At 35.5% G+C, this 72,089-nt stretch overlaps 1 long non-coding RNA gene across 1 annotated transcript; it reads left to right on the forward strand.

Moving 5' to 3' along the window:
• The first annotated feature begins 15,622 nt into the window (after positions 1 to 15,622).
• LOC138915336 (uncharacterized) lies at positions 15,623 to 25,627 on the forward strand. The gene is made up of 4 exons (XR_011421146.1): positions 15,623 to 15,742; positions 16,819 to 16,956; positions 22,775 to 23,079; positions 24,806 to 25,627. It is a non-coding gene; the product is annotated as an uncharacterized lncRNA (long non-coding RNA).
• The last annotated feature ends 46,462 nt before the right edge of the window (positions 25,628 to 72,089 follow it).

The raw sequence follows: 72,089 nt of genomic DNA on the forward strand, positions 1-72,089 counted from the left end.
ATAGGAAGGACTAGTATTACATGAACTAGAATTTGGTAGACATTAGCCAGAGATATGGTTTGAAGCACCAATCCTAAAACCCAGCATGTCTGTACTAAAATTTCCACTGTTAAGAATTCTTTCCTTTGGGTAAGCAGACACTTTCTGCAATACTTTTTTAAATTGTAAATAATCTTAAGAGAATGAATTATTCAAGCCATAACATTTTATCTTCCTGAGATTGACAGAGATTAAGAAAGCAATTACTTTCCAGGCCATGAGGGAAATATCTACTGAAAAGCTTTGTGTCTGAGTAGTAGGAGAAGAGTGTGTTTGGAGTCATTATCCTGGAGCAAAGTGGCAATGGATCAGGAATTGAGGAAGATAATGGCCTTGAGAGAAGAAACACAAGAAGGATCTAAAGATCAATTGCTTTATAAATTTACTTACCAGGATATAAAAACAAAAGTCTTGTAGGTCTAAGCCATGTTAGAATATTTTTGTGAGTGTATGCACTATGTATATTTAATTTGAGACACACAAAATAATTGAATGCTTAAAACTATAAAAATTGTGGTTGCTTAATTTAGAAAAAAAATGAAAACTATTCTTTCTAAACATAATTTTTTTAATGAATGAAAATTTGAAAATTAGTTCTTTTCCTCATAAAGCAAACAAAAAATAGGAATTTGGAAGTGAAAAAGCTATCTTTGAATATTTAAATGAGTAGTCCATTGTCAGGGACTACTTTTTAATAATTAGAAGTATTTGTGTTCTTATTAGCCATAAATTATTCGAGAGACAAATAGTAAGGATATCCTTCTGGATGGGAGTGGGATTTAAGAAGGCTCATTCTTCTTGGCTCACCTTTCTTCCTCTTTAAGACAGAACAAAATATTGCATAGGCCCTCAAAGAATCTTGAGTCACATGGATATTAAAAGAATGGAAATAGGAGGGAGAGTCAACAAAGGATGCAGAGTAGGAGAAAAACTAGATGTATTGATGTCACAGAATCGAGAAAAGAGAGAGTGACAACTTGTATCATTGGTGTCTCTGGATAAGCATTTCAATGGAGTGATGGGAGATTGAACAAACTTTGATTATCATGCTTTGAGAAATGTATAGAGTTTGAGAAGGCTGGAAGCTCAAGAATGTTTTGTCTGTGGAAGGAGGGAGAAAGAGAAAGTAGTAGCTGAGGGTACTGTAGGTACAGTGAGCATTTTTGGCACATGCTAGAAATATAAGTGTACTAAACTGATGAGGAGAAAGGTCCAAAAGACAGAAACCCTCAAAATCCAAGAAAGAAAGACAATAATGAATGGGCCCTTGGTGTGTAAAAAAGGCAAGGGAGGATGGCATTCAGAGTGCATGTGAAGCCTTGGGTTCAGACAGGGGAGAAGGGAAGGAAAGCACAGGATAGAAGGATGCTTTGAAGTGTGATGGATGGAATTCGAAGGGGGCCGTCCCATAGGTAGATTTTATTTCTTGAGCTTGTAATTAAGAAGTAGCTGTGAGAACAATTAAGAAATAATTGAATATCTGCCTGAGCTTTCCTACACTTATTCAGATTGGGTACATTTACTCTACCCCAAATAAATTCTTTAAATTGGTATATTATAATAATAAAGTCATAATTTGATTAAACAAAAACAGGTTAAGCAAAGCACAAATTAGCATTTATCTCCGGCTCTATATCTATATACATATCCATACTTATATCTATTTCCTTTTCCATTTATAGCTCTATGTTTTTTCCAGGTGCCTGAATTCCAGTCTTGTTAACCCACCCTACAGGTTATCCCTACAGCTGTGTTTCTCCCTGTCATCCCCTATCCCCCAGATTATAATCTGAGTTCTAAATCATAATCTGATTACAAAGGTCATGCCATTCCCCAACACATCTCCCTGATCATTATACTAAGTAGTGCCTCTTCCCGATTTCCTGTTCTTTTCAGTCTCTACCTATCCGCCACGTCACTCTTATTCCTTGGAGACTTTGCTTCCTGCTCTACTGGACTAACATGAACAGTCTTCTGTTTTTCTACGGATTAAATACATCAATATTTCTGCAAGATGGGGCTTTTCCATCAACAGCAAAACAGTCACTAATTCCCATAAGACAACTTGATTCAAAGTCCAAGCCAGGTAATTAGAGCAAATCAGGATGCATTAGCTCCTTCCCCCATAACTTTCATCAACAGACTGTGAGTTACTCCCAAAAACCCTAAAATCCAGGTAAAAACTCATGCTCTTGCTTGACAGTTATAGGACAAAGACCTCTGTTCCGTTTTACAAGATTGCTGTCTCTTAGATCCTCACGTATGAATCGTTTACAGTCCACACCGACTTCTCCACTCCCAATTTTCCACATCACAGCAGCTGAGATGGCTCTCATCTGCCCCGTCGTGAGAACAGCATTTAGTAGACTGGAATGCTATTTATTGTCAAAACATTCCCCTCTGACTTTAATGCAGAAATAAATATTCTCTGGATATAGTACATCTAGAGAATGTAACTTAAACAGAAAATGCAATTTATAGTTTCTGTTTTATCTTTGGATTACTTTTCTATTGCTACATAACAAATTATCACAAACCTAGTTGCTTTAAGTATCTTTTGTTCTAATTATTTTGGAGCGAGTTGGGAATTTTCATTATTAGTATGCTTATGTTACAATGTTATAGGAATAGGACCCAATACTATTTTTAAAATAAGGTATTATTGTGGAATGCAATGAAGACATGTTTAAAGTACCAAGATATAAGGATATATCATTGCAAATGTGAAGGCAAACTTCTCTGTGTTGTTGTATCTAAGTTGTTCTGTAATAAAATTCTATTTTTCTAACTGTGTTATAATTTGCAACAATCCATTTACCCAGTAAATACTATTCATCTGAAGATATGAATAGTATAGTGATTATCTGTGATTTAGCATTACGTATTCCTTATTGTGGTAACAAAATCCAGTTCTCCTCTGAGGAATGACCCCTCTATATTCAGCTCACAGGGTATGGAGAAGAGGAAAATCCTGCATTCTGGACGCAGGGATGGGTAGAGTCCCAGGCTGGGGCAATGAACGCACCTTTTCCCCCGGCCACGATGATTAATTTATTACTGCACATTTGATCCAAACAGATTAGGCAGCAAATGAGATTCATCCCTTGCACATTTTTGGAACCACTGACATAAAAAGGCACTTCTATCTCATTGTGTAGATAGGTTGAATAGTGTGCCCCAAAAGGCTATGTCCAAGTCTTAACCCCTGGTACCTGCAAATGTAATCTTATTTGAAAAAGATCCTCATGGACATAATTGAGTTAAGAATCTGGAGAGGAGACCATCCTGGAGTTAGGGTAGACCCAAAATCCAACGGTGACGTCCTCATAAGTGAAAGGAAAGGGAGGTTTGAGACACAGAGATACAGAGGAGGACACATGGAGACCAAGGCAGAGATAGGCGTGATGGAGCCACAAGCCAACAAATGTCAAGGATTGCCAGATGTCACCAAAAGTTAGAAAAGAGATATGGGACAGACTCTCCCTCAAAGCCTCCAAAAGGAACCCATCCAGCTGACATCTTGATTTCGGACTTGTGGCCTGCAGAAGGGTGAGAGAATACATTTCTGTTGCTTTAAGCCAGCAAGTCTGTTGCAGTTTATTATGACAGCCCTGGGGAACTAACATACACTGGCTTGGTATGCTGGTAGGATGAAAGGATTAAATTTTTATGTCCATTTTGTTACCAGATGAAACATGCCTAAAAACAGAACTAAGATGGAGGAAAGTGAAGCTGTAAGATGCAGAAATGGATCCTTAACATCATGCGAGCACCTATGCATCTTAATGTCTGAAGTCAACCTGCCCTTGCTACTTCGATAAAAACATCAAAAAAGTCTCCTTTTCACCCAAGACCTATTAATGTGAATTTCTGTCACATGCAACCAAGAGTACTGATTAATGAAGAAAAAAAATTATGAATGAAAATTATGGGTTAAATGTGACTTGGGAGTGTTTATTGATCAATTAGTTACCTATAAAAGGATATGCAAATTGTATAGGTTCATTCAATTCAAACATTTCAAAATAGTTAATTATGCAATTATAATGCATGTATATCTATTTAGATGTTTGTTAATTTATTTAATTAGTATTTATATTATGACTTAATCCATGCTGCGTTGGAATCCAGGCACTGTGGAATACAAATAATTTCAAGTCATCTTCAAATTATTAGAAATTTAATTGAAGAAGCAAGAGTAAATATCTATATATGCATGTATATAATTTTCTATTGAAAATAACTGTTTATGAATATACACAGAGATTGATGCACTTGCAAGAAGAAAACAACTTAGTAAATAAGCTAAATATACCCACATATATTGTGAGAGAAAGAAAAAAAAAGAAAAGAAATTTTAAAATTGTGAATTATAATACTTTATAATTTATATCTGCCTGGATTGCAAACAGTAGCCAAAAGAGCAGAGACTAACAAATATGAAAACTATGCCAATACCATAGACTGACGAGATAGAAAGTTTATTGCACTTTTATTTCTCTGTTTGTGTTAATCAGAATCCTCCAAAGAAACAGAACCAATGGCACATATGTAGACATATATACGGGGAGATTTATTACAGGAGTTGGCTCACATGGTTATGGAGGGCAGGAAGCCCACAATCTGCCTTTTGGAAGTTGGAGACCCAGGGAAGCCAGTGGTATAATTCAGTCTGAGGCCAAAGGGTGAGGGGGCCTGCTGGTGTAAGCCCCAGAGTCCAAAGTCAGGAGGAGGTGGGGAGGCGCTGGTGTGAGAACCAGGAACTGCAATGTCCAGGCAGGAGACAATGGACATCCCAGCTCAAGAGAGAGAGAAAAGTCACCCTTCCTCCACCTTTTGGTTCTATTCAAGTCCTCAATGGATTGCATGATGCCCATCTGCATTAGTGAGGGTAAACTTTACTCAGGCTGTGGATTCAAATCTTCTTTCTTCTGAAAACATCCTCACAGATATTCTCAGAAATAATGTTTTACTTTCAGTCTGGGCATCCTTTAACCCAGTTGAGTTGATGCATAAAACTAACAATCACACTATCTAATGAGTGATATTTGTTGAATTCTGTCACAGTTAGAACTCTGAATGGGATAATTTACATTTCACTGTTGTCAACGGCAACTTTTGTCAGGTGATAAAATTTGACTTTAGGGGTGTCTTAAATTCTCTTTATTGCTCCATTACCCATGTCTTTTTTAGTCTTCTCTCTCTTTTTAGTCCCTAGCACTCCAACATTTTGTTCAATTGTTTATTTGCATAAAAAATTTGTGTTAAGACCAGTTTTAGATGTACAGAAAAATTGCAAAGATAGTACAGAGATTTCCATATACTTAACATTCCAGTCCCCCCATTATTAAGATCTTATGTTAGTAAAGTACACATGCTACAATCAATGAACCAATATCAGTACAGTATTATTAACTAAAGTGTATATTTTACTCAGATGTCCATGGTTTTACCTAATGTCCTTTTCTCTTCCAGAATCCCATACAGAATATTACATTACATTTCATCATCATGCTTCCATACACCCTTTAGTTGAGAGTCTCTCACTGTCCTTGTTTCTGATGATCTTGACAATTTTGAGGAGGAGTAGTCAGGCATTTTGCAGGATGTCCCTCAGTTGGGATTTGATTGAAGTTTTTCTCATGATTGGACTGTGGTTATGGGTTTGGGGAGGAATGTCACAGAAGTCAAGTGCCCTTGTTGTCACATCGTATCAGGGGTACAGTCTATCAACTTTACTTATCCCTGTTATTATTAGTCCTGATCTTGGCTAAGATGATGTTTGCCGGGTTTCTCTTCTGCTCCACTGTAAAGCTACTCCCTTCATGCTTTTCGTGTTGTTCTCTTTGGAAGGAAGTCACTAGAAGCTGCTCACATTTAAGATGTTGGGAGTTGCACTCTGTAAGAGAAGATCATCTAGGTAAATTTTGGAGGACCATCTCTTTTGGAGTGATTTGTCTATTATCTCCCCATTTATTTATTTATTCACTTATCTATATCAGTGTGTTTTGTTTTTTGACCACTTCCTTATTTTCTGGTCCTACAAAATGCTCCATCCAGGCACATCTTGTATATTTCCTCTCCCCGTGCTAGCATTAGTCATTTCTACAAGAAGCCTTGGGTCCTTTTATTGAAGAATGGTATTAGAAACGAAGATCATGGCCTTAAGTATGCTGGCTGCCAGTGGGGTGTCATTGCTTGTAGGATCTTTCAGTTGACAGAGAAAGGAAATATATGTGTGTGTACTAACTGTTGTATAAATACATGTCTGTAAATGTTAATAAATGTACCCATTTGTATTATTATTAAGCTAAATGAGAGTTCATGCTGATGTCTCAAATACCTTATGGATCATTCTAGCCATTGTTTAGCTGTAACTTCCCACTACAACAGTGAGAAACCTGATTCCCACAACCTACCACTCATTTACTTAATTATTTAATTCCAGTATACATATAGGGATTTCAGAATTGTTAACCCATACCTCTGTGGGAAACAACTTTATCAACTAGAGTACAGTGCCCATGTGTAGTTTATTTTGCCTTAGTCTTACAGGCGGCATTCATCCACAAAATTCCTAAGGTCAGCACCTTGCTCCCCAGCACCTTCAGTGGGGCTGGTTCATTCATTCATAACACAGACTATTTGGTCACATTTTACATTCCATTTTGTGATTCCAAGAGTCTGTGAACTTTTTTTTAATTTGCATACATGAAGGCACACTACTTTTGCTGTAAAGTTAAGTATGTTTTGAAAAATGCATACTGCCATATACCTTCCATTATAATATCATACAGAATAGTTTCACCATCCTGAAAAAATCCCTTCCAGTTCACCTATTCACGTTTCTCCCTCTCTGAACCACTGGCAACAAACTACTTTTTCCTTTCTCACTAGGCAACATTCAGTATTACTAGCAGCGATGTGAGTGTTCTGCCCCTTCAGTTTTTCTATATTTCTCAGAGTGTGAGCATCTCATCCAGCTAAGGCTTAAAGGTTAATGTTTTCATATATCAATACATCTAAAGGAACCCAAGTCCTGCATCTGGTTCTTAAAGTCTGTTCTAACGCTGAAGGAAAAGAAATATAGACATCTCGAATCGTGGTCCACAAAGGGTTTCTAAGGGTGCTTTGGGATGGATAAATTTGACCTAATGATTTGCATCTTAATGCCTGAAAAGATGTGATCCACTCTTCTGGGTCTTTGTCTAATTCTGTTTATTCTCGCTGAATCTCTTTCCCGGGTTTCTCTCATCCCCCATTATGGGCATGATAACAGGTCAATCCCTCCTTCTGCTGCTGTTTTTGTTGATCATTTTATTCCTCGGAATGGGTCCACCAGCTCTACTCTGTAAGTGTGTGGCTGTCATATTTTCTCACAGTTTTAGTAAATTATCTTTAACAGACTATTGAATGTTTCACTCAGTAATTCACAAATTCTTTCAGCTGAAAAGTGTTCTTGTGTTTGAAAGTAAACACTTCAATGTCTTCCCCTGCTTCCGCAGCCTAATCCTCAATTAGTTCCCAGGATTGATTTCCCATTTCCGTTATGGAAATATCAATATTTTATTCCATCTCGTTTTTGTTGCTATCCAGCTTGTTAACAGTTTTATTTCATTCATTTTTCCAAATGTCTTTTGACTGTCTTTTTTTCTTCTTCTTTCTTTTAAGGTTCTTCAAATTCTTTTGTCTGTGTATCTCTTATTCATTTCTTTCTCTATATATGTGTATGAGCCAGGCATTACCAACTTCAAGAAACCATCGAGTGACTTTACCATTACGATTTTGGAACTTTGACTTAGCAATCTAGGTATACTCTGAGTATTTCTTTATCATTTCACACTTACATTTTTGATTAATATTATTTACTATTTAAAAATAAGCTTCCATTTTTGGTATAATTAAAATATGTTCTTGTAGCGGGTATCTATTGACATTGTTTAGTCTATAACTACTTTTCTTTGAAGACAACACTCTAATTGTTTTAAAAATTAGTCATGCACCACACAGAACATGAATAGTTGACATTTTTTCCCTTTTTAGAAATATTGTGATTCTGAACCAGGGAGCAGTCAATTAATGAAGGACAGAGACTTTTTCTGTCTCCATGCACATGAATAAGTTTGTCACATTTACAGTTGAAGTAGAGGCATTTGCCCCAAATTATGCCTTCTCCTTCCAAGTTACTTTTAGTTAAAATTTATCTTAGATTCTGGCAAAAGCATAGCTATATAATTGGACAAAGTCTTTATCACTTTTTATCTTTTCTATGTTTTTATAAGTCTTGTACTTGCAAGATGGGAGGGAGTATGTCAGAGGTACAAGATGCAATTTTAAATCAGAAGTCTTCTATAATTGTTTGTCTCACAATCATTTCGATTGGGTGTTAATTCAGACAGGAACTATGTTTTATTCTTCATTGTCACTTCAGCATCCAGGCCAATGCCATATACATAAGAGATAAACAATTCATTTGATAAATGAATGGTTGTTGAAATTGTTTTGAATTTTTATTAAATTATTGTGTTAATTCTCCTAGGCAACATTCATTTCTTTTGCTAAAGAACTTTAGTTAGCAAATAAATAAACTGGCACAAAATAGTGATTTTTCTGGTAAGAATTCTAGAAATCATGCAAGTCAATAAGAGTTATTTTGAGCAAGTCTTTTATATTTCAAAGGAAGCTGTACATTATCTACTTTGTTTTTAGTAGTTTTAGTTTTAGCCAGCTTTTTAGTTCACCTTATAAAGCAGGAGTTTTTCAGGTTCTGTATTACTTTGATAGAAGTCGCCAGAAAAAACAAAATTTAGAAAAATGTCCTGTAATTTACAAAGATCTTTCTTGTATAAAAGTTGTAGAACCTGCTGTTTCAGATATTGTAGATTTTTCTTTCCATTGCATAAAAATCTAAGCAAGATCAAAATATAATGGCAAGTTTTGTTCTTTTTGTAAGATGTGAAAGTTTTCTAAATCTTTAAACAAAATCTGACCCTGCTTTTAGAATAATTATCATTTAAAATTTTTCCTCAAACAATTTAAATATCGAAATTCAAAGCAGGAAATTTTATATTAAATTGACAAAATAAAGGGCTTCTCCTGCACCAGCATGTAAACTGATTTAAACTTCAGTGTTTTATAGCACATAGTTTCAGTTTAAAAAATAGACGATTTCCACACATATCCTCTGCATTGAGTTTGGAAAATATTTGCAAAATGCACCATCTATAATAAGTAATTTTGTTGCTTCCAATTGCTCATAAATGTCTTTGCAGTCAACCAAAATAACTGCTGTTGGTCTTTGAATGCTATTAAATATTAAGTTGAAGATGAAAGTTGATATGTTTGCCTAACAGTGTTTAAGGAATATCACAATTTGCTTTTGATACATCTTTTTAAATGTTTTGAAGTAGTCTTGCTAAATTGTCCAGGTACTCAATATCAATAAACATCTTGTTTTTCAAACATCATTTTAAAAAACACATAATTTAATAAATTCATTTATTTAAAACTATGACGTCTTAAAATGAGAGACAATCTGAAGATTCAATTTAGCTAATTTTTAAATGTATTTTTGAAATAGTCCCTTTTCTCTGGATACTTGTATTCATGGTTTTCTCTTCCATCTATATTTCAGTAGCCTCATATTCACTGTTAAATGTTAAAAAGAGTCTGGTTATTTAACCAAAGTAAAAATATTTATTGCTTCATAAATGAAGCATTAGTAATTTATTTCAACAGCGTTATCTGGCAGTGTTTATGTGTGTATGCATGTTGGAAAATTAATGCTACTCTCTTGTAGTTGTCACATATTTTCACAGGAATTGAATGTATTCGCATGACATTGGTTAATGTTAAATTGTTGAAGTGTTATTCCCCAGATTCATCTCATTTCAAGATTAGTTTTATCCTATCATGCTTACTATTTAGATGCTCCACGTAAAGTTAACATTTACTTCTTCATTTCCTTAGTCTTCACAAAAAATGTTTTTCGCTTTCATGGTGAAATAAACATATTCACAAGAGTGTTTCCAGAAAAATTAACAGACCATTCTCAGATCTTCACTAGTTTGTGGCAAAATGGTCAGCTTTTTCCTTTGGTTTAAATAAATAGTCCTTCTAAAGTGAGGGCAAACCTGGGGTCATTAAGTGTTTTCATGCTTATTTCTTTTTGGGTGGAACTTGCCATTTAAAATAGGAATGGACCTAAGTTGCATCTGATGTCATCTGAGGGCATACAGAGGATGGCTTTTGGATGCATATTTTTTTTTAACTTTGAAATTATATTATGGTACTGAAAAGCAGGAAGAGAGGCCCTCCACTTCTGAGAGGGACATCAGATAGCTGCAAGTCCTCACTACACCAACTTAAATAACCAGGACAAATTACACAAATCATATGTCTAAAAGCAACAGAGAGTTGTGGAAACAATGAGGACTACATGTACTCAAATTTTCGAGGGGGAAACTATTTTAAGATGAGCTAAAGCTCTCCTGATAATTCCCGCTGGGGACTGGTGGTTCTGAGCTCTGGAGAGGTGGAGGACCCATGCTGGAGGAGAGAGCAACAAGCACAGCCCTCAGACGTCTTGCCTATATGGGGTTTCAACCTGGAAATTAAAGGGCCTCAAACACAGAGATATTTTTCTCCATGAGACATTAATTAATTGAGTTCTGAGGCCACACCTGAGTTTATAAAAGGTGGAGTAAAATCTGTTACAGTCTTGTGGTACTTAGGAAACAAAACCCTTTAGAGAGCGGCCTACCTCAGGCGAGTGGCCTGTCTCCCCTTTAAGTCATTTTGGCCAATGCTGAAGCTTCAAGACCACAAAGCTTAAAAGCTAAACTTTGAACGTCAGATTTACACCGTCATTGTCACATGGCTAAAGAGACAAAATCCTGCCAGTCTCTCAGTCAGATACCTGAAAGCACCATGCCAATATTAGGATAATTAACTAGATGACAATTAAGTAGTTCAATAAATTAAATAGATGATAAATACAAAATAATTGCTTTGACAATAATGGCTAAAGTAAACAAAAACTCAAGCGGAAATATAAGGCCCTGAAAATGTACCTTGGAGGTTTCAGTAACATTAAAGAGAAACGGACAAAAAAACCCATGACTGAGTTAAAATGAATTGTAGGCTATTAGGCAAAACTTCAACTTCTGCAGGGGTTTTTTGCTGACTATGCCAAGCATTCATCTCGTTTCAAGGACTTTGTTGTGACCTAAGAAACATGTAAAATGTGGAGCAACAATGTTTGTTTATGAAGAACTTTTGTGTTCTCATTGTTTGGCATTCAGCTAGACAGAATTCCCAGTTTCCAAAGGAATTCCAGCTTTTGGCCTCACATGCGGAGTTTTACACCCCTCAGCCTAGTTCCACCCTGTCATCCAGCTCCTGCTGAAATATTCCTCTGCCAGTGGATACAGGATTCCCTTTAATGGTTAATATTCAATTTCATTTAGTGTACAAGTTTGAACATTGGTAGCCAACTTGCAAATAAAATAGTTCCCTATTTTAAATTTAGTTTTCAGTAACTTTATACACAAATCGCTAGTTCGTTCTTAGATTTACTCAAATCAAAGAGAGACCTAAAGTTTTTTTGTGTTTAACTCAGCCCCTTGAGGACCCCATTTTTCAGACAGCTGACCTCGACAAACTCAATAAAAAATCTAGGTACAAAATATAAATTAACTATGTTTTAGGTTCCTCCTCAAACAATTACTTAAGTTTTAACACTTACAGATCACGTATAGCAGATTCCTGCATACATTCATCTTTAGAATTTTCAACAACTTTTTTAGTTTGTTTCTTTTGGTTCTTATGAAGAAATGCCTTTCTATTAATATGTTAACATCTTGTTCAGACAATACTCCAATAATTTGACACACTGAATCCTTGGAAAGCCTACTTTTTTTAAAACATTACTCAAATTTTAACAACTAACTATATTTAGTTCCCAACTCATGTATATGTAATAAAATCATGACATTTCTACAAATGTACATATGTAACACTATCTATGAGAATATCAGAGCAGTCTTACAATAATGTAGTCATTTTGGATTATTATGAATCAGTCAGGACCATAATTATGACAAATGACTAAGGAAATATGTGCCATATTCAGGAGTAGAGAGTACACGCACGCACACACGCATTTATATTTAATGTATTTGGAGATTTTTCAAGACAAAATGTTTCTAGAATTGTCACTTTTATTCTCAGAAAGTTTTTGCTATGTGTGTTTGAGCAACCAAAGCAAAATAAACCAAAGTTTACTGGATCCTCCCCATATATTGTAACTATTTCCCTTTAACCGCACAATGCAATAGAAGTAAAAAAAAAAAATGCTTTAAGTATTTGTAAGTAAAATTAGTAATGTTCATGAGAGAGAAAAGTATTTCAAAAGGCTAATACGCTATATAAAATTATATGTGCTGTACATCAAGGGTGATGTTTAAAATACCCAGCTGTGATAATTTTGTCAATATGTAAAGTAATTTACTACAACTGTAAATTGAAGCATCTAATTTAATATTGTTAATGATATTTATAATTCTCCTCCAAAGTGTCATGCAAGGATTGCCAAGTAGTTCAGAAAATTGGTACTCTACTTCTTCCCTGCTGATTGGCAAGAGTATCACGTGGCACCCATAAGAGACGGTGAAAGAAATTGTTGTGATTAAAGTTTCATGCTAAAGAGTAGGAAATAAGAAACACTGTCACTTTAACGTAAAAGATTAGAAACGCATCTGAGATGAGAGGTTTTCTAGATTATTACATTTACTTAGAAATAATTTACGGTGAATCATTATGAATTCCTTAAACTTGGAAAACCAAAGTCTTAAGTCTTGGGCATAATTCTCCAAGGTCTGCCATCAGGATGGATTCCAACAAGGCCAGCCTATGGATCTGATTGTAATTCTGGGCTAGGTGGAGAGAGAACAGCTGGACTCAGGACCAGACTTTCCTGGGATGGTGGGAAACTTCGGAAACTCTTGGCCAATGTCTATCCAGCACAGAAAATTCATTTTGTTGCCAGGTAATGTTGCCTTTGTATTTTCGTGCAGAAACTGGACCCTTCACACAAAAAATACAAGAACGTTTCAAAAATTCTTGAAAAATTGCCGGGACTAGGATAAATCTTTGCCCAGACTCTGGTTCTTCTGTAACTTGATCTTGTTTTCTCCAGAAAATTTTAGGCACCCAAACCTTTTCCCTAAACTCCTGTACTTGTGGGAAAATCTCTACCAATTGCTGCTGTACTATGGTATGGTATACTCTGCTCTACTATGCTATACTATGCTAATACTATACTAGACTATACTAGACCGTACTAATAATAGCATTTACTACATACTACTGTTGCGGTGAATGATATCACCATATGCTGGAATCTTTGCTTGCCCATAAATCTCCGCTCATCTCTCCCGCCCCTACAAATTCATCTAACTTCTGGACTATGAAAACTTTTTGGTCTGACCTGCCTTCATTAAAACTTCATTAGTTGTTTCATTTTTATTATTTAATCAGATTGTTTTTTATTTATCTCCTTAAATACTATAATGTCGCTGTGTATTCTCAGTGCGAACAACGTTTTTGATAAAATATTGCAAAGGTTCTTTACTCACAAACAAAGGAAAGTTGGTTCTGACCTAAACAGGAAATGAACAGTTTCTATTTATTGGTTGCAAAATAATTATATAAATTATCATTTGAAATGCTAACGAATCATAAGTAAAAATGGAGACTATAAAAGTTTTCAGAAATAAAGAATCCTTGATACCTCCCTCTGAAGGAGAAAATGTATCCTGCTTGAATAAATAAATGTTAAAATTATCATTGTAAATGGGTTGAGGAGGCTTTGTTTTAGACAGTGAATTATTACCTAATTCAATTTTGTGCACTTTAGGTTAAAAAGATTATTCTTGTAAAAGATTTTCCTTGTTAAGAAGATTTTTGAAACATTCCCTCTCCCCTTTTTAATAAAATGTAAATCTCCCTCTATATCACAACATCTTGTGTAAAATATAGTAGATACATCATTTCCTGAGGTGGGACTTAATTTAAATTACACTACCCCACCCCACAGTCACCTCCTGTCCTCCTGCCAGGAGCTCAGCACTGGCCTGCGGGCCTGGGGCCTGGCAGGAGCCGGGCTTGCAGTCCCGCTCTTTGCAACAAGGGGGAGTGCGATGCTCCCAAAGGCCCCTCTGCCGTGCCAGGGTTTCCGAGCTTGGACAACAGTGCTGGGCACTGTGCAGAGAAAAAAAAAATGGACCAAAAAGAAAAGGATGGAAAAAGCTTAGCCATCAGCCGAAGGTTTAATGAGGTGGTCTTCCCAGTCTTTAGACTATTTTAGGGTATGACAGAAATCACATCTGCAAGTATTTTATATTATCAAAAGCTTTTCGGAAACTTATCTATAGTCTCTGATATGAGCAAATCCATTTTTGTTTTCTTAAACGGGTTGAAATTCTCCTGATCTTCTACTGCCATATAGTACTTCATACCCCATATTTTAGATGAGCACAGGAATTTCTCTGTTAAAAGCAACCCCTCAGAATTGTGGTGGTATGCAGAAAGGACAAAATTAAGAAATCAGGGCACAGAACAGAGTGTATTATATATTCTAAACTCAACCGTTTCCTCAGTTCTGTAGGTTGGGAAGTTGAGGGTGGAGGAGGGACCAGTTAACTTTGATAACAGAGGTGATTAATGTAGACCTTGGAGAAATGTAGCAACACTTGATATGGAGTTTGGTGGAAAGCTGTTTGGATAAATAAAGCTATGTGGAAATCTTTGTTCTGCTGTTGACTAGTTGAATGGCTCTGGGTCAGTTACTTAACTGAGCTTCTCTTTTCTTCTTGGTAAGGTTTGTTGTCAGATATATCCGTAGCTCATACAGTGGCTGGGTGGATTAAATGAAACATACAGTGGGGATAAACTACTTAAACTCTTTCAAAGTTATTCAATAAATACCACTTATTTCTCTAAATTATTTTCTTTCTCTCCTCACTGCTGCCCTCCTTGTCCTCCTCCATTTTCCCTGCTCACAGCAACCCACATTCTCTCAAGATAAGGAATCAGGGGCCAGCCCCATGGTTGAGGGTTAAAGTTCCTCATGCTCTGCTTCAGTGGCCAAGGTTCATAGGTTTGGATCCCAGGCACAGACCTACTCCACTCATCAGCCATGCTGTGGAGGTGTCCCACATACAAAATAGAGAAAGATTGGCACAGATGTTAGCTCAGGGCTAATCTTCCTCAAGGAAAAAAAAAAAAGAGGAGCATCAGCAACAGATATTAGCTCAAGGTGAATCTTCCTTAGGGGGAAAAAAAAGATAAGGAATCAGAATAAAGTAACTAAGAAATATTTTTGCTTCAATATGATATAGCTAAACTCTAAAAAGTTCAAATGTTGATTTTCGAGGTTTCATAAAATACAGCTGATGTTCCATGAGTAAAGAGTCAGCAGCACTTTGGAGGGAAGTGTCCAGAGGGAATAAACAGCAAAATTCTATTCTAAGAGTGCGGTGTACTGGCTGCCTCCAGTGATGTAAGACATATAGAATGGTACAGTAACTAAGCTGTGAGAAATAAGGATCCCCAACACCACTCACGGCTGGCGGCAGGCACCTCTAGGTAGATACGTAGTCCGGGACCACTAGGTTCTCAGGTTCTTCAAGGTTCTGCATTTGTAAGTGTCCTTAACAGCTGGTATACAACTGTGTTATTGCAGCACCTCAGAGCTCTACCTAGCCAGATGACTTTCATTTAAAGGAAAGTAAATATATTACACAATTTTGTTGCTTGTAATGTCTGTTAACAGTAGGAATCCAGGTTCATAAAACTGAATTTTGATATATATTCCATATTTTTATATATAAATATATGCCTTTCAGCAGATTTGATTCTCTCTCTTATAAGATAGAAGGAAAAACCTTGTCAGAACTAATAATCCTCTATCGGAAAGCCTAAAATTGAGAGTGACATAGGGCTCTGCACAGCAGAGCAACCTTAGAAAAGAAAAGATTGTGCACCTGTTTTTGCCAAAATTTCTGTTCTATATGTTCTTCCTAACTTGTCCGTTCCTGGGGCGGCAGCGTTTTTATTTGGTTAGATTAACAGTAGGATGCTTTTCAATCATAATCATTGTAACTTTCACAATTATGTTATGGAAGATAATTGTAAAATGAGCAGGAAAGAAGCAAGGATATGCGTTTGCTCTTGTCTTTCATAAGGTGTCTAAAATAGAGAGAAACAAATAATGTTGCATTCTTTCTCTTACAAAAATGAGCTAAGAGAAATACAGGCATTGCGTAATGCAGATGATTTTATGATTTTAAAGAAAGCTGGAATTGTACAAGAAACCTTTCTGATTTTCTAACAATAGACCTCCTAGTATAATGAGAAAAGATTAAAACAGGAAACTGTTAATAAAAGCAGAGCTATTCATATCTAACTAGGTCAAAATTGGGTGAAGATTCTGGAAGGAAATTAGGGTAATTTGTCCCTCAAATATCCAAATCAATAGGAAAATGTTGAAAAATGAAAGGAAGCATGAACTGGAGGTTACACGCTTCAGAGAGTTCTTAAAGAGGACATACATGTTATTTTTCCCAATGACGTTTGTTGATATTAGTGTGGATAATAAACTGGGGATGCGTTACTATGAATGGTCATAATCCTTCTCCTTTTCTGAATCGCTTCTGTGATTGAGCAATTCTGTTGGACTGCTGTTTAAATTGTTCTTTCTCCTTATTTTTGCCATAGAGTTATGGATTTTCCCAGAGGGGGGACAGAGAATTAGAAGAGAGAATCAAGAGAATCACGAGAGCCATCACTCATAACAGGATAACCTCCTCTCCATTGGGACACAACAACTGCTGACACTGTATGTACTAGTTTGAGGTAAAGTCCTTCCTCCTCACTTTAAAAAACAAAAAAAAGGTAACACTCAAGTGGGATGTTGCAAATGTAACAGAGATAACTATGAAACACAATAAAGACTGGTGAACCAAATTATGTCAATCATCCTGTTATGTGTGCTGCCATTTATTTTAGAAAGCTCATAAAAGTTTTATTTTAATAAGTGTATGAGTCATTTAATATCAGCTAACTTCATTTTTATTTTAAACAGCTTTCTTGGTGAATAATTGACATGGAATAAATTACATATATTTAAAATGTACAATTTGATAAATTTTACATGTGTATATAGCTGAGAAACCATCACTACAATCAAGACAGTGAACTTAATCACCAACGCTAAGGTTTCTTAATGCCACTTTGTATTGCTCGCTGAGACCCATAATCCACCCACAGGAGATCACTGATGCACTTCATAGCTATAGATTAGGTTGTATTTTCTAGAATTTTCTATAAATAGACTACATACACTTTTTGCCTGGTTTCTTTCACTGAGTAAAATTATTTTGAGATTCATCCATATTGTTACCTGTAACAATAGTTCATTTAAAAAAATCTGAATAGTATTCCATTGTATAGATGCGCCATACATTTTTTTATCCACTCATTGGTTGATGGAATTTCAAGGTAATTGCATCTTTGTACTACGATAAATAAAGCTGTCATGAACATTCGTTTGCACATTTTTGTATAAACATACGTTACTTTTTCTCTTGAGTATATACCTAGGAGTGTAATTGCCAAATCATGTGGTAGAGGATTCTTTTTTCCAAAGTGGTATAGCAATTTACATTTCTACTTGCTGTGTAGAAGAGAGCCCGTTCTCCCACATCCTGCTAACACTTGATATGATGAGGCTTTTATTATTATTATTAATAGATAGTTGACATACAACATTGTGTAAGTTCGGGGTGCACGACAAATTGATTTGATACATCTTATTGCAATATGATTGCCTTTGTAGTGTTAGCTAACACCTCTATCATATCACCTAATTATCATTTCTTCTATTGGTGGAAACAATTAAGATCTAGTCTATTAGTAAGTTTAATGTTTATAATACAGTTTTGTTGTTTATAATCATTGTATTGTATATCATATCTCCAGTACTTATTTATCTACTATTTGCAAGTATGTACCCTTAACAACATTTCTCCTATTCTCCCACGCCCTGGTAACAGTTTCATTCTGTTTTTTTTTTTTTTTTTTTGAGGAAGATTAGCCCTGAGCTAACTGCTGCCAATCCTCCTCTTTTTGCTGAGGAAGATGGGCCCTGAACTAACATCCATGCCCATCTTCCTCTACTTTATATGTGGGAGGCCTGCCACAGCATGGCTTGCCAAGCGGTGCCATGTCCATACATGGGATCTGAACTGGCAAACCCCAGGGCCGCCAAAGGGGAACGTGCACACTTAAACACTGCACCACCGGGCCCGCCCCATTCTCTGTTTTTTAAAGTTTGTGTTTTTTTAAGATTCTACATAAAAGGAATATCATACAGTATTTGTCTTTCTCTGTCTGACTTATCTCACTTAGCATAATCTCCTTAAGCTCTATCAACATTGTCACAAATGGCAGAATTTCCCTTTTTCTCATGGCTAAATAGTACTCCATTGTATATGTATGCTACATATTCTTTATTCATTAATCCACTGATGGACACTTAGATTGTTTCCATATCTTGGCTATTGTGAATAATGCTGCAGTAAACATGGAAGTGCGTATATCTGTTCAATAACCTGTTTTTATTTCCTTTGGATATACACACAGAAGTGGGATTGCTCATATTGTAGAGAATGAAATTGGACTCTTATCTCACACCACTCACAAAAATTAATTCAGAATGGATCAAACACTTAAGCATGAGACTTGATATTGTAAAAATTCTAGAAGAAAGCGTAAGAAAGAAGCTCCTTTACTTTGGTCTTGGAAATGATTTTTGGGGTATGACACCAAAAACAACAAAAGAAAAATCAACAAGCAGGACTACTTAAACTTAAAAGTTTCTGTACTGCAAAAGAAACAATTAACAAAATGAGAAGGCAACCTACGGAATGGGAGAGAATATTTACAAAGCATGTATCACATAAGGGATTAATTTCTAAAATTTACAAAGAACTCATACGACTCAATAACAGAAAAACAAAAAAATCTGATTAAACAATGAGCAGAGGAACTAAACAGACATTTTTACAAAGAAGATATCCAAATGGCAAACAGACACATGCAAAGTATTCAACATTACCAATCATGGAACCTGAGGAAGGAAAAGATATAAAAGCATGTGGCCAAACTGCTATGTTTTTAATTGTCTCTCTCTTCTGTTGTGTTAAATCTACTCTAAATATTGGCATTTTTCTCTCTCAGGAGGAAGCTTATTCTGTGTGATTCCACACAATGTGTTTTAGACATTATGGGATAACAACCAAGAGAGAAAGGAAAAGAAAAGATGTCTGGTCATCTAAGTTCAGCCTTGGGAAAGTTTGCATGTGGAGTAATTCTTTTGTAACAGATAATCTGCAATCTAAATATTTTATTGAAATTTTACCTTTGATTAATAACAAGCAACTGCTTGTTGTCACTATAACAATATTTGGCCTTTTTTTGGTTTGTTTAGGGAGGGATTTGTTTGTTTCTTTGCTTGTTTTTTTTTACTGACTTTTACTCAGAGTTTAGAAATAATAAATTGGAGGATGTCTTGATACTGTATTCATTAAGAAATGTGTTAAATCACTTCCTTTACCCATGAGCCCATAAAGTCCAGAGTGATTGCAATTTGACTTTCCAATTGCTAATTGGTTAGTTAACTTCTCTGACAGCAAAGAAAGAGATCTTTGATTAGGAGACTAAGAAAATCATTGTTTGTAATTCATTCTTGCTTTGCATTCTTTTTTTATTTTGAGTACCAAGGATTATGAGGTTTTTTAATAAAATCAGGAAAATATTCAAGACACAGTTAATTGATTAAGTAATGGAAATTCTGGAACAGTATCATGCAATTAATAAATCAGCCCAATTATCACCTAAGGTCTCATAAACTTACTAGGAAGTCCCTGTGAAATTTAAGGTTTTGGAGGAGATCCCCTTTCCAGGGGCACTGGGGGCCTTCACTTTATAATGTGAAGAAGTGAAGCGGAGAGCTGAGTGACACAGTGCGACTGCATGAGGTCAATAAAGGCAGCTGACACTACTCCTCCAAAACATATTGGAGGGATTTCTTTGCATTTTATGAGGTTTTCTTTTGGAAAAAGCCTTATAATTTGACTGGAGTTTGGGCAATTTATACTAATGCATTTGCCTTACCTGTATATCATTGACAATGTACATGTCAACTTTGATAATTTTAATATACTCAACTAAAGAGGAAGAGTGCATTTAAAAATAGACATGTTACCATGACGACAGGCTTCTTTCAAACTTAAATTAACACGCTCACCTAATCTGGAAACATACTAAAAAACTACACGATGAGTCCAAATAAGCATTTACAATTTAAATATAACCCTTTTTTTGTAGATGGTTATTTCTTAGATAAAGAAGAATATAAGTCCATAGCAGGCAGATGTACTTTTAATATAACGTTCAGTTACTTTAGGGACTTCATTCAGTTTGCCAGATACTGAGATGTTACAACAGGGAGACATTTGGCTCACAGAAATAATACTTATTTCTTAGTTCATGAGAAACTACAGACGATAGCATAGCTTATACATAGATTTGAATTCGCTGTGATACAAAGCTATTATGCAGCATATATTTTTATATGCAACTGATCACTGACTACATATGAAATATTCTATTACCTGTTGCTAAACAAATGTTTTCTCTAATTTTAAATCTTCTAAAATTATCATTACATTATGTGAGATATTTACTACAGAAAACTAATAGAGCATATAAAAAGCCTCTTTTTAATCAAAATGCATGTTTTCCATAAAATCCCAAATCTCACTGTGCTTCTTTCAGGCATATGGTTTTGCAATAGCTATCAGTCTTTATTCCGATTATTTAAAAGAATTCGGATTATTTAAAACTTCCATATGTTCGGATCAAATTTACATCCAACGCTAGATAGGATATTTTCCAAACCAGGATAGAGCAATTTTCTATACATTATATAGATTTTTAATGCAAAAAAAATAATGATTTGATAAAACGATCACATTAAGTAACCAGAGTTGAATATTTTACATTATATTTTAACTAATTTCATTTTAGCAACCTAGATTTTCCCACTGTCCTCAATACTGAAAAAAGGAAGATTACAGATTTTTTGAACTTTTCCTTAGAGAAAGTGATTCCATCTTCCCTATGTCCTATAGTGGTTTAATTCAATTTTTTAACTATTCGTTTTCTGTATTCCACTTACCCTTTCATTACTTTCCTTAATTACCTGTCTAAACCATTTATCTATTCAATCAGTCACTTTTGAAAAAAAAATTTATAATCCCAACTATGAGAAAGGGACTGCTTTAGATGTTGTGGACAAGAACTAGAGTAATCAAATATTGATCCTTACTCAAGTGACATTTAATCTTGGAAGAGACATCAGTAATGAATGTAACTTATCACATGAAATGTTGGAAGGTAGGGTTATGCTCTCAGAATTTGTCTCATTCTGTATACTTCATGATGTCTGCCATTAAACTGCAAGTAATGCTTGATGAAAATTGAGAGAAGGGTGGAAAAGTCTTAAGTAAATATTAGGAAAGCTTGGATAAAATAGAGGGCATTTTAGTTGGTCTTTTTTGAATAAATGGTGGTTTTATAATCAGAACTAAGGGAAAGATATGCATCTGTAAAGAGTTGGTACTTAGTGCTCCCTGGCATAGCCCCATATGTCACAACTCTTGGGATTCAGAGAAAGGACTTTAGGTTTGGAAGATAAAGCTTTATTTGCTTAACCAAATGGAAGAGCCAAGCATTTGCAAAAATGTTTCTCTGACCGCAGTGCCTTACAACTTTGCTTCATTCCTGTTCTAAAGCACATTCATCTTGAAATTATTCTGATTCACCCTGCTGGTGAAAAGGATGTGATTAGAACAGAAAGGGTGCAGGTTTCAGTCACGCAGGATGAAACAGCTCTAGAGATCTGCTGTACAACAGCGTGCCTTTAGTTAACAGCACTGCACTGCGCTCGTGAGAATTTGTTATCAGGGCAGACCTCATGTTGCGTGATTTTTTTTTACCATAATAATAATTTTAAAAATCCCTATTACCCAAGTTTATAATTCTTGACTCAGAATAGAAAAAAAAAATAAACAAAGGGGAGCAATAGAATTTATTCCAAGATTTGAAAGGATGGCAGGATGATAGCTAAACATTTACTAATAGAGAGATAAGGGAAATACTTTTAAAATCTGATGCAGTTGGGGGAAAGTCCATGAGATTTTTAGAATATTTGGCAGAATTTTCTGTTCTGTCCTTTCCTTCATTACTACGGGAAATAAAAGATGCCCAGAGGGGCTGGCCCGGTGGCACAGTAGTGAGGTTCACATGTTCCACTTCGGCAGGCTGGGGTTAGCCAGTTTGGATCCTGGGTGCAGACCTACACATTGCTTGTCAAGCCATGCTGTGACAGGTGTCCCACATATAAAAAGTAGAGGAAGATGGGCACAGATGTTAGCTCAGGGCCAGTCTTCCTCAGCAAAAAAGAGAAGGATTTGCAGCAAGTGTTAGCTCAGAGCTAATCTTCCTCCAAAAAAAAAAGATGTCCAGAGATTTCTCTTATAGTCTATATAATTTCCTTTACCCATTTCTTTATTCTTATTTGTGTTTTTATTACTTTTATTGCTCTTAGTATTATGATCCTGGACATTTCTGTCAGTGAAAGAACATTTGCCTCTCTGCTGTCTTTGGATTTCCAGTGGCAAATGCCCAAAGACAGCCTGCCTTATTGAGGTTAGACTTCCCCTCCCAGAGTCAACTGACCCCTAAAGTAGGAGTCACGTGAACACTGATGCGGAACTCTGCACACCAAAGGTGAGAGTATCACCCTTTTCTCTGCCAACACCGACCATCTCACCATGATTATGTGTCCTGGAACAATTGAAGCTAATTTCATCGTGTCTTTTATCCCTGTCCATCTCAGTTTGAGTCCATCAGGTAAGACCCCATTCTCCAGACTATAATGCCTGTATCTCTACACATCACCTTTTCGGCCCAATCTCCCACCCCTTGTTATCTCCTAAGAGTCTTTATCAGCGCCCTCAGCATCTGGAGATCATTTAACATAAAATCCCCTACATCATCAATATTTTCTTGATTGTTCACTTTCAGACCACCCTCCCTTTCTCCATCCCAAAATACAGAACTTTGGAATTCAGTTTACTGAGTCTGATACTTTCAATGGATCCTGGAGTGTCTCCCACTCATACATTGAATATTTTAATCTCAGGTTCATTGTGAATTCCCAAATAGAGTTTCATGACCTCTGTAAGCCAATTTTTTTTTCTTACTATATGTCTATATATGTATCACTGTTCACTGTCATGGTCATAATCTGAACCTTGCTTAATGCTCAGCTTCAGATATGCCTTTTCCAAAATCCGGTTTCTTTTGCAGTCTATCTCATTTCACTAAATGCAACACCACTTCAAAATTTGTTCAGTGAAATAAAGTCCTTGGAATCTACTTTCAAAATATTTCCATCATCTAACCATTTCTTATCCCCTCCAAAGCTACTGTTTTAACAAAACTATCAATATTTCTTGTCTGGGTTATTACAATGACCTCTAAACAGGTCACCCACCTTCTACCATTTTGTCTTCTTAATATTGTAGCCAAAATCATTCTGCTATTCATCTGCTCAGGGTTCTCAAATGATTCTCCATACCAGTTCTAGTGAAAGCCATTGTTTCCAGTGGCCGACAAGGTTGGACACCATTTGGCTCTCTCGGTAACCTCTTTGACCTCGTTTCTCACTCCTTTCCTTCTCTCATTTGGTCCCAGCTACACTTGACTCCATCTTATTTGTTCCCAGCTACATCTATGTCTATGCATGCCAGCTTCCTCCTAGCTCCAGGCTTGTGCCTTTTCTCTCTGACTGGAGCATTGTTCCTCCTGATATCTATGTGACTTACTCATTTATATGTAACTCATCCTTAATCATATGTCACCATCTCATGGAGACCTTCCCGTCAACACTCTCTAAAGCTGCCCCAATATTTCTTTCACTGCTTTACTTTTCCCCTTAGCATTTATCACTTTCATTATATAGTCTATTATACACTTGCTTTACTGATTTACATTAATTTTCTTTTATCCGCACTAATATAAAAAATACTTCTTGTCTTTGTTTACTGCTGCATCCCATGACAGTGGCTAATACATGATAGGTGCTCACAATTACATCCTGAACAAAATGAATGAATGAAATGTTTTAAATTTTTTTCTGGAGTTTACATTCTAATGAAAGGAATGATGCGTAATTAGGAGGGACGTAAGCTCCAGACCTTCATATGTAAATCCAATCACCTTGCTAGTCATTCATTAATTCTTTCATTCATTTTTTTAAAGCATGTAAGATTTTTCTGGATCAGAAAGATGAAAATTGGGAACGATGATGATATGACAGGATTAGAGTGGATGAGGCTGAGAAAATATGGCTAGGAAGAAATTGGGTGAATTGACTGAGAGAAATACAAGATTTTATGAAAGTTAGTGGGAGTATGCAAAGAGGTGATATGGACATAACTGAGTGTCCTTAATTAAGTTGTGAGGAATTAGGTGTGAATGGCATAATAGACCATAGTAGAAATGTGGGATTGAGACAGAAGTAAAGAATTTAATTTCTTTCTATTTTGTTTCTCTCTCTTTCTATTTTTGACAGGTCTGCCAAAAATATCAGAGACATACATATTAGAGACATATAATGGATGAATTGAAATACAGAGCAGGAGTAGGAGAACCCATCTTAGGGAGTTGTATATCAATAATCTATTTGGGGTGTAAAAGAAAGCATGTTTCACAAAACACATGATCAATTTTTAACAAACTCTGTGAGAGACAAAAAGGAAATCCATTTTGAACCAAAGGCATGCCATGCCTGTGACATATAGACGTAATTATTGGGCAACCTTTGGTCTCTTCTCAGCTTTCACATTTTTTAAATTGACAATATCCCAAGGATCTTAGAAAACACAGCCAGAGGCAAAGATAAATTGCTGATCTTTTATTTGGGAGATGAAAATTCAGGTCAATGAGAGCAAGGACAAAGAAAAATGAAGTAGGGGATGATGGAAGAAATGCAAGGTGATTTGTTACCGTGGTGGCCACAGCTTCACGAGAGGCAAACAAATACTGCAGATGTGTCGACCTGCCTCGAAGGATGTCTTCAGACAGGCTTGACAGATACACCACATCTCCAAAGAGGCTATAGGAAGGAGAAAGGAGACAGAATTTATCTGTAGAGCTCCCTACCATCTTGTATTTCTCACTGGTCAAGGCTCACTGCACAGAGTTAACTCCCCCGTACCTGGAGTTTGCACTGTGCAGCCTCTCTGAGATTTCACCTAACTACGGAAATGTCTTGAAGAGGCCAAACACCAGGAGTAACTGGCCCACCCACCAGTCTCTGCAGAAGACGAATGGATCATGGCAGATGCTGAACTGGATTTGGCATCTCTATTGAAGTAGTAAAATAGCCTTAGTAGATGGTGATGATTTGGTGAATGTTTTCTCTCGTTGGTCAAGAGGATCAATATAATTTTGCCACTTCATGGTAAGGATACCAATAACTTCACTGTCTTGCCTCAAGACAATATTGACTCTTCTGCTCTCCATTATAATATATTTCCACTTTACAAAACATTACACTGATCCAACATATTGATGATTGCTAATCTGACCTGATGAGTAGAAAATGGTAAGCATCCTAAAAACTCAGTAAAGCATATGAATGCAAGGATTTAAACTCCTGAAGATTCCTGAGCCTAAAACATCAGTGATGTTTCTTAAAGTCCATGTAAAACACACTGTCCACAATTTAGAATTAAGTAGAGTTCTATAGCTCTCTTCAGGTTTTTTAGGCAACTGTGGCAAGTTGTTTGCAAACTGCTTGCCATAATTTTCTCCCTTTATGCACACCCTTCGACAGCCTCCACACACTCTGATTACAGGCTCCACCATGTCCATTGGGCTGGTCAATGGTAAAACAGTAAATACGACACAAGCAGATATTTGAAACATGTTTGTTCACCATGATTTATCTCGCTGTTGTTGAACAATAGACCAGTACCCAGTAAACATTTCTTGAGTAGATGTATTTGTTATTAGTTTTGAATGAAATGAGAGAGAAAATTAGTTTAGTTTTAATTTCGCTTAGTTCTGAGTAAACTACATTCAGATTACGGAACACTTTCTGTCATAAAAACCAAAAATATGTACCTTACGGACAGGTTTATAACATGTTCTATATATTTTTTCAAACTAAATTCATCAAAACTTTGGGCCAATTAATTCCAAATTTACCATCCTTTTGAACCTACTCCACACACTGTGTAGGCATTGCTTTTGATTCTATCCTCTCACCATCCAAATATATCCATCTACACACATTTTTGCCTTATTTTTAAAATAATGCATATAACATTATTATTATTATTATTATTATTATTATTATTATTATTGCTGAGGAAGATTCTCCCTGAGCTAACATCCATTGGCAATACTCCTCTTTTTTTGCTTGAGCATGATTAGCTCTGAGCTAACATCTGTGCCAATTTCCTCTACTTTTTATATGTGGGAGACCACCACAGCACAGCTGGCCAGTGAGTAGCCCACACCTGGGATCAGAACCTGTGAATCCAGGCTGCCAAAGTGGAACACGCAGAACTTTAACCACTTAGCCATGGGGTTGTTGGGCCCAATATAACTTACTTTTTTAATGATATATGTTTCTGGTAGAAATAGTCATTTCTTTAAGATCGGCTTTTTTCTCTACTCTAAAGGATTAGATTAGATCTATCACATTCAATAGGTTTTGGAATCTGAAATCTAGATTTAATTTCCATTTACAATATACTCACATTTCATGTACGATCAAGTCATTAAATCTATAAGTTTCCTCATCAGCTAAACACATCATATGAACACCCATTTCACTATGCTGTCCTGAAGACAATGCTACATAATAAGATGCTCAAAACAGAATTTCATCTGTAAGAGACATTGAATAAAAATTATTTCCAAACTTTGCATAATTTATTATCAAATGGCTACATTTTTTAAGATTATTTCCATGTAGAGTCTATGCATTAAACAATACTGTTTGAAGTTATGAACGTGGATTAGCACTCCAAAATTGTGTCATTTCATAAGAATCAAATTACAAATCAAAATGATTAATAACCTACTGTCAAGGCCCAAAATGTTAAAATATTGGAAAGATACAGGGACTTTCTCAATTTTAGAACTGATACGAACTTCTTCAGGGATTATTTTAGTCCAATCTCATACATTTATAGATTTATAAAATGAGGTCCAAAAAGGTTGGCTGTTATTTGGGATTCTGCATCCAATTCCAATGTTGGGGGGGGGGGGGACGGCAGTTTCCCCTCAACATCACCAGGCAGTGCTCAGGCCACCAGCTGGGTGTCCTACAATTTAACTAGATTCTGACACTATCTACCCAGAGACAGCATCAGATTCCAACAGGTAAAGGACTCAGTCCCACCAGACTGTCCTCCACTTCAGAGGCCAATCTCAAGCCCAGGTTGTCACCTGTTCTTACGAAGGATTGGCTATAAATCAGAGGTTCTCATGAATCTCTCCATGGGTTTAATTAATTTGCTAGAGTGGCTCACAGAACTCAAGAAACCCATTTACTCACTAGGTTACTGGTTTATTACAAAGGATGTTAAAGCATGTGAATAGAAACAAGGTCCCGAACGAAGGAGATTCTGTCTTCATGGACTTTGGGGGCTGGCATGGCGGAATGTGGAAGTGTTCTTGTTCCCCAACCTGGAATCTCTCTAAAACCCCAGCTTTCAGGTTTTTATGGAGGCTTCATTACATAGGCATGATTAAATAAACCATTGGCCGTTGTTGACTGCTTCAACCTCCAGCCCCTCACTCCTCCCCAGAAATCAGGAGGTGGGACTGAAAGTTCCAACCTTCTATTCATCATTGGTTCCCCGACAAACAGCCCCCATCCTTAGGTGCTTTCCAAAAGTTACTCATTAACATAAACCCAGTTGTTGTGGAAAGAGATTTGTTATGATGATAAGACACCCATTTACCTTTATGGCTCTGAGGCAATTTCCAAAACTGAGGACAAGAGACCAAATATTCTGGCAAAAGATGCTCCAATTGCTCTTATGACTCAGGAAATTGCAACAGTTGTGGAAGCTGTCAACCAGGAACTGTGGATGAAGACCAAATACATAAGAAAAGTACATTTAAGTCATCTGAATGTATCACAATATTGAAGATGCATATTTAATTTAATGTATTTACTGTGTAAAGCTTTCAAGAGACATAGAATCTCAGAGGTGAGGAGAATCCTAGAACACAAGAATATATAACCTAAGCTTTTCATTTTACAATGGAAGACCATGAGTCCCATGGAAGTTCAGTTAATTTTCCAGTCTTACACTAAGAGGCAAAATCTGGACTAGAACCCAGAAATGCTGATTATCATCTTCATGTCTCTTTCTACTATATTCTCATTTTCATTAAATATAGTGGAATTTTGCAAAAACTTTAGCAAATTAAAATAAAACATGTATATTCCATAAACTAAGATGAAAGAGAGTCATTTTAGCAAGAAAAAAACCTATCTGGCCCTGTTGGTATTTTGCTTTTGGATCATTGAGTAGCAGTATCTACATTGCTCATTTTCTCTTAGTAACAGGTATCCGAGAGGGGCTGAATAGCTGTTTTAGAAAATATCTATGGTGAGTAGATATTCATTTTTACTATATTGTTAAATGTTATTTTCTTGCACTTGAAGATTACAATCAAATTTAGTGTTATTACAACAACAATTCCACTACAATGTTTAACCAGACGTTTTTACTATGTGTTCTGAGACTCAATCACGATTTTTATATTTTATTCTTATCTATGAGATTTTTTGTTCTAGAGGATCTCAAGATTTGAAAGCTTAGGGAGACCCTTGCATGAAGCCCATTGAAATATCTCAAATAAACGATTTTCCAAACAATTCCGGTAAAAAGGGATTGAAAGTCTCTTAAAGCAATGCTTTCCATTTCCAAAAGTTCTCATTTCTAGCATATTCTTCTTTGTATTAAGGCAAAACAAGCCTTGTGAACATTTCTACCTAATTTTCACAACTTTGAACCTCCAACCAACAATAATAATTTAATGACTTTGATATTTCGTCCAATAAACCCTTAAAACAATGTATAGGACATGTCTTCTACCAAGTCAGATCTCAAATATGAATAGAATTACTTCTTTTAGTTGTTCATTATGTAATATTGTCAGATTTTCTCTTCCTAGATTATACCAAATTTATGAACGTTTTACTGTAAGTATGCCAAATGCAACCAAATATTTATGTTTTTCATTAAACCCATTTTTTATCATGAAATTAATATTTATTTAGCATCTACTATGTGCCCGTCAGAGTAAACAAAAACACAAATTTCTGCATTCATGAAACATGTTCTGATGTGTTGGTGTGGGTGGGGATGAATGGTAAAAATGATTAATATATACATTTTATAATTTGTTAGAAGGTGATAAGTGTGATGAAAAAAATGATCCAGAGAAGATGGATGGAAAGTCATATTGGACTAGAGAAGGAAATGTTTGCAATTTTACAAAAGGTGGCTGGGTACTGCCTTGAGAGTCATTTAGAAAAACTTGAAGGAGGTGAAGAGGTGAACCATATGGAAACCTAGCAAAATTTTTCATGATTTTCAACAAATAATTCAATTTGCATATGTTTTTATGCTTGTGAATTTTCTATTTTCTGAACCACAGCACAGGAATTTACATTTATTCCCATTAATATATTTTAGTATATTGAGATGATCATTTTAATTTGCCTATATAACTTTAATTAGGACTCTGTCATCAAAAACATTCACTCTCTGTATAAAATAAACCATATTTATCCTAATGAAATCAATACTATTAATACTGTAAAGTTGAGGGTAAACTATACGACTTTGTAATGCTATGAGAGAATTTTCTTTTCAACTTAGTGTCTATGCTTACATAAACTTACTGATTAGCATCCTTTGTTTCAGCTATCCAACCAATTCTGTATGCCAATTATATTTTTATTCAATAAACATGTCGTTAATTTCTCACATGAATATCATGAATGAGTTTTACAAATGCTTGGGTCAATTGCATTTTCAGCATTTACCCATATCTACCAGTCTAAGGAACACAGTCAGAAAAAAAAAAAAATGTCAGATATCATAATCTATTAATTTTTACTGGTTTTTAGTGTCATAATATACACAAGTATCTAAAAAATAAATGTCTCTATGATTGAATTTTGTTTGCACATTTATATCAAGTTCAGATAAATGCTGAGAGTTATGTTGGTGTCTTTTGTTACGTTAATGAGGTGACTTTCAGAAGCACCTGATCTTGGGGGCTGCTTGCCAGAGGAGTCCACCATGTGACTAGAGGCCTGGAACTTTCAGTCCGGCCCCCTGATCTCTGGAGAGGAAAGAAGGGCTGGAGGTTGAATCAATCATCAATGGTTAATGATTTTATCAATCATACCTAAGTAATGAAACCTCTGTAAAAATCCAAAAGGGCGGGGTTCAGAGAGCTTCCAATTTGGTGAACACACAAAGATTCTAGGAGAGTGGTGCACCTGGAGAGGGCATGGGAGCTCTGCACACTTCCCACATCCCTTGCCCTACGCATCTCTGCCATCTAGCTATTCCTGAGCTACATCCTTTTATAATAAACTGGTAACAGTAATTAAAATGTTTCACTGAGTTTTGTGAGCCTCTCCAGGAAATTAATCTAACCCAAGTAGAGGTCTTTGGAACCTAGAATCTACAGCTGGTCCACCAGAAGCACAAGTGACAATCTGGGCTTGCAAATGGTCTGAAGTGGGAGCAGGTAGTCTTGTAGGACTGAGCCCTTAGCCTATGGGATCTGATGCTATCTCCAGGTAGATAGTGTCATAATTGAGTTGAGTTGTAGGACACCCAGCTGATGTCACAGAATTGCTTGGTGGTGTGGAAAAACCACCACAGGTTGTAATTGGGTACAAAATTATTAATGATTAATGAATTTCTTGTTTGCATTCATTCTTGCTGGCTTAATTCATTTGTATATTCTTTATTTGTTTATTAATTAATTCACACATTTGACAATACTATGTCATCTGTGCGTGTTTTCAGGGTCCCGGAGAACTGTTTGCCTTGCCCATGTTTAATTCTTTTGAAACAACTGGCAGCTTCAATTACTTTAAACCAATGTTTGCTATACTAATTCAATCTTTTAAAATTTGGTTAGAAGAGAGAAGCAAACAGAAGTTGAGTGCTTCTCCTTTCTGATATGCTTATACCCGACATCATTCATCTTCAAAAGTAGAGTTGTTTTGTGCCATTGGTCACTCATAGTCTCAGTCAGTCATCTATGCTTACAGTTGAAGTCCATCTGCAGATTAACTGAAGCCATGTATGGAGAACCTTCAACAGATGTCTCTTTATCTCTTTTCAGGCCTAGATATTTCTTCTGTCTCTGCTTATCCCAATCAACCCTGCCTAACAAGTTCTGAAAGACGTTCAGCAAATTATTCAGTTATCCAAATAGACTTGCAATGCTCAGTCTTTTTAGCTCTGTACTTTCTGTGCTTCTCATAAATGTTAGGCAGAATTTTAAGTGACCCCGATGATCTCCACTCCTAGGTGTTATGCCTATAATTGTGTAACATGGCCAAAGGGATTTTGCAGATGTAATTAAGGTTACTAATTAGTTGATATTGAAATAATCAAAGAGAGATTATCTACATGACTATTTAGGTTATTTAAGGATATCTAAGTAGATTAAGTCCATCTAATTGCACTTGTTCTTTAAAAGCAGAGTTTTCTCCAACTAGCAATAGAAGAATTCAGAGATGTTTAAAGCACAAAAAAAAATCAACGCAACACTGCTGACCTGGGGATGGAGGGACCACAGGCAAAGACTGGAGATTGGCCTCTAGAAGTTGTGAGCCACCACGAGAATGGAGATCTCAGTCTTACAATCACAAGGAGCTGGGTATTGCCAAGGACCAAAAGAGCTTTGATGCACATTCTTCTCCAAAACTTCCGGAGAAGAGGCGGGTCTGGCCAACACTTGACATTGGGCGTGTGTGACATGAAGCAGAGAATCTCACAGAGCCTGCCAGACTTCTGTTCTTTGGGCTGCTTAAAGTGTTGTTTAAGCAGCTATGTTTGTGATAATTTGTTGTGCAGCAATAGAAAACCGATCCCTGGGGAATGCCTTGTTACCTGGCAAACTCTGATTTGTCCCTCAGGACTCAGCCAAATCTCTTCATTTCTGGAATCTTTTATTTCCCTGACTGAGTTAGTCTCCTTCTGGCCTGTGCTCCTTTTGGCATAGCTTTCTGCATGCTCCATGTTCTCTCTTACTAATAGAATACTAATTTCATAATTAATATAATAATAATTACTGTAGCAATCATTTTATAACCAACTTTTTCAGTAGACTGTTATATCTTATAGATAGTAGTCATATCTTTAAGTATCAGGATCTGCAGTCACAAGCAGGACTTGAAAATAATAAGTGCTTTATTTATGATTATTTAATTAATACATACTAAATGACTTCACTGATATTACAGGAAAACATTGTTGTATTTAAAGTAAAAACTGCTCCTTAAAAGACCCTATCCAAATTCATTAACTACATATGCAAATTCAATTGATTTACTTTATATTTTGCCTACAGATAATATCCACTCCCATTTCACCTTCAAATACTTTAACAAACATCTGAATATATTTTTTTCATTTATTTTCTCAATATTCATCATAGATGTAGCCAATTCCCACTACTCAATACCACATTTTATATATTGCTGTTTAAGTAAAGTCTCATTTACAATATTGTTTAAAAAACCCCCAGAAATAGTCCCTGACAATTGGGGAAAATTTGTGGTAAAAACATATTGTGTTTTGTTAAGTATCCAATTCTATTCCTTAATTCACTACAATTTTGGTGTCTATAAGTAACTGAGGTAAAAACACAGAGAGCTTTAACCATCATTATTTCTGTATAATGCTACTTTCAAATATGGATAATTCTCAGCTAGCACACTGCATAAAAATTAATATTGAACATAAGATACGGAAATTAATAGGAATTTCTATAATTCATCATTCTATTTACCTTAATAGGTTAGATTAGTATAAACTTTATTTTAGAAAGTACATAGCATTAAATTCTTTGCAAACTAATGAAATTATTTAAAATATTTAGAATAGAAATGTTATGTCAGTGTTTGTAATGTTTAACTTAAAGTGATTTTGTGGCTTCTATATTATAAAGCCATGCCAATAATGAAATCTAAATAATTTAAAATAAATAGATTATTATATTTTAATCGCATTTTTGATTTGTAGCTCAAGTTTTAGCACAGATTAAAACAGGCATTGAAAATAATCTAGCTCGTCTTTGAAACAAAGCTTCTACCATTCTTCTCCCGTTTCAATGTGCCTTGCCAAATGATACTGCATCCTGGATCCAGCCGCAGACTCTCTCTGGTTAACAAAGAATTCTCATCGGTATGTAACATAGACTTGGGGGATGCAATACCTATTTTCCCCTCAAGCTTGGCTAAATCAGTAACCTGGATTTATTAGTTTTTAATAGTGCACCCAGAAAAGCCTTTAAGGGATTTAAACTGTGAAGATTTAAAAATAAATGGGGGGAAGGCATTCTTAATGAGTCAGAGAAAAGTAGGAAACTGTACTACTTTCCTTAATGATGATGAAATTTTCTCATTTTTTTCTATTTCTTTGCTACATTTGCTCAGGAAAAATATCTCTAGCTGGCCAAGTTCTGACACTGAGCAGAAATTAACTTCACCGTTATAAACGTCTTTATGGCCTTCACTGCCAAAGAACTCTATAGTATTCATTTAACTTTTTAATCATCCGTGAAAGCAAATGATGCTAAAACACCTGATTATAGAAATTTGACAAGAAAAGTCCACTTTCAAGGAAGCAAATGAGAGGGTAAACAGATGTAATAAGAAAAAATAATAAAATCATTAACACTTAAACAACCAGCTTTGTAGATTTTGAGAGAAATTCCATATTATTATTGATGTTAGAGCAGTAATTTGAAAACATGCGCTTGCCTCTCTGTCACTAATAATGGTTCAAATATTGTTTCCCTACTAAAGAGATTTTATTTGTTAGTGCATACTAAATACTGATCCTGGAAGGAAAATCATGTGGAATAATTATGCCGAATGTTTGCTACAAGTAGGAATTCATTTATTTACTTTTAAGAGCAAAAAGTCAAGCAAGGGGTGGCGTTAAACCTTCCTGTGTGGAGGGAAGGCTAAACCCTATCTGTATTAACGGGAATTATTGGGACCCCTGGTGGAGGGCAGGGCACAGAGAATGAGGCTTTTTCTTCTCCAGCTGTTCCAGTATTAGATCAAGCTAAGATTTAGAAGTTTGATTTTAATTAAATGTAAAACAGAAAAAAAATAAAATAACCCAGGCTGTAAACATAATGCTCTACAATCACTGGATTGTCTGTCTATTTCATAAACCTAAATCAACACCAATGTCAAAAATGAAAATGTCAGTCAAATTGGATCTTACAGTACACACAAATCTAACTGATAATGCTCAAATTATTAAGTTAAAAAATCCTCCTAGCTTTACTCCCACCTAAAAATTGTTTCCTTTAAATTATATTTTCCTAGGATTGTAACAAACGTGCCCACCAGAACTCTATAATCCTGCAGCTTCTACATGTGTAAAACACATGCTCCTGGTTCGTGTTTAAAGTTGTCAGTGTCAGTCCTCAAACTCCTTCAACTCTTCATGCCAGTGTTAATGAATTCTTTCAATCCTTTACAAAAATAGAAGTGAGAAGGAGAAAGATATTCAGATCATTGTTTCATAAGGGGGAACGATATAAAATTCTCTTTTTCCCAACGTACGGCTACTTTCTAATTTTCTATCAGTTAACAACAACAACAAAAAGAATGATGCAAATTAAAAACTGAATAATGGGGGCTGGACTGTGGTTAAGTTCAGGGCACTACACTTCAAGCAGCCTGAGTTCTGTTCCCGGGTGTGGACTTCCCCTAGTCGTTGGTGGCCATGCTGTGTGGTGACCCACATACAAAATAGAGGAAGATTGGCACAGATGTTAGCTCAGGGCGAACCTTCCTCAAGCAAAACAAAAAATGACTGGAGTGCTTGATTTCCTAGCAAAATGAAGTTTACACAAACTGTAGTCTCATATTTCAAAGGAAATATCATTTTAAAATCATTTATATGAGAAAATAAGCATTTGAAAGCCAATAAATGAGATGAAAATTGACTGTCTTTGAAACTATACTGATTATTTTTCCAACTTCTCAAACATCTTTTCTATACTGCTTCTATATCGAAGAATAAAGTCCCAGGTCAGTTAGTTGGCAAAGTCTGAGTGCTAAACTTTCCTTTGCAATAAAACAAAATAAAATTGTGGAAAATAAATATAAATAAATAAAAATCTTTGCATCGATTGAAAAACTCAATATTACCTGTAAAAGCAAAAATGGTAAAGGTTTGAACAATGCTTTTTATTTCTTAGAGTAGATAAAATAAGTTGTAATTTACCACAAAGCTAGGTTTAAGCTACATTTAAATAAGAATACCTAATGGAAAAAACACCCACTACAGCTCTAAGTCCTTGGATTTCCTTTTCAGTAGTCTATGTATGCTTGAGGTTCAAAAAGATATTTCTAAGACAAATTGACAGAGACAGAAGTGGAATGAGGAGAGGTAAGGTGAAAGTGAAGGGGGCTGTGGACTCCTTTTCAAACAAAGTGATCAGGCCATTTGAATTTATAAGAACTCAGAAGGTACCCACAGGGAACTGTAGGTGAATTGCAAAGTTATTTATAGTTCAAAGAGAGGACATAAAAGGCTCCGAGACAAGACAAAGTTGGATATGAGTATTAAAGTCTGAGTTATTTATACAAAGAAAGTCGGGAGAGTTATTCAAGGAAAAGGAAATAGCACCAGCAACTTAAAAAGGGTGAAAATAGAAAAATGTACACAAGAAACTAACTGGTCTTAGTTGCAGTAAAATGACAACAATATAGAGCAGAAAGTAAGAAAGTAAAATTTGAAGAAGTCAAATGGTCAAATCAAGGAAAGCTTCCCACATCACACTTAACTTCATCTTCAATACACCATATAAGAAAGACCCAAGGGTCTCTATATTTCATGACCAACCGCTTATGGCATAGGACATGATTGTTCCAGTTCTTATGAGTGAATATTTAGGTAATTTCTTCCTCTAAATTTAAATACAACTAAGGACTGCTTAGTACTATCAATGAACTGTTAAAACACAACATTAAAATTAGATATTCAAAATTAAAATTAGTAAGTCACCTAGGTTTAATGAGGACGGTTTCATACAAAGATAACTGGCTGCCATGAAATGCTTAGCAATATCAAAAAGCCATATCAAAAACTATGCATAAACACAAATACAAACATAGGAAGAATAGCAATTATACTCGCAAGTTTGGGAGACATTTGCTATTAGTCCAGCAAAATTCTCATCTCAGGTTTGCCATAGTTTTGAATATTTGTATTTTTCTATATAACAATAAATTACTGATAATTTAAGTAAAGTTAACTTTAAGTAAAGTTAAGTAAGTAAGACAATTTAAGTAAAGTTAAATTAACTCAAATTTGCTTAACTTTATATGTTGATAAATATTTATTATTCTTAGGATACATTTCCTAATAAGTGTGATTCGAAATTCAAATATAAATTAAATCAGACATATTCAGAATACAACAATATCGTTTATTCCATGAGACTTAATTTTTACTTATTTCTTGCCAATAGAACGTGAAAATGTGCAAGTGGATTGAGCCCCTGGATATTTGACATCAAGTGGAATATTGTCAAAAGTTTGGAATCCATGATTATAGGTGGTAGGAATAAATGCAAAAAGCACTGATCAGCAACATAGCATGATGCATTTTGGATATACTATCTTTCAGTTTCAATGTTTATAAACACAGTGACAGGCAACAATAGATGGAAACATACGCTACAATATGTTAAAGGATCAGATATTTTAAGGTGTGAAATCTTAAAAAAAAAGGGAAGAGTAGCGATCCTAATCACTTGGAAATTGATTAGCTTTCACAGGAATAGGAACATTTGTTTATCTTTTGAGACTGCAAGAGAGAAAACATTAGTGTGGGTGAAGATAAAGAAATGTCTTAAGTAAGGACACATCAACATCATGGAAACCCACCCAAATGGTTTCAACTGTTGTACTTGAGCGGAGGTGAGGAGGTCGCCTACTGCGTCCACGTCCACCTGCAGCTGTAATGCAAATCTTCCAAGACAGATTTCTGGCTCACACAGATTTCTCTACTGTTTTGTTTCTTTTAGGATTTATTGCAGATTGCACCCACATTTGACACAATTAACCCTTTCACTATAATGCACATTGTCGGTGTTGATTATTTTTCAGTGAATTCTCTTACTTTCAAGTGTGTATGGAGACCAATAAGCTTCTCATTTCATAGAAATCCCCCTTTTGTGTCCTCTTTGTACCCTGAAGAGTGTTAAAGATACATTAAGTTATAAAAACATGTTTTTTATTGTTTCAGTGATGCTTTCCTTACAGCTTTACTTTAAAGACTAGTTATTTAGGGTCATCAAGTTATCATCAGGAATGTTAACGTCTCCACTGTATGACCTATGCCCCCTTCTCACTCTTCACTGCTCCTGATATTCGTGTGTCATGGTGAAAGCTCAAGGATTTGTCAAGTAAAGATTAATAATATTAGTGACCAGTAGGCTAGAAGCCACTTTGATCTAGGCATCCTAAAATGCTATGCAAATAAGAATTAAAGATGTCATGATATTAAGTTTTGCTCTATAGAGTGAAGCATGGCATTTGCTCAAAAAGAGTAATTTCAGATAAGATGAGCAGAATCTTTCTTTAAAAGCAAAATTAAAGTCTAAGAAGTTGAGTATTATTGCTCCACCACTAATGAGTAGATATGGACTCAGGGAGCTCTGATACTTGTAAAATGCATTTGATCCTACAAGAAAGAAAGAAAAATAAAACCTCAATGCAAACATAACCCCCAGCGAGAAAGTACATAGATAAAAGCATAAAAATGTTACAGAGTAAGTGGAGGTGGGATATAATACATTCATACTAGACATTTATAAACAGTATGCTCCTGCGTTGAGGCATTTAGTTCACCAAATTACATTCGTGCCCAAATATTACCCTCCTTATAGGCATTTGAAATAGTACTTCAGTCTGTATACTTGGAGATAAGTTATGTCAACAATTTAAGTCCTCATTCCCACAGTGAAGGGCAACCATACAAATTTACAAACTCATTTGGCTTTTTTTAAATTAATAAGCTTTTTTAGAGTAGTTTTAGGTTTATGGAAAAGTTGAGCAGAAATAGTATAAAGAGTTCTCATCTACTCCCTATCTCTCCACTACAGTTTCAATACTAACAATGATCAATCAATACTAAACAATAGTAACATGTTGCTCAAGCAATACTAACGTGTTGTAATTGACAAAAGTTCGTAATATACATTAGAGTTTACTCTTTGTGTTGTAAAGTTCTATGGGTTTTGACGAATGTATAATGTCATATTTCCACCACTATAGTATCATTCAGAATAATTTCACTGCCTTAAAAATTTTCTGTGCTCCTTTCGATCATCCCTCGCACCCCCTCTGCCCCAAATCTCAGGCAAGCACTGACTGATCTTTTTTCTATCTCTATAGTTTTGCCTTTTCCAGAATGCAACGTAGTTGAGATCATACAGTATGTCATCTTTTCAGACTGGCTTATTTCACTCAGCAATATGCATTTAAGGTGCTTCCATATTTTTTCGTGGCTTGATAGCTTATTTCTTTCATCACTGAATAATATTCCATTATATGGCTCTACCACAGTTTGTTTATTCATTCACTTATTGAAAGATATCATACAGGCTTCTAGTTCATGGCGACTATAAATAAAGCTGCTATAACATCCATTTCAGATTTATGTATGGACATAAGTTTTGATCTCATTTAGGTAAAAAAGCTAAGAGTGTGATCGTTGGGTTGTTTGGTAAAACTGTTTAGCTTTGTAAGAAATAATCATTTGATTTTGAATAAAATGATTTCTGTAAATTATGTATTCCACAAACAGATGTAGACTAGCAATTTTTTGTGTGTGTGCTACATACTATTCTTGGAACACCATAAATCATATAACACTTAGAACTTTTGTTTTAGAAACTTCCAAAGAAAGCAGAAAAGGGAGGAAAAAGCAAGGTATTTATCGACAAACACTATTTTTCATGTACTGTATAGAAGTGTGTGTGTGTGTGTGTGCATGTGTGTGTACACACACATACATAATAGAATAAAATTTAATATATATGATATAGGTTATGCTACTTAGTTTCAGAACTTGACCATGTTCTTACCCCTTGTAAGTAATAGGCAGGAGTAATCAAGCCAACAGCAGAAAAAAATCTCAAACGTACATTAAGTAGAATATGTATAACTAAATAATTTTATATTCTTATACTGGAAAACTGCACAGATAAGAATTATCAAGATGAGCAACAATATGGATTAACCTTCATATACCAGGTTGAATAAAATGGTAGATACAAAATACTGCATACTGTATGATTTTATTTATAAAAATTTATGACCTCTGTTAGTCAGAATAAGATTACTTTTTTTAAAAACTTTTTTTTATTTTAATGAGGAAGATTGGCCCTGAGCTAACATCTGTGCTAAGCTTCTTCTACTTTATGTGGGATGCCTCCACAGTGTGGCTTGACGAGCATGCAAGGTCCATACCCAGGATCCAGGTCTGCGAACCCTGGGCCACCGAAGAGGAGCATGTGAACTTAAACCACTATGCCACGGGGCATGTAGGATTACTTTTGTGGGAGTACGTAGAGAAGCAGAGTGGCACAGGGAAGTACTATAGAGTGCTGTGTTTGTCTTGATTCAGGCCGTGGTTACATCAGTGTTTACACATGTAAAACCCATCCAGCCAACCAAGGTTACTGTCCTTCAGTCACTTCATTTATGTCTATTATGGTTCAATAAGGAAATAAATAGAAAAATATATAAGTATTTTATTTTGATACCTCCCAATAGGAGAGGAAGATAGTTCCTGTTTAAAGAAGATAGATTAAATGGTAAATCAGAAGGATTTCTCGAACTATTAGAAAGCAGCCTTCTCAAAAAGATGAGTTGGGTTCTACGGGCTTCTAGAACTTATTTAACAAATACCCAGTTGTACATTGCTATCTTATTGTCATTCCCCTCTTTTCTATTTTAGTTTTTCTATCTGGCTAAACACAGCTTCATTGTGGGGACTTCAAAACCGGTTCCTTGCGCGATGTTGATAAATTGATGTGCGGGTTCCACACCTGAGTCAATTCAGGGGCAGCATTGCATTCAAGGAGACGCTCAGGGAAAAATATTGAAATCCGTGGTTAAGGAATTAAGTCTATGAGATTCCACTGCCCATCCGCTACGGAATGTTATTTTCAGTCTCTTCATAGAGGATATCGGCTTGATTTCATGAAAAGAACTAGAATGTTGCCTAAAAACAATCTACTGCTATTTTAAATCTTATAAAAATATAGCTTTTCTGGTCCAAGAGAAATGCCATAGACTCGTCTCTCCCTGCGCCGCCTTGCTAAGCCCAACTGTAAATCCTGGAAATAATGCTAGGCCGAACCCAAGGACAGCTGAAAGGTGGGAAGGCAAAGGTGAACTGGTTCACTATCTCAGGCCACCAGCAGGGCGTCTTACAAATCCTCCCTCCCCAAAAGAGGAAGGAGACCCAGTCCTGAAATTTCTTGAATTCCAGTTTAGCAAAAGAAGGCTGCCCGGGTAAGTTCATTTCTTTCCCAGATCAAGTGGGAGTCCGACCAACACCGCTAGGTGCAAACGGTAGAACGGGCACGGGAAACCAAAGCTGCCGCCAGGGGACGCACGACTTCCCCACCATGACTGACACTCCCGCGCCTCCACATCCAGGTCAAGAGGCATCGCAAGTCCGGGAGCACCGACAAGGGGGGCTCACTTGCCTGGCAGGCTTTTCCGTCACCACAGGGTTTGAGAATTGTGTCCTCCACCAAGAGATACTGTGAAGCTGAAAACACTGGAAAGGAAGAACCTGACACAATAAGTGCTTAGGGCTGAAAGCTCCGTTGCTGAGGGCCTGAGATTTACCTCCTCAATACAGAGAAAGGGGCAGTGGATGGCAATGGCAAGATGAATTCCAACACAGCAGCCCAGCCCAGCCCAGGAAGCACTTCATCTCTACCGGCCAGAGCTCCTTCACACTTGCCTGCACCACGGGGTCCAGCCTGGGGAAGCTTCTCGTGCCCCCTGCAGCATCACCAGGAGCAAAGGGAGCCCAGGTAACATGAGAAAAGTGGAACAAAAAAGAGTAGGTCAGGACTTGCAGGCCAAACCTAAACAGTGTGAGTCTCTGCAAAATTACAAAATTCAAATATGACGGGAGGAACTAATAACATTACAACTCGAATGAGAGACGACAATCAACTGATACAACACTAAGAGGAATCAGATATTGGAATGACCTTAAAAGGATTTTAAAGAGACTATTCTAAGAATAATTTCTCTTAAAATGAAAATACCAGATTTTCAGCAAGAAAATAGAAGCTGTAATAAAAACTTAATGGAAAATGTGGAACTCAAAAGTACAATCACAGAAATTAAAAACTCACTGGATGGACCCAATAATGGAGTGGAGATGATGGAAGATAGGAGCAGTAAATCTGAAGATAGATTAATAGAATCTACCAATCTGAAGAGAGAGAAAACAGAATGGGAGTAAAAAAAGGTCAAAGCCTTAGAGAACAGTGAGAAATAACAAGAGATCCAACATTTATATTATCAGATTCCCAGAAGGTATTCTAGTTTCCCTGAGAAATTAGAAGACTGTAGAGCAAGATGCTGGCAATAATAAAACTCCCAAAAAACCTTCAGCTAGGAGTCATAAGAAGGCAAGAGAAGAGGACAAAGAAAATTCTAACAATTTTGCTGACAATGTTAACAACAGCAACAAAAAAAAATCATATGGAAGCAAGATTTTTTAAAAGTCTTAAATTATATAATTTGTCCTTTTCTTTGTAATCAATGTGAATTTTCAAATAAACAGTCTTTCTTAAGACAAAATAAAGTTTTAATTTCTAAATTGTGATCTCACAAATTCTGAATAAAGTGTCCTAAAGAGTACGCCTTGAGCAAGATTTTTACTTGCCTTTAATGTTCCTGACAAAGGGGACAAAGTTGGCAGGTAGCCCTCAAAACAAGGAAGTGTCTAATGAGAACATCCATCTCTTGTCATTCTAATGAGGCGTCCTTTGCTAGTGAAATAACTGTCTTCAATAATTAACAGCTCAGGGACGTTTTAGTGTTTGACAAATAGCTTTGCAGCCCTGCAAGTACCTCTTAAGTCATTATAACCAGCTTCATGAAAATTCCTATTACTCAGTGCTTGTTTGTTTCTTCCCATATTTTGGTTTCAGAAGCAAAATGGAAAATAGAACTAAGTCATATCACTTATTTTGTGATCAAAATGCTTACGCTTGTTATGAAAACATAAATAATGCAGCATTCATTTAGATAACAATCCATATTTTTTTAATCATTGCATATTTGTTATGAAATAGATATCAAAGAATGTAAATAATAGGAAGAAAAGATTGGGATAATGTGTGAAGCACTCAAAATTGTTAACGGTCAAAAAATAATATTAATTTAGGACTTAGCACTAAGCACTTACATGTATTAATTTTTAATTCATTTAACTGTGAGGAAGGAAACATTTTCTATATTCTAAACTTAAAAACGTCTATTTTCTTTGAAAATATCAAATAAATGTAAATTATATCAAACATGCTGAATCAAAACAGTTCACCTATGTACAAAGGTTAGGTAAACCAGAACACTCAATGCGTGTATTTGTTATAATGTTACATAAACAATTAGGAGAAGAAAACTTATGTGCAGATATTTATTTCTAGGAGACTCTAATAAAAAAAAAACCCTCTTCAAAAATGTGCTTTATTGGGGCTGGCCCCGTGGCCGAGTGGTTAAGTTCACGCGCTCCGCTGCAGGCGGCCCAGTGTTTCGTTGGTTCGAATCCTGGGCGTGGACATGGCACTGCTCATCAGACCACGCTGAGGCAGCGTCCCACATGCCACAGCTAGAAGAACCCACAACGAAGAATACACAACTATGTGCTGGGGGGCTTTGGGGAGAAAAAGGGAAAAAATAAAAAAATCTTTAAAAAAAATGTGCTTTATTTCTAGGCACTTAAAAAGCACTTAGTTTAAGTATTATTAACAAATTTGGGAAAATGATAAGAAATTATGAATACATAATTGAATAGTTAAACCAACAAATATCTGGTTTAATCAATCAAAAATTAAATGGGTCAAAAACTTAACTTTGTTACATGCAACCAACAGAGATGTAAAAAAGGGACAACTATGGCATGTGGTGGATTTTGCTCTGGGTTAAACATGGGTCCCGTGGATTGTCTTTTATCTTGTGCTCATCTGCTTCTGAATTCACCTGTATGGAATGGCAGATTTATTGTCCTGATTGCTCTCAGTTATAGATTCCCTGTGACTTTCCTTAGAATTTCTCTGGTAGGAAAGGGAAGGGGAGTAGGGAGAGGAACAGGGAGAAAGAGAAGGAAGAGCAGGAGGAGGAGGAGAAGGAGAGGAAGGAGGAGAAGAAGAGAAGGAGGAAGAGGAAGGAAAAGGAGAAAAGGAAAAAGAAAAAGTAGCAGAACCCTCCTTTATCACTAAAGAAAAAGGTGCACAATTAAGTTTTCATCCCATCCCCTTTTGTCTGGTTGCAACTCTGTTTCGTTCTTTGTAATTTGTACTTCTTGGCAACTTTGTTAGCTTGTTAAGAATTTTGAGTAATAATAACACTTCGCTACATCCTTAGGCATTCAATTATTCAGCACTTTTTTTCGACATGACTCTAAATATTCAAGATATGTTTTGGTTAGGTCCAAATTAAAGAATTGATGATCAGAGATACTGTAGCAGGGACATACCTGCATGAAATACCATAGCTAGAAGGAACTTATAGTTCATCCAAACCATCTGTCTTAATATTTTACACAAGAAGGGGTCAGCCCCATGGCCTAGTGGTTATGTTCACCCTGCTCCACATCAGTGGCTTGGCTCCGTGGGTTCAGATCCCAGCCACTGACCTATACCACTTATCAGCCATGCTGTGACAGAGACCTACATACAAAATAGAGGAAGATTGGCACAAATGTTAGCTCAGGGTGAATCTTCCTCAGCAAAAAATGTATTTTACATAAGAAAACTAAGGCCTAGAGAAGGCAAATGACTTATCGAAGGTCACAAGGATGGTCAGCCTCCCACTAGGGCGATTATTTCTAGCAGGCTTAGAAGAGGCTTTACTGCTTGTGAGGTATCAGGGTGTAACAGTTAAAAGCTCATGCTTTGAAGCCTGATTGCCTGGGTTTGAATCCCACTCCTGTCATTTACTAACTGCACAACCATGAAAAGTACATTTAAATTTTTTGTACCATGGTGTCTTCATCTGTGAAATGGAGATGCTAAGAGCACTGCTTTGTGGGTTGTTGGGTTGAGCTATTAAATGCGTATAAGCCACTTACAAGTCCTGGAAAGTAGCAAATGCTCAGCTCTGCCTGCTGCTACCACTACTGCCATTGCTTGATTGACTTCCAACTCAGTGTGATCCACAAACAGACAAGAATTAGGGCAAAGAGAAGAAATATACTCAGCTAACCATGGAAGTAGAATATATAATGAAAACAGGATAAAATGTGTGTTGAAGGCAGTGGAAATACACTGTTGTAACTGACTTAACTTGTACACCAAGTGATACAACATAGTTTGAATATAGATGGTAGTCTCATATCTATGTCGATGTCTCTACCTTTCTACCTATCTATCTATTATTCATCCTTGTTATTCACAGACTCACTATTTTTTAATATGCTTTCTTGCTGAAAATTATGTGTAACCCAGAAATCAATCCTCAGAACACTTTCATGGATATTCCTGGATATGCTCAGAGTAGCGAAGATTTGAGGTAATCAATGTGCACATTAGCAGCTCAGGTTGAACAGGTGATGCTCTGTCTTCCTGTTGTAGCTCTCAGACCTGTCATCCAGAGGTGACCACAGGATGGACACAGTAGCGGCTCTGGAGTGGAGTGCAAGAAAGCCCAGCTCAGGGCCAGGTAGTTGGGTTTGAATCCCAAATCTCGAACATATTATTAGGACCTTGTCTAGCAAGCCACTTAACACATCAGAACCTTGTTTTTCCTTTTGTGAAATAAAGAAAAAGTTCATATAGTGGGTGTGTGGATCAGATAATGGATCATTATTTTTTCCAAAACATTCAAGGTTAAAATAATATCAACTTATGTGTTCGACATTGTATTATTAAAGGGTAGATTCTTCTGAACTTCAGTAATGCTGCAAATCATTTTTACTTAACAGTGAACTTAAATTTTCCAAGTAAATTTTTGAATGTCATTTCTGTGATGAAATTCTAATATCAACAAAAATTGTGATGCTCTGTAATGTCAACTAGATAGCATTTCTAAGACCTTTTACAGACTAATTTAATATTGGGTGAATTAACAGGCAATTTTGGTTACTTGGATGATTTCTAAGTAGATGAAAGTTGATAAAGACAAAATATGCAAAAGCACTGGGTCACAAAATATTGCTTTTTTATTTGTACATTGTTTTCTATGAAAAGTAGATTTGCATTTAGTTAAATAAAAATTAAGAAGCTAAATTCCATGTGATATAATATGCTAATAATGTTAACTATGTTTTAACGCTGAAGTTGAAAACTTTAGAGGATATAGTCACCTAGCCATAAATTTGTGTTTTTAAATATACATAGGGCATATTAAATTTATTAAACCAAAGAACGTTAGAGATGACAGAAGAGAATTAATACTGTATATGAAAATTGTTCTAAGACTACACAGTCTTCTCTTAATAAAAAACAGTAAAAGATGTCTTCTGTTTATTCCACCTATACAACCGAGCTTCTTTCCCGAGAGAGAGCCCATTAACAGCCTGTGTTTTTTTCTGACACTTAAATCAATAAAAAAGAAAAAGAAAAAATAAGAGAATCCTCACTTTGGAATGAGGTAAATTTTTAAAATATTTATTAGCAAGTCTTCTATTGTAATTATCATAAAGCCTTTTTATTTTGGTTAATAACATAGTCAAGGCTGTGGCTAATTCATGTTTTGCAAAGCCAAGTTTCATAATTAAAACCCTTTTGTCAAGGTTCAAAGTCTTTGAAATTAGGGCCTAAATTCAGAAAAGTGAATCCTTCAGAATACTCTTTAGACTCACGAGCCTTAGCAGTTCCTGGACCACCGAACAGCACCAAGCTCCATCTCACCCAAGAATCCGTAACGTGGAGCTCATCAGTGACGGACGTCAGAAATAGGCAAGTTCTGTAGTCTACACACTTTGAAGTAGCTTAACATTATTGGGAGACCATCTCTATTTGTCAAACCTATATGATAATTCTACTGAGAGCTTATGTTTATGCTTAGAACTATTGTTGCAAACTCGTAAGTCCTTGGCTTCATCTTGTAGATCAAAGATTCCCTGACAGAAAAACAACTTTAAATCTGACATTTGCAATGTCGACCCCTACATATGTGACCCCTACGTGTATGATGACCCCTACATATCTTTCCTAGATATGGCAAGTTTGTGAGGAAACTTGTTGGTTTATAAACAATGGATAATAAAAAAATGGCACTAAAAATAGGAGAACCTCCAGTCACCGATACTACTCCCTGTCCAATATGGCCGGCCAATGCTGGAACAGCAGCTAAAACAGAGACAGGACATTTTTCTTCATTTTAAATTTTTTAATTTTTTGCACATTCCAACTCACAAATAAATACAAAGGATTAGCACTATCAAAGCCTTATGAACTTTCCTAAATAGCTAACCGAATTTTCCTTTCGAAGTGAAGCCACTCTCAAGGGAAAATCTCTGTGAATGGATTCCAAATTTAGCAGGACAAAGAAAATAAAAGCAATAGAGCAAGAAGGCTCAGATACAAGTTGGTATCTCAGTTGGCTGGGGCTGCCATAACAAAATACTGTACACTAGGTGGCTTCGACAAAAGAGCTTTATTTTCTCACAGTTCTGGAGGCGGAAGGCTGAGATCAGGGTGCTGATATGGTCAGGGTCTGGTGAGCGCTTCCTTCCTGGCTTGCAGATGGCCACCATCTTGCAGTGTCCTCACACGGCCTTCCCTCACTGACCTCTCTCTGTTCCCATTCTTATAATTCCACAATTCTATCATGGTTGGCCCATCCTTCTGGCTTCATCTAAACATAATCACCTCCCAAGGGCCCCATCTCCAAATACCACCATATTGGAGGTTAGGATTTCAACACATGAATTTTGAGGGGAAATGATTTTGGTCCATAGCAGTGGAGACAGTAGAAGATAAGGTGGATCGCAGAGAAGAAGTGGGCAGCTTTTTATAAAAGATCATTTTGCAGATATTAAAGAAGAGAATGTTATTCTAGAGCCATGATATTAGAAAAGTTATTGTCACTGTCTGCCAATAAGTTCAGTATAACCTGTATCTAATAAAAGTGAACAAAACCAGCATAAGGAAAAATAGTAGTTATAAACAATAACATAAACCAGAATTAGAAAAAGGAATAAATGCCAGGATAGGAGTCAAAAAACAATTAGAAAAGTTATTTCAGAAATAAAGACTAAACTACATTGAAGAAAAAGGAAATAACCATCACATATATTGACTTAAAATAAATGGAAGGTAAAAGGGGGAGAATTTAAAAATCAGAGGAAAAAAGACACAAGAAATCAAAAATGTTCAAAAGGACATTACAGATGTAGGAAATGATCAAGGACAAAAAAATATATGTAAGATAAAAGTTTCTAAAGAAGAAAACCAAAAGAATACAAAAGAACAAATCGTACACATTTTAATTTAATTAAACAATCAGAAAAAAACCCTTAAAATTACGTATTGAAAGAACCATACGGCATACATGGGGGAAAATGACCAAAACCAAATAATAGAAATACATATCTTTTGCAAATATCCTCGACTTTTAGGAAAAATCATAAATCCTTGAGGCATTCAGATAGAATGATTAATTTACTTCAGAAGCATAGAAAATCAGATTGCCATCAGACTTTTAAAAACAACACTTAGAGTTAGACTAAGAAATGTAATAGTATTTTAAAGCAACGAAGTAATACTTTAAAGACACTCAAGGAGAGAAAATGAGCCAACTATATCATATGTTGCAGAAATTATTTTCATGTATAAAGGCCACAGACAAACTATTATAATGGTGCAAAAACTCGATGAATCTTGTTTGTATGATCCTTTCCTGAGGAAGCTACTAGAGACTAAACATCAAGCAACAAGAATGAGTAGAGAAACACTAACATTGGTGTTGTTTGTGAAAATTAAGTATGGTTGTCTAGAGAATAAATGCAAAATGATGGTTTTTAAAGAAAAAAACATTATTACTTTATAGCTATATGGCCTGACAATCTAGATGCAGAAAAACTTTCCAGAAATAGTGGGGATGATCAGCAGAACATCTGAAAGCAAAATATGCTTGCTGATTGCTAAAAGTTATTCACTAAATGTAAAAAGGCTGTATTTCAAATCACGACTTGGATAAAGAGGTAAAGTAATGTGAAAAAGAAAGTACTAACTAAATTCTCTGCTGCTCATCATAAGGAGCCAGTAGAAAATAACTAAAAGGAAACACACATACACACACACACACACAGAGGACAGTCCAAGAAAGAGGAACATGACCTCAGTGTTTTCTAAACTGCAACAGAGAAAAAAAGCATAATTAAAGGAAAATACACTCATTGAAGTGATCACAGACTCCCATACGTGTTATGGACTAAACTGAGTGCCCACTAAAGTTCATATGTTGAAACCTTAACCTCCTGTACTGCAACTCTATTGGAGACAAGGCCTGTAAAGAGGTGATTAAGTTAAAATGAGCCCCTTAGGGTGGACCTTAAACCAATCTGACTGTGTGCTTATAAGAAGAGGAGATTAGGACTCATGGAGAGACATCAAATGTGCATATACAGGGGGACGACCATGTGAAGAGGCAGCAAGCAGGTGGCTGTCTGCAAGCCAAGAAGAGAGACCTCTGAGGAAATCATCCTTGTCGGAATCTCGATCTTGGATTCCAGCCTCCAGAACTGTAAGAAAATTAATTTCTGTTGTTTAAACTACCCAGTCTGTGGCATTTTATTATGTCAGCCCTAGAGAACTAATACACATATGCTTCAAACTTTCCTCCTGAAATCTACTATTGCAATTTACTGCACATATTGCTTCAGCTACCCTGTTTTTCCTTTGATGAATTAGCGTTTTCCTTAAACACAAGTTATTACCATGGCTTTCATAAAAAGAAAAATTATCCCTGATTTTACTACCGTTAATAAGTGGACACCGGAAACATTCCTACAAATACCGAATTTTTCTCCTCCCTAAAAATTTCTTTTGTATCCCAGGACCACTTTACAGATGCAAATCATGACATGCAGAGTAGACCTTTAAAGACTGAAGTGATTTTACGAACCAAACAAAACAAAATGTTCCATTAACATATTCAATATTAAAGACAAAAGTACCACTGATATGTGCCTATTTATTTAAGGAACATTGGAGGATGGCATTGTAAATCCATCTTTTCTTTGTTTAGACAAATTAGGAAAATCATTGAAAATTGAGAAGACAATTATATTTTATGACTTATGAACCAACGCAGTTCAAAAAGGCAGCTAATCTGTAGTTTTAGTGTCAACCTCTGTCACTAATGCAGGGGAGAGGTGCAGGATTCAATGAATAACCTAGGAAAAAAGAAAAAAAGGCTCTGTACAATAGAAGAGGGTGAGTAGGACTGTTTTCAAGATAACACTAAGACTGTGGCTGAATATACCCCCCACCTGGCCATGCCACCAACTCCACAAAACACCAAACAAAATTGGACAGAAAGTTGGAATCGGTGACTGCGTAAAATGAAGGAGAAAGGTGGTACCAGACATAAAAAAGTTTTTACTTGTTTTACTTAGGCAGCCAGAATGGGATGAATGATCACTATCAATGATTTCAGAGGCATTACCATAGTCCCTAACAGGTAAATGTAGAAGGACAGCAAAAGGCGAACACACAAGAACTTTAAATCATAAGAATTCCTCTTCCATCACTTTCTCTTCTCTGACTGAGATTTTGGTTTTGACATATATGTTAAAATAGAATAAAACCTTATCCATCTATCAAAAGATATGTAACCTTGAAGCGAATATGGCTGCCATAATATTTATTCACACCATCTGTTGTCTCCTTCCATTAACCTTACATACAATGTTGACACTGTGGTATGCGACAGCTCTCCCATTCTGCCTAATAGGTGGTCACCCATATGTTGTATGCAACAAGAGCCATATTGTCTTAAAACTAATGATATAGGACTGCTCTTCTAAAAAGATGTGATTAAAATGAAGTTTACTTGATGTTTTCTACTAATATATGTCCATAGACGATGTAAGATTTCCAATTAAAAAAATATACTTGAAATATTCACAGTATGCCAAATAAATTGAATTTCAAGACAATTAGTGTCTCTCAATCTCTTTTTTAAAATAAATTAGTCAGTATAATACATCATGATTAACTTTGAATGTAATATAGGCTACTGAGAAAACAAATAACTCTCTGGTATTAAACCTATTGCAAAATCATTCCCAAAGAGTTGTAATTACAATTTTAAAAAACAACTTATAAATCATATTTCCATCATATGTCAGTCAATTGATATAATTAAGTACAAATAATATTATTATGCTTTTCTTATTTAAAAGCTATTAAACATGTAATTAGTAATTTAGAGTGATTAAATATTCAAAATATATGTATATATTTGATTTTACTTAATGTAATCAATATTTATTTTAAAATGTAAATAGAATGGTTAAGAATATACCAAGATAATGGAATATTTTTGCCAATCCTTATTAAATGTTTAGTCATTTGATTATGACTGAGCAATGTATCTGTTAAGTATTTGTATTATGGGAAGGTACTACAGTCTCCTTATTAGCAGTTATACTTTTATTAATCTATTCATTCAAAACACCTTAACTAAAATTATCATTATTTTATGTATAAAGTTATTCAGCAAATATTGGATAACTACTGTGTTCCAAGTACCCTTTGAAACATTTGAAACACATTAGAGAACTAAACAATCTAAAATTACCTACTCTAAAGCTTACATTCCAGTAACAAGAAGACAGATAATAAAAGAAATGTAATAAATAAGTGATGTAGTAAGCTACAAGAAGATAAACAGTGAGCCACTGCAGGGTTGTGAGCAGTGCAGTGTTTTAACTTGATTCTCTGCCTCCTGGGTTAGAAATAGATGAGAGAGGAGCAAAGGTAAGAAGAGCATGTGTGATGAGATCATTGCAATGAATTAACTGAGAGATGATGATGGCTCAGATGAGAGTCTTATCAGGTGAGACTGTGCTCAGTGGTCACATAGTGGGCATACTTCAAAGGTAGAAACAACATGATGTCTTGATGAATAGGACTTATAATTTAAGAGAAAGAGAAGAGTCAATGATATCTCTAAAATTTAGCCCTGTGATGGTGGAAAAATGAAATTGCCATGAATTGTGATGGTGAATGCTTCGGCTAAAATAGGTTTTGGGGGGAAGATCAAAATTTTGGCTTTAAATATTTTCCAATAAATGATATCAGAGAGACTATTGTGTAAGCAATGCTGAAGTTCAGTTCTGGACTAAAGATTTTGGGGGGAGTCATCATCATTTAGAGGACATTTAAAACCATTATGCTGGATGAGGCAATCAAGAGAGAGATGGCTGGCTGTTAGATGAGTGAAAAGGATCAAGGACCTCGTGCCATTTCAATATTTACACATCTGGAAAAATCAGAGCCATCGGCTAATGAAACTGAGGAGCAACTAGAAAGTTAGGAGGAAAAATAAGAGAATGTAATATCCTGGATTTCAAATGAAAAGAGTGTATCAAGGAGGAAAGACTGATTAACTGCTTAAAATGCTGCTGGTAGGTGAGTATGAACAGGACTGAGCAAGAACAATTGTATTAGCAACCCGGAGAGTCTTGATTACTTTAACAAGCACAATTTTAGTGTGGTGAAGACAAAAGCCTTATGGGAGGAAGTTTCAGAGAGAACGGGAAGAGAAAACTTGTTAACAAATATAGATTTCTCTTCGAGGGATTTTTCTGCAAAGGAGAGAAAAGCAAGGGAAAACTTGCAGCCACTGGAAGTCACAGCAAGAGTTTTTAACATTTTTAGGTTTTTTTTTTTTTTAAGATAGAAGAAATAATAGGGGCTGGCCTGGTGGCACAGTAGTTAAGTGTGTGCACTGTGCTTCAGCAGCCCAAGTTTGTGGGTTCGGATCCCTGGCATAGACCCACACACAGCTTGTCAAGGCATGGAATATTGGCATAGACGATAGCTTAGGGACAATCTTCCTCAACCAAAAGAGGAAGATTGGCAACAAATGTTAGCTCAGAGCCAGTCTTCCTCAACAACAACAAAAAAGATGGAAGAAATAGTAGTATACGTATAACCAGATGGAAATAATCAATTAGAGAGAGGGAAAATAATGATGCAGAGAAAAATTGATGTTGCAATATGCTTGAATAGATTAGAGGGAATGAGAATCCATGCATAGTGGAGGGATTGTCTTCAGTAGGAACTTGGATAGATTGTTTATAAAGATGAGCACACTTTGTGTTTAAAGAAGTGTTTATAAAGGTGGGTACAGATGCTGCTAAGAGATACATGGGGCGGTAGGAATCCGGGCCAATTATCCTTTTCTGCTTGCCTGAATTTCGCAGTGAGATAGACTGTGGTAGGGATAGAAAGTGTTAAAAACCAGGGAGACAATGAAGGTGTGAAATAGACATCGACCAAGATAGCCTGAATGCTCCCCTCAGCTTGACTAAATTTTAAACAGCTTTCTTCCTGACTGTAAGCTCTGACCTCCCTTTGCTTGGAGTGTTTACTTTAGAAAACTTTTGATTGTAAATTCTTTCTCTGCCCCTTTGAAATATAAATTTTCTCTCAGCCTCTTGCCAATTTTACACACAGGAATGTCTTTTTCAAGGATCTGGGAGCCGTTCTTGTGAAATGCAGTCACTGAGAAAGTCAGTGCCCTCAGCTCCTAGTCTCTGCGGGAAGGTAGGAGCCCAACTTCAGTGTCAATTAGCAAACACAGATGGCCTGGTCACACTGCCCGGCTTCCCCCTGCTGTCCTCCAGTGCTTCCCCAATAGCTTACCCCAGTGCTTAAAATTTCTTCCTTTTTTTGTTTGGTGGTTTCGAGTTCAATTTCTTTCCCCTATTGAAAAAACCTTGATTAAAATCTTTCTTGCCTATGTTAACTTTTCCAGTACAATTTTTCTTTGACAGCATCTAGGACTATTAAAGAATGAAAGGACTAGGCAACTACATTCTGATTGACTGACAGCATTAAATAATTCCCTGTGGTTTGTTTTCCTGAATTTTAAGTAGAATCAATTAGTGGTGTTGTGAGTTTTCCTTCTATCACATAACAGAATTGCAGTTGCAAAGAAGGTAGAGAGTTTAATTTAACTGGATATGAAGGCTTTTTTGTTTGTTTAATGCTTTTTTTTCCCCCCAAGCCAATATGTTGAAAGAAGAGAGGTAAAACATTGGGTAATGAGGGAAAAGAGGCTACTAAAGAGAGAATGGACAGTGAAAAGATGGTAGCATCTTTCCCAATGGGGTTGAAAAATTTTGGAGTCAGGGTGCTAAAGAGTGTGAGCTGAAAAAACTAGAGGTAGTGAGAAGATGACAGCATAGAGCTGATGTACATAGGGGTTATAACCAGGCCCAGGACATTTACTACAGGAGTAATTAGCTGTTATAGGATGGAGTATAAGGACAAGATTATTAGAGGAGAGGAATTAAAGGAATAAAGATACAAGTTTGCATAAAAAACATTTATGTGTATGTTGGGATCAAGAAGCGAGTAATATGGAGAGAGTGACGTTATCCAAAGACAAACTCTTTCAGAAATGAGGGTTCCATGGATTATGGCTTCAGTGAGGGGTGGTAGCTAATATAGCCTGGTGACATGAGATTCAAGTGTTGGCAGTTTTAGAGAGGTGCAGGTGGGAGGTGAGGGAGCAATGATTTGGAAGGGGCAAAGGAGAGCAAGAACACCTATCCTATGTTTAGGCCTAGTAGTCAGGGGATGAGAAAAAATGTAATAGCTGTTAATTCCTAAAACAAGAAAACAGAAAAAACCCCAAACCCTCTGTTTATAGTAGTCATCTATTTCAACATTTAAAAAAATCTTAGAAAGCAAAAAATCAAAACAAAACTCAAAAAAAATCTTCCCATTGTTCATAGCATCATTTTCAATATTGTAGCAGAAGTTATTGTCATATGGTTTTTCCTGACTTAAGTTCACAGGACGTATCCAGCCTTCTCACTGAGGCCTTTATCTCTAAGTTTTCTGAGTCTGAACTTGACTTTGCTGGAGGTCATCATCTGCTCCCCTCTTCTGGGGAAGTGCAGAGGCCCTGCAAACAAACTGAATTTCAAGCAAACTTTCGGGTCTCATTTCCAAGACATTTACTAGAAACATTGCTGGTCAACTTCTTAATCACCGTAAAAATGGAATTTGCATTTTTCTCTTCAGTTGAAAAAGTGTGTAGGATGAGAACCACCTGTTCACATGTGTTTTTCCAGATATTTCCATGTGAATTTCCTTGTTGAGATTTGACATATGAGGCTGATTCTGATCAATGCTTGGTGTTAATATTTTCCAAGCTTGATTTGTACATATTCATTTTTTTTCCCACTAATCCCTTTGTCAGTGTGTGGGTTTGAACATTCATTCTTGTTGTTTTTTATGGCTGTGAAGGCGAGCAATCATAACTCAATCTTATGCCATTTCCGAGGCTGTGCTGCTTAATCAGCTGAGTCAGTCCCCAGCTGGATTCTCCTGCATGCTTTGATTTCACAAAGTCATTAATCTCATTCCCAACTGAGTCAAACATTTCCAAAGTCAGTGAAACCCTGAGCCTTTCCACTTTCTAGTCAGAGATGTACATGTTCTTTTCACCACACCCAGGCTGGGAACCTTTGACATATACAGCTGGTGTTTTGTCACTTAATTTTAAAACTCTTCCTTTCTTATCTCTGGGTTTAATTATCCTGCACTCTTGATCTTTGAGGGAGAATTTTATCTACGGTCTTTCATCTTCAGTTCACATGTTACTTAGATGTCCAAATATCTTACTAACTCTACGTGTGTTAAAAGAAAAAATGTATATCATTTAACAGTTTGTACTAAAATATATGAAATATATTAAAAGTGTGATCTGTAAGTATATGCTTGGCTGTGTACAAATATACACACATATTCACATATCTCACCCAAACACACACACACACACGCACGTATGCATATGCACAAACTAATATTATTTCTATACACAGCCTTTATAGAATTATTTTCTTTCATAATTTTTGAAGTTTTCCAAATAGTCTCAATGTATTCATGTCGCATCTGCAGTAGAAATGATAACTATGTAAAGAGTGCTATTATCACGTGATGAAAATAATATAATTATGGAATCTTATGATTTGATTTCTGAATCCTGATATTTAAATATGAATCCAAAATTTGCATTCTATGTGCACATTTACAATTCCACCATTCATCACCAACATTTCTTTGCAAGATAACTGATGTGTAACACTGAAATACGTTTTTTATAATTTTATTCTGTGGGAAAAAAATTCTAATGTTTACTGAAACATGGAAAAGATTTTAATATGAAAAATTTCTATCTATATTGATAACTGGAGCACATATTTGAACCAAACATACTGATAATGTAATCTATTAACCCATTTGCTGGATCTACAAGTCGTATTTATTGAGTGACTACACAAACAATGAATTTTATAGAATAATTTAATATCCACAAAAATCCTCCAAGGTAGGTTAAATAACCTCCAATTCATAATGAATTTGAGGCTTAGAGAACTTAAGTAACATGAAAGGTACTAAAAATCCAGAATTGAACCCAAGTCTGTGTTTGCTTAATTATTTGCTTTAAACGCCAAAGTCCATTTTCTTTTGTGTCAAATTATCAGGTTTGCTTTTCTGTATATCTTCATATTGCTAGATAATACTTTTAAATTTCACTTTTTATGTAGAGATAGTATAAGAATTTTTTGCTATGTACAGTATGAATTATAACCAGAAAAGAAATAATGATACTGTATGGCAGCAGTTGGCCAACTATGGCTGTCAGGTCAAATCTGCCGCTAGGCCTAACCACAGCAGTTTTACATCTAGGATTCCGAAGGAGTAAGTTCATTCCTTTGTGTATTGTCCACTGCTGCTTTCTCACTACAATTGTAGAGTAGTTGTGACATGGACCATATGGCCAGCAAATCCTGTGATTTACTCTCTGGCCCTCTATAGTAAAAGTTTGCCAACTCCTACATGTACTTAAAGTCATTTCTTTTAGAATCGGTCAACTCAAATTTAGATCAAAGATCTGACACTTAATTGTTTTATAACCACAAACAAATTAGGAGACTCTTTAAGCCTAATTTTACTAAATTGGAAATTAGGCATGATTATAGTATTTTCTTCATCAGGATGTTGTGAGAACGAAATGAGATTTTGAAGCCATTGCACAATGCCTGATAGTAAAAGAATATTTATTACTGTTATTCATTAACATTTTCCAGGTAGTTTCAATTTTATTTGCTTGATACTATTATAAATCACATGAGCATCGGAATCTGCTTCTATAGGAAAAAATATATTTCTTTCCTATTTTCATTATGAACTTCAGTAGGGTCCTAAAAGTAATCTCCTTTTGCCAGAAACCATTTTCTATTCTTATATGGGTCTGGTGAATCCAGAATCTTGCTTTATTGAATATAAGTAGAGTAAAATAATATGCAAGCACAGGTGTAAATATGATCATACACCTGTTACTTTTCTAAGTAATCTCTCCAATGACCACATTTCTTATGTGCAGGAATTCCATTACCACACTCTTGAGATTATGTTGCTAAAAATTGTTCGTAAACTCTAGGGAGCTGTTAAAACAGATTCATTTTGTTCCTACAACAGGTTTATCCAGTCAGCCCTGGTGATTTTTGGTTCCTATCTATACCTTGAAGCTGTTGCTAAATTCTCTTCTGGGTAAAGAGAAAGAAAAATAACCACACATGCACCCAGTGTAGTCTGTTGCGGCCCACTTGCAAAGGGGCAGTGTATAATTCCAATTGGTTTGTAATACACAAATGATAACAAATAGTGACTTCTAAGTCATCTATTACCAATGGCTATGTAGTAAATAGTCGAGCTGTGGCCCTGAAGTGTCTCTAAGATTTTATTTTTGCACTTGGGATGCATCCTCATTTAATTAATTTGATATATCATGGATTTAGGCATAAGTAACCCTCTCATTCTGTGGGCTGCTTCACTTCAAATACAATTCTCATTTCCTTACTCTTTAACCTGATAATTACATGACTTCTCTACCATGTAAACAGGGAAGTCAAGCTTCATGTCCCCATAAATGCAAATCTGATGTTTTATAAAAATCCAGGGAAACTTTTAATTATTTCCGTCAAATTTTTGTTCACAGACGTATAACTTCAGTTTTATTTGACTTGAATATGCAATCTACCCAAACACACCAGTTTGGAAAATAATTTGAAGACGCACATTTAACATCTAGAATAATTTCAACATGTTAAACTGGAGCCACAGTTTTCATTTTCCAGGCTACCTCTCAGCTCCTGTTTGAGCAGCGATTTTTTTTTTATTGCTAAGGAGTAGCTTTGCTAGCTCAATATAATATTCACGAGACTATATGGTCTCTCCCTGTCTTTGTATTGATTTTTTTCAACCCTTGGGCACAGTTTCTTTCCGGTTCTATCTATCTTAGTTCTGCTTTTTATTAGTATTTTGAGAAGCACAAATAATTTCGAGGAATATTGCATCACTCTGTGTGGATTCTTGAATGCACTATTACTTTCTACATTCCTAACACTTACTCTAGAAGGCAGTCTACTATTTAAATATAATTTCTCCTAAAACTTCGTCATTTGATACTGGCATAGAAACACGTATTCCTATTATTCCATGCAGAGGTTTGAGACATTCTTTAAAAGACTTTCCTCCAGATTGCTTACGGATTGAAAATAAAATGTGGAGGAAAGACATGGAAAATTGTGATGAGCCTGAAAGCCAATGATTACCAAGCTTTATTGTAATACTGCCTTCTCTTATCATTCAAAACATACAATGCTTTCTTGTTTCTTGCTATGTTGGGGCAATTCATATATATTCACGCATCAAAATAAGTATATTCTGGTTAAACTTAGTAAAATGAATACATGTACATATCTGGATATCTTTCTGAAACCCTGTGAAAACAATAATAAAGTAGGAGAAGAATAGAAACCCAATAAACAAAATAGTGTGAATCTGTGTGTGTATGTATGTATTTATGTGTGTGTGTATATATGTATATATATATGTATATATATATGCACATATATTTAAATTAGATATCCAGAATGTTTTGCCATATTGAGCCATAAAATTCATATTCCCTCGTCACAAAATAAAATTGGAATAAAATCAATGCTTAAACTATTATTAGGCTGTAAACTCGGAAGACTCAGCACAATGGATTGAGAGGCTGTCTCCTGAAAATGGAAGGATCAACTCAAACCATGTTTCCTAGCTGGGACGTCCCAACTTTCTTCAGCACACAGTTTCCAGAATCCTAGTGGTCAGTTTATAACCACCAATGTAGGAATATTAGAGGGTTTCTTCTTGGGAAGTTGATGACTCAGAAGAAAGAACTAACTGATAACGACATTATATGATTCTCTAAATAAGCATCTAGATCAATGCCATATACCAACCACTAAGTGAAGATCACTAGATGACAAACGTGTGTAAAGACCATCTAGTGTAAGTCTTCATATTTTCTCTCATTTATTAACAGAAAGCCAAAGATGATCTATCACTGAAAAAGACCACTAATGACCTACGGAGGCCAAAATAAAAAGGAAAAAAAAGAAGATTTGCAAGAAACCAAGGAAGTAAAGGGAACAAAAGACAACTTCTAAAGGAAAAACTAACAAGCTACAATTTAGATTCTTTGAAAAATAAGATAACAACTCATTAAATAAATGCAAGATGTTATATAAAAGAAACACTCAAGAGACAAGGTTTCTTAATGGAAAGGTGTTAGCAGAAACATTAAAATTCATTGGAATTTGTGGTCGTTTAAGGTGAGAAAGTTGGCAACTAGAAAAAAAGTCAAAATGGGAAATAAGAGGAAAACTAAAGACTAGTCTGGAATATTCAATACCTTGGTAGTAGGATTTCTAGAAAGTAAAAACAGAAAGAAGAAAATCATCACAAAAATAATACAAGAAAAATTTCTAGGCAAGAAGGACATGATTTCTAGACAAAAAAAAATCACAATGAGTGACTAACAAGATAAAAGAGGGCTGGAAATACGGGTGTTCATTGGAGGAAACAGCTGAAAAAAGTCCATGGAGAAATGAAATGTGTTTGCGAAGATGCTTGTTGCAGTGTTATTTATAATAGTAAATTTTAAAAATTGAAGAAATAGCCTTAAATATAAAAAGACATAGCATTTTGATTTAAATGTTACACAATATTCTAAAATATTTTAAATTCTGTATATTAAGGATGAAAATAAAATAAATACAGAAATCTGAGGGAGGAAATACAGGTCCCTCCAACTCTTTCTTTCTTTATATATATTTATATTTTTTCAAAATAATGTATTGAGAAACTTTTAAGAAATTAATTTTACGCTAATGATTATTACTTCAGCATATTTATTGTATCATTCGCTTTGAAATGTCCAATGTAAACTATTGGCAGAAATTAAATTGTGGTTTAAAATAATTTTTATTTTTAGTAGAAAAGTGCAAAAATTACCAAGGGAAAATGACAATCAATGCATTTTTATTAATTAAAATCAATAAATTTGAAAACATATTTAAATAGCTGATTATTAAAGTGTCAATGAGACTAAGATTTTATCAAGACTATTAAAAGATGAAAATAAATATAGGAAAAAGTAGACCAAGTCTGACTTCTTGGCACAAATTGAAGAGTCCAGGTTATGCTTTAAAATTTGAATTTACATAGCATAGACCTTAGATAGATTCCTCTTTGAATTAATTTTAAAAAATATATATACTGATGTCTACTAAAATGACAGACATTTTTCTAGTCATTGGGATACAGTATTGAAACAGATTTAAAAGAATCTTCATTCTTACATTACTCTCAGGTATAGTTCTAAATAAGCTTTTCCCATAAATTGATTAATTTGTTTCTTCCAAGTTGAAATGAACCATTTCTTTTACTTTGATATCTGTTTGTGTAGGCAGAGCGGAGTTAATTATTAGAGTCAGATGAATGTATTTGGCATTATATTATGCTTTCTCATTTATTGTCTCCTACACACAGTTAAAGATAATTGTGTATTATCTGTAGAATGCTCAAACGTAACAAGCATTGCTTAAAATAAAAATGAATCAAAATCATGACAAATTCACAGCAGAGCCATGCATATCAAATCCTCTATTTGCTATGGCAACTACAGTGGAAATCTCTCCTGAATGGGCAGTAAGTGTTTGACTGTCATAACTTGTTATTAAGGCCTATAAGCAACATCAAAGATTATTAGCAATGTCAAAATCTATGTTTCGAAAGTAATGTTTTATCAGGAAGAATGATGTCACAGCTTCTATTTTCTCCAGCATCTACAGCTGAGAAAAGTACATATAAAAACAAATAGCTGCAATAATAAGCAGATTGTTTTGGAGATTAGCCAAGATGCTTTGAGGAGGGCAATTGTGATGCCAAAATAGGTGGTTTGGTTTGGAAAATTTTTTCATTCAATTGATGGCAACATCTTTTAGCCAGTGAGGTACTTATATCTTTTTCACTGTTGAACTTTTCTTAAATCACTTTAATAAAATAAGAATGTATCTTTTGTTTCAATGGATTTTTCTTCTGTGATATGTCCACTTATCTATTTTTGCCTTCAATAACCTTCTAGAAAGTTCTTTTCACAAAGAACTATCAAAAAAAGACTTCAGTCTAATGTGTTAGTGATGGTGTGAAATTGTATAAGCATATAATCCCATTCATCAGCATAGGGGAAATCTAAAAACTTTGTGAGAAAAGTATAAAATGTGGTTATTTGCTTACTAAAAACAGTTTGTTTAGAGACGCAATTAAAAATATTTTTATTTGATTACTGTCAGGAGGCAATTCACCATGAGTCTTTCTGTCTTAAGAGCAGAGTCATTGACAGCTTTTGTTCTAGACTATCTTTCAATAATGTCTGCATAGTAATCAGTAAGTAATAGTGTCTCCCTCCAGAGCAGAGGGTGAGTCATTTTGCTTTCCAGGATAATAAACATAGTATCTCCCATCTTGATGAGGGTCAGGGTAAATTTTTTGTAGCCTATTATAAATGATTAAGATTCCCTAAGCTTGGAGTTCTTCACTAACCCACCTTATACACAGTATCCACCTGGACAATCCACATTGCATCATGGAACTTGAGGGGTGGGAAGAACCAGCACAAACAACCTACTAAGCAGTGAAATGAAGTCCTTTGTCTCTGACTCAAGCGTCTCATGTTTTCTGCCAGCATCCGTGAAACTGGCAGGCCAACTTTATAGTTTGTAAGTAGGGCAAAAATCTGAGACCCATCATAGTTCTTCACAATTGATATTTTAGAATTTGGAGCAACAACTCTCATGTAAATTGGGAAACAATTTAGAAAGTCCTGGAAAATACCTACTGAAGAACAAACGAAAACTGAAGTCTTTATTAATTACAGCACTTTTTTCCTCAGTTACGATAAATACTTTATAGCAAGGATTGACGTCTTTTTTGTGTGTCTAAAGGGCAAATATCAAACATTTTAAGTTTTGTGGGCAATACAGTCTCTGTTGCAAATATGTAACTTTGTCATTGTCCTATATAAGCAGCTATAAACAATCTATAAATTAATATAAATGAATGAACATGTCTTCTGGGTCATCCATTTTGTCAGTATATATAGTGTTCTCTTATGATCCTTCGTATTTCAGTGGCATCAGTTGTGATGTTTCCTCTTTCATTTCTAATTTTGAGTCTTCCCCCTTTCTTTCTTAGTTTAGCTAAAGTTTTGTTGATTTCGTTTATCTGTTCAAGCCCCTCTCATGTCTTACCATGCTATTAATATTGATTAGAAATGGTCTTGTTACTGGCACATAGGTTCTTGTTGTCCCCAGGATGGAAATCAAAAGAGATAACAAACGGGAGTAGAAAGTAAAACTTTATTAGCTTGTGCACAGGAGAGGCACAAGGGAGCCAGTGCAAAAAGGAGAGGGGCAGATGACCAGCTCGTTAGAGAGTGGAATTGTGTGGCTTTTATTAGGCAAAGGCTGGGGAGGAGTGCCTCGTCATTGCATGTAGAAGTAGGGTTGTGCTTGCATGTGTGCTGTTGCAGAGCATGCTACTACATACAATGCATGTATCATTAGCATGCTAGCTCTCCACCTCTGGGTGTCATTTTTACTATGCTAATGGGACTAGGGTCACCTTCAGTGGACTGCTGGGTGCTAGGGCACATGCATAACCCCAGGAAAGTCCCAAAGCTGCGGAATGTGGAGCTTGGTGGCCTCTGTCTGATTCTCCTAACTTGCAGATTGGTGAGGGGCCTTATGGGCCTCGCAGATGGCCCTGTCTCATTAGGCTGGTTCCTGCCTCAGACTTTTGTCTCTAACTTCCCTTTCCTCATATGACTTTCACATCACTGCCATGGTTGACTTTCTAATACACAAATCAGAGTGTTTCAATCTTGAAATACCTCCATTGTGCTCACAGGATGCCATTTGCAATGCTAAAACAGATATTTTATTAACCCTCTGTTTTTGTCACACAATTCTCTGCTCCACAGCTAAACCACGCACTTTTAAATCTTTCTCATGCTGTTCTTTTTAAGTGGAATACTATCCCAAATCCTCTTGTCTATTTGATGACCTCCTATTCAATGGTCCCTCCATTTTGTAGCTTTGCACATCATTTCACCTGTTCTCCTAACCAAATGAATTGGTACCTTATTTGTAATTCTGTCACATTTTTACATCATCATTAAAGCAGCCATGCTGTGCATCATACTCATGCATTTGCGTGTTTGTCTTTCCTGATAGAAAGTTAGGACCTCTCCTCCTAACCCAAAGCACCGAGCACAATGCCAGACACATAACAGGTCTTCATTACATGTTTGCTGAACTGAATGGAATTTTTTACCACATGCCTAACACTGCTAAAATACTTGATTCATTGACTCTGTTTTCTGGAGTCCTTTTAAACTATTCTAAAGGTGCGTTATTTTTGTCCTAACCCTAGCTCCAAACGTATTCATCATATTAAACTAGCTCCTAAAGCCTAAGGCCCATTCAAAATGAATTTCAAATGTTAGATACATTGAAAAAATATTTATTTAGCAATGGCCACGAACTTAGTATTGTGCTAAGCCTTGGGAAACAAAATAATAAACACATTAGAGAGGTCCCTGCAGTCTGTATTTTTCCAGAAGCCACCACCTTGATGTGCAGAAGAAAATAGTTTAGACTTGCTATTAGCTGTGGAATCTTGGGAAATGTACTGTATTTGCACCAGCCTTCTTCTTTAAAGCCAAGTTAATAATACCATTTATTTTTGTTGGTTTTAGTGATGATTCAATGAGTTAATATATGTTAAGTATATTAATTGAGAAAACTCTCAATGAATATTAGCAATTATGGTCATTATTTTATAATATTGACATTGGTGATAAAAAAGAGCAAACAATTGAAAGAATTTGTGTCAAAACATTTATGAGGGAGCTTTCCATTTAAAACATTTAGTTAGATGTCTTCCATCTGCTTTTACGACAATTTTGGTTGTGTCTATTGTCTGACTTCCCTTCTGAATATGTTGCTATGTAGGAATCAGTATCAGATGACTTTGAATTGAATTGATCAAATGAATTGATCAAACAGTCAATGTCGAGTAAGAAATTTTTTTTAACAAAACTATTGTGATTTGGACAGAATGTCTGTCAACACTCTTATAGGCAAAGTTTATCGCCTAGAAAGTATTGCAAAATTTTACATAGTGTCTGGAAGCACTTTGATAGGAAAGACGGGAGTGCTGATGCATTGAAAAACTTAATTTTCCTCAGAAAAAGCTAGTTATTGAATTGGGGTCTCCAGTTCTTTAACCTACATGACCTAAGGAGAGGAAAACATTCTCTTTTTTTTTAATGAGGAAAAAAATGCAGTGGTAGGTCTGGAGAAATCCCTAGAGAAATAAGAAGCCTCATATAATGTGAATAATCAAGGCTGAAATCTGTTTTATATTGAAAAAATTAAAAAGGAGGTCTGTTTTACAGTGTTCAGGTTGAAACAGAATCTATGGGTCATTTTAATTAATACTTAATCTTAGGCTCAACCCAGTTCATTTTAGTTCAATAAGTATTTGTGCAGCTTTACTATGTCTAAGACATGATAATGGGCCTTGTACATATAGCCATGTATTTGCTTGTCCTGGCCATATAGTTTCACAGTGTATGGGGCACAGACAATGCATCAGATGCACACAGAGTGGTAATATATGGTAGGCCATCTAGTCAGGCCAAAAGGAGTCATGGTAATTTTCCTGCAAGTGTTAGTATGTGATCTGAATTCTAAAGAATGACTAGAAGACAGTCAAATAACAGGAGAAAATGTAGGAGTCAGGCATTCCTGGCCTTCTGGGTAACAGCGGCAAAGTTGCAGAATTGAGGAAGAGGAGTGAACTATGCGAACCATATTCAAGGAGTTTGGTAGCGGTGGAACACACACGTGACAGAGTTGTGTTTGGACAAGCAGAGAGGGGCCAGAACAGAGAAGGCGCTACTTATTCTGCCGTGGAGTATGACTTTTCTCATATAAATATGTAAGCAAGAGCACAGCAGGGTCAAATTTACAATCTAGTCACAATAGCTATGTACCCTACATGGACGGTGGATTTAAAGTCTACAACAAGCAGCTGGGAAGCCCACAAGGCACTGTTGTAGTACCCGGGGTGAGTGACCATGATGGCAAATTAGAGTAATCATGAAGAGAGAACTGCTCTCAGAAATTCTTAGGAGAAACAGTTCGCAGAACTTGATGATTGATTGGATGAGGGAGATGGGTGACAAGAGGTTTCAAAGTTGCCTCCAAAGTTTCCAACTTGGGTAAATTAGGGAATGATGGTGCCAAGTACTGAGAGAGAAACTACCCAGTGGAAAATAGATTTCGCTATTTGAGATGAGCAGAGGAGTATCCGCTTACGAATGTAGCAATCATATGCATATGCATCACGAGCATATGCATCACTCATTTTTAAGAAATCATATCAGAGAAACTCTGGGGATTTTTAAGCATGCTATATCCTCATGTTCAGACTTTGACATAAAATATGAAATGTTATCCCAGGAAAAGGATTTCATTCTTCCCATTGGTAAACTGTATTACAAAAACTAATAGTACTCAAATATTATCATTTATATTTATTTATTTATTTTCTCCACAAAGCCCCAGTACATAGTTGTCTATCCTTGTTGCAAGTCATTCTAATTCCTCTATGTGGGATGCTGCCACAGCATGGCCTGATAAGCGGTGTGCAGGTCTGCACCCAGGATCTGAACCAGGGAACGCCTGGCCGCTGAAGTGGAGCACGTGAACTTAACTACCCAACCCCAGGGCCAGCCCCTATAGTTTATATTTAAATCTCATGAACAAAAACTTCGGGAAAATTTGTTTTCAATCTTTAATCTAGGTACCCACATAGTATTCTTGACTTTGCCTCTTGGCTACAAAGCCTAAATTATTTACTATTTGGACCTTTACAGAAAAAATTGATGACCTTTGTTATAAGTTCTTATTCAAAATATATGAAGGACTCCATTAATCAGTGAGAACAAGTCAGAAAACTCTATAGAAAAATGTTCAGAATACTTGATTAAGAACGTCTTTTTTTTAATTAATCAACTTCTTTTTTATAAAAAAAAATTTACAGATTTTTTTTTTTTTGCTGGGAAAGATTTCCCCTGACCATTGCCAATCTTCCTGTCTTTTTTTCCTTCTTCCCCAAAGCCCCAGAACACAGTTGTATATTCCAGTCGCAAGTCTCTCTAGCTCCTCTCCAGGAGCTGCTGTCACAGCATGCACACTGACAGAGGAATGGTGTGGTTCTGCACCGGGGACTGAACCTGGGCTACCAAAGCGGAGTGCATGAAACTTTACCCACTAGGCCATCAGGGCTGGCTTGATTAGGAACTTGTTAACATATCCAAATGGCGACTAAAACACATAAAAATATGCTCAACCTAATAAGTAGTCAGGAAAATGCAAATTAAAATTGCAAGTGGTAATATTGCACACATATCAGTTTGGCAAAAACTGAAAAATTCTGTCAAACTAAGTATTGGCCAGTATTCAGAGGAAAAAGAATTCTTATGTTATTCATACCCTCTCATGGTAGAATTCAGATTTGTACAAAGACTTTAGAAGTACAAAGACTTTAGAAATAGTTCTTAATTATCTAGTGAATTTGAGGAAGTGCTTCTCATCACAGATTATTTCTACTCTTGTACAAATACCATAGGGAAATTTTTGCACAAGTGCACCAGGAGACACATAACAAATGCTCATAGTAGCATTGTTTGAAATAGTAGAATAAGTGAAAAGAATGAAACCAAATAATAAAATAGATAAATCATTGTGTTTTCATACAGTGGGATAGTACAGCAATGAAAATGAAAGACTAGTTACAGGTAACAACATAAATGAAGAGAAGAGACAAAAACACACATTTACACACATAGACACCCAAAATGTTAAGAGTGAAAAACATATCACTCTCTGTTTTAAAAAATTCAAAAACAGGCAAGACTTAGATCTACTATTTAGGATAAATAATGTAAAGAAACAAGTGAATGATTAATACTAAAGTCAGGAAAGCTAATCATATTTAGAGGGGAGACGCTAATGGGAATTGGGTACAAACTAGAATGGAAACTGTCCAGGTGACTAGAATTGTTAATTGCACTTTCATGTATGTTTATTTTCTATGCATATTCATTAAAAAATAGCATTCAAAACTTGCATTTATGCATTTGGGTTTTCATATCATGTCTCATACAAAGATTGTGGTTGAGATCCTATATTTTCATTGTGGAAATCCCTATTGTCTGTCTCTTAGTATTTTCCTTTTGGGCCTGTGTTTCCCTAGAAAGGAATCATCCGTATTTCTGCTGGAGTGTCAGTGTGGATATTTTAAACCGAGATGGCAACATTCTGAGAGCAAAAGAGGCAGAGAGCCAAAGAATCTTACCACTGAGTCTACGAATTTTTATTTAATACTCTTGTTTTTAATAGGCACCTCATCTGACCCTCAGCTGGTTTTCTAAATCCAAAGCCGTTGGTTTCATTTTTTCCAAGGAGTAAATTTAACTTTGTTTTCTACTAGGGAGTAAAGCATATTTTACTGGCTGTGCAGTAGAGCTGAAGTAATACAGGTCTAAGTGTTCGTTTTTACTATTTTTCAAACCATTCTTTTGTTCATGTACTTATTTTAGCTGATTATATATAAAACTTAGACGTGTCTGTTACTTATTCTTGAGCTGCTTTAAGGATCTGGATGGGAAGAGATTTCTTTCCTGAAACTTCTTCTCTTTGGGCTTAGATTTTTCTCTTCCTCTCTTCCGTTAAATCAGATATCATACATCCATCTACTTCCTAGCTTCAAAAGTCTGCTGACGTTACGTAGCTTTTTTTGTCTTCTCTTTCATTCCTTTTTTATTTTCTGGGTTCCTGCCTCATTGTTTTATTCTTCTTCTGCTATTTTGCTAAGATTTATTGAAGAAAGATTAATGTCCATTATTCACTTTGAACTGAGAAAATTCACTACTCCATTTTTAAAATCAATCTATTTTAATAGTGCTGATTTTTAATATGCCACATTCTCACATTTAGACATGGTGGTAAATATTATTTTTCCTGACATTCTAATTCTTAGCCACTTCATATATTTTTCTAGATGGATCCAATTTTGAAAACATCATCTAATCTTGTTCATTTTATGACAAGTTCTACTGATTATATGGTAATTATTTAAATGCTTGGTCCTCTCTTCTGAATCCTCTAAAAATAAATGGCTGAATGTGAATAGACACATGAATATTTATATCACCTAAACAGTTAATTGACGTCCTTTATTTTCTACGTTAGCACTGAAAATATGCCATTCTAATTAGGGCTCTCTCCATAGACTCATCTCTTGTTTGTTTTTAACTTTTTATTTATGTCACACTATTTTGCCTTAGATAATACAATGTTGATAATAAACATACAAATTAGATTTTTGTATTTTATTTCAAATTCCAATAAATGATGTAATCTTCTATTTAGCTAATATAGGTTTAAAGAGGTTGTGTCAGATTAAATTTTCTTATGCATGAATTTTAGCATTTCATCACTCAAGAAATCTGGTCTCTTTTTGTTCATTATGGTATATTTTGGGGCTTAGTTCAGGTCTAGATATTTCAAGACATAGAATGTCTTTAATTAAAGAGAATGCATTTATTTTTAGATGAATAATAAGCAAATTTGCCAGCTCCATTCTGTGCTATATTATATTCTTAATTGCTAGCTATTACCACAAATTACCACCATTATTTTGATAAACATCCATAATTCTTTAAATTTTTCCAAGCTAAAGTGATTATTTGCATGAGGGACAAATTACTTTAGTACAGGGCATTGATACAAAAATCCTCATTGATGATATGATAGCTAATGAGAGTACAATTAATTCAAGTATGGTAATTTAAAAAAAAAATTTCAGGGAGATTATATAGATAAAGATCAATGCAATTTCTGAAAAAGACCATGCAACAAATATTTTTTCCAAATATGTAAAAATTAGGAGACTACTCTTGGGCAGAAAAAATGTCCCTCTATGAAACAAACTACATCAAAATCATCATCTCTGTCTCTGGAAACTATGAGATAGCTTTGATTTGATTTGATTTGACACTATTTTATTTTAGGCACAGGTAGTCACATATAATCACTGTTTGCTTGATATTTTCTAGTAAAAAAGAATGTCACCAAATAATATAAACTTAAACATAACTGCCACAGAACTAAGTTTTATTGTTTTTATGGTTAGGTTAAAATATAAGAAAGTGTTGGGGCCATCCTTGTGACATAGTGATTAAGTCTGGCATACTCTGCTTCAGTGGCCTGGGTTCATGGGTTCGTATCCCAGGCGCCAACCTACACTACTTGTCAAGCCAGGCTGTGGCGGCAACTCACATACAAAATAGAGGAAGAATGGCACAGATGCTCTCTCAGAGTGAATCATTTTCACCAAAACTATATATATAAAAGAAAGTGTGAACTAGAGATTTATACATAATAAAGAATCTGGCAACATTTGGATTAACTTGTGCTCACAATACAAAAGTATAGCCTATCTCCAAGTTATTTATGTTGCTGTGGTGTTAAAAGATTCTCAAAATTTTAGCATATCATCTACAAAGTTAGACTTTTCTGCTTTTTTCCTATTCAAACATTCATCGATTTTATTCTCTTAGCACTATTGCAATTTGATGAAAAATTTAACAAATAAATTTAGCCATATGTTCAAAGTGATTATAAGGTTTTTTAGCTACTTCGTTTCACTTACAGTGAATTTTAAAGCAAAATAAGAATCTCAGGAAGAGAAACCGAAACCCAGGCCAGCAATAGCGAAGAAGTGCTGTAGTTTTTGTAACAGATGTGATGTTATCGCAATTAATGAGTATGATGATTGAGTAAATTTTTCTGCCACTAGTTTTCATTCTATATGAACATATATTTGAGAGTGGAAATAGAAGAGTGGAATTTCATAACTGGTTTATTTCTGGAGTGTTTGGCATTTGTCCAAAAGCTCCTATTGTTTCAGCTTTTTCCAGGTTGTTATTATTGACGTATTTTTCGTTTCTTTGTTTCTTTGCATATAAAATCCCATAAAATTGCAAAGTCATTTTTTAAAGGTTTCTGAATGTCAGTTTCCACTGAAAGGACACAAGTTTCCTCAATTTCAGGATGAAAATTAATATGACAGTTATTCAATGTGTCTACCAGTCATTCTGAACAAATCAATTGATAATCAGAAAGTTCTTATTTTTTTAAATGTCTTAATTTATAACAAAGTATCCATTTTAGTGTAATGAAGTATTAAGAACTAAAAGGTATAGTTTTTACTCATTTTCATATAGAATTTAACCTGCTCTTCTCAGGGATTATGGTAAGAGTCACTCAAAGTGAAGAAAGTAAATGGATCAGCTATTTGGGTTGTTGGAATTGGTATCACCTAAAACGTAGCCTTAAGCTTTAAATTCATATGATGTCACTGTTTTAATTCATGGTTACTAGTCTATAGATGCATTGAGAAAAGAAGAATTCTGCTTTATAAATGTCTATCATTATGGCAATCATAAACAAACATTTATGGAGAACCTAATATTCTCAAGGCACTGGAGACTTCATAAAACAGGAGGAAAATATGTCAAAATTAATTACATATAATTTGATGAAAGTCATTAAACTTATGTAAATAGAGTAATGGGAAAATAGAGCTAACAACCAAATCTCATGGGGGAAGTAGAGATGGGACTTTCAGTAAAGATAATGTTTGACATGGTGTTAAGGATGGGAGTGTTTCAGTGATAGACACAATCAGTGCTGAGGAAAGAGCACAAGCAAATGCACAGATATGAGAACTACGACTGGACGATAGTTTACAACCCATGTAAAAATGAATTCAGGGAAAAGAAATTGAGTATATTTTTTAAAAACTCAAAAAGGACTGGTTGATGGACTAGGAAAATTTAATAACAGGACAAAGTACAAATGTCTCCAAATATTTGAAAGAGTTTAATATGAAAGGAAATTAGATTTTGGGAGGTACAAAAGTCCGGAACTAAATAACGGGAGCAAAGTGGAATTTGATAGGAATCAAATTTTCCCTAAAATGGGAAAAGCCTGACCGATAGAGGTATGATTTTCATGACACTAGAAATGCTCAAGTTTAGGTGGTGTTGCTTTAAATCTCAGGTGTATTTATATATCCCTCAATTTATTTTTGAAACAAATATTTGTTATGTATTCAAATGACGGAAAATACTATTGGAAATTACATTAAACTCTACTGAAATAATTGTTTTTCTTATATATTTTTTTTTTACAAAAAAATGATTTTAATATTGTAGAGAAGATGAGCACAATAGCTATAAGGAAATACATACTGTTACTATGGAGAAATCCTTCCCCAGGATCTTAGAATTTGGGTATGTCAGGTTATAGAAAGTAACCACTCCTTGAAAATATACGTTCCCAAAAACCCAATGGGCAGCCACTGCAGTGGATTAGAAAGCCAAAATGGCGACACTCAGAAACAGTGAGAATGCAGCACATCTTCTCGGAAAATTCTGAGCTGCTTGGTGCCTTCCAACAAGTTTTCCAGCCCAGGTTCACATCCTTTAGCTACGTTTTTTGCCTCTCAAATCTCTCAAACCATTCTGGGTTGTAAATTAGCAACATATG

The sequence above is a fragment of the Equus caballus genome, chromosome 8, assembly GCF_041296265.1.
Source record: "Equus caballus isolate H_3958 breed thoroughbred chromosome 8, TB-T2T, whole genome shotgun sequence".
In the NCBI taxonomy this organism is placed as follows: Eukaryota; Metazoa; Chordata; class Mammalia; order Perissodactyla; family Equidae; genus Equus; species Equus caballus.